Here is a 72,089-nt window from a genome sequence, read left to right as displayed (position 1 = left end):
TTGGTGCCACTAATGTAGTAACTTGCCCCTTTGTCAAACACCTTACTGGATTTTGGTGCAGCCAAAGTAAACTTGGACCTAAGTTTTGGGGTAAGGACTAGAAATAGTTTTGTTCTATATCTGTGGAATGGTAGTAGAGGATATGGGAGAGAGATGGTTAGTTAAGGAAAATATGATCAGAATGATGGGAAGTAAAGGACACAATAAGACAGTGAGAAGCCTGCAGGATCCATCTAGGTGTTAGAAATTTGAAACACTTTTCATGGGAGTGTAGCTACAATGTCTTAGAGCAAGGAGAACAACATTTATTCAATTGTAATGAATTTTTGTTTCTACAATGACTCTGCATCCCATGCCCCTCACCATGACCATGTAAAACTTTTAATAAAGTCTGATGTATATCATACGTAGAAAATTTTAAGCAGAGGAAATGTGGATTCCACACCAAGGTGAACACACAAGTGTAGAAGTATGCTTGCATATGAAGCAGCCTATAAACTGAACCAGATGTAAGTATGAGAATATAAACCTCTAAGAATTTCAAAGATCATGGGGCAGGCTTTGGACTTTCCACATGTTCTGAAATGGTTGAGGATTTTTTGGAAGAATGGTCACTTCAACTAAACACTTGGTTATGCCAACCATGATTGAACCTAACATGTGAGCTATAGGAAGAACACAACTGGATATTTGTATAAATATAAAAAAGTTGTAAATCAAGTGAAAAAATGGTAAATAAAATATGTTCTAAAATCTTACCTAGCCAAATATATCTTTAGAAGATCAAAACTAAAAATTACGTATAAAGATATGGTTTTAATATGACCAAAAGCTGGCAAAACATCAAAGATGCCTGAAATTACTGTTGCATATGTCTGAGCATTCTTTTTATGGACTGGCTATGTTTGGATTAGGATAAAATAGATATATAATTCTTAAAATATATGTTTATTCCAAGAAATTTATTTTTCTTGCATTCATTCCAGAAAAATCCCTAATTATGTTCTTTTAATCAATATTTTCACATAATATTTGTCTTAATGAGAGCAATGCCAAATTAGACTATTTTTCTTGAATGATTGTGGTCTTCCCATAATTTTTGTTAATTTCAATTTGTAGAAAATTTGCTTTTCTGAGGCAGAAGCAATTGAAGCTGAGAAGAAAATGTTCAAAGTAATATTTAGAGTTGGAAATGAGACATAAATTTTATGTATTATGTTCAAACATTGTAATGGAGTTGATATAATAAATTATCTTTATTACAGAATATTATAAAATTTAAAAATCATATCATATAAATTGCTACCACTTATGTCAATTATTTACTATCTCTAGAAGCAATATTTAGATCTACATAATATTGCTGAAGTTCATTCAAAACTTCAATGCTGGAATATTATTTAAAAAAATAAGGTTGGCAATGTTTGGTTATCTTTCTCTCTAAACAGCATATTGTTATCTCTAACAGGCTTACAAATAACTTGAGTAGAAATTCATACCAGAATTTTTATACATGAAAATCTTTTCCTTTGGAGTTATGGAAACTCTCTTGAGTCCTTCTTAAATTCTTTTTTTTTTTTTTTTTTTTTTTTGGTGGTGCTGGGGATTGAACCCAGGGCCTTGTGTATGCTAGGCAAGCACTCTACCAACTGAGCTATATCCCCAGCTCCCTTAAATTCTTTTTATGTTATTGAAGTATCATTTTTGTTACGTTTCACCTATAATTTCTTTTATTTAGGGAAAAAAACAATTTCTCAAAATTTGAGAAGTATTTCTTTACCCTTTTAAAGAACTATTTGTATGGTGTTGGTGATGTTGTTCACAACTTTTTGTTAATGTTAGTAACACAAGCAACATTTCTTATGAGATGACTGTGAATAATACAAATTAAACTTAGTTCTATTTTCAGCTACCAACTATGATTCACTATTTATGTAAGGATATTCTCTTATTTCTCTTACCATGTTTAAACAAAATTTAATTGTTTTTTAAAAGCACTTGGTTGGCATTTCCACTAGATGTCTAACTATGGTTGTAAGGTCAAATTCAATATGCCTTAATCAAAATATTCCAACTTTGGTAGATACAGAAAATATTGTACATAATCTTCAAATTCTTTCAAAGAATGTCATATCTACTGACACACCTGACCATATCTTCTAGTGACACATTCAAAGTAGGCAAATGTATATGGCAACAACAACAAAAAATCTGCTGAATTTTTGACTGGATTTCTGACATAGATATATTCATTTGAACTAAATGCTGTTTTCCTCAAATATTCATATAAATGTCCAAATGACAAAACAGTCATTTTCTCAAATCTTCATCTTAAAACACTCAAGAAGTCTAGTCTTACTTAGATATGAAATTTGCCCATTTGGGGAATGTGACTTTCTTCCTCTTAATACAGGCAGGTCAAAATTGCAGTTGATGTTTCCAAATTATAAGTTTGACTTGAATATTTCTCTTTTTCATTCTCATTTTTTATTAATAAGTAAATTCTTATTTAGTAAAGGATAGGAAGTTGTAGACTTTTCCTTTCATCTGTTTAAATTGCAGGATTTGATAATAATTTTCTTGTTTATATGCATCATTTTCATAAATCCTCATGAAATAATTTTTAATGTTTTAATTATGATTTTTATGTAGGTCTTATGGTCAGAACTATGTTCACTTTCATTGTTCAAAGTCCTAAAAAGTTCATTCCTTTTATCTTTTCTTTTTCCAACTTTTTTAGGAGCTCAAATTTTTAAAAATTTTTCTATTACTTTCTTACTTATATTCATTCTCATTGACCTAAAGAATTTTAAAATTGTCTTCTTTCAAAGTGTATAATATTTGAATATACTTTATTAAAAATTAAGTTTATATAAAAAATATTTTATGAATAAAATAATTTTGTTTTTAAGAAAGTTTTATAATGCTTAACTATTCAAATCAAAAAATAAATATGAGTTATATTAAATGTCAAATTTTTAATTCAAATTTTAAGCTGAAGTTTTATGTAATATTTAAATTTTTACTTGTACTATCTTAAACATCTTTACAAAATTTTTATTCACAATTATAGAGGTCAATTATGTATTCACCAATATAAAGTAGTAGTGCTATGCTTTTTGAAAAGTTTGTATATTATGTTGGCTACAAATATCTAAGCTTAAGAGTAATATGAATGTTTAACTTTGTAAAACATTTCTCATCTGCCATGTGCAACCTGTGCTAGTTGGTGAGTCTCTGTGGGACTACTAATTGGAATGCGAAGAGAAGCAGGAAAATGGACAATTGACACTACTGGGAAATGATAATCCTTTATACAAGAGCTCACTGCATTCATGTTATCTGAGAGGACAAATTTGACAAGTTAATTAATTTGTTTTTTTTTCTGTTAAGAGCTTCTGTCATTCAAACCTTTTCTCCTGCTAGGGAATATCCATCTTACAATGCCACAACCCACCAACTTGATTGTATTTGGACATAAATGCTTTTAATTTTGAGGACAAAGGGCAAGAGACATGGAAAAATATTTCTCTAGGGTAGTGAAGGTTAGCGAAAGTTCTTACTAGAGCAGATGTTAGTGTTTTGTGTCAGCACTGGACACTGGATCCTGAGGGTAGAAGCATCTCTGATTTTTAATAAATTGATTTTTGGCTCCATTTATGATATGTGGCACCTATGGCAAAAATCCTTGGCCCAAATTAAAAAGCATTACTGACACTAACAATTGTCTAAAATATTTTTATGGCAATAAAATCTCATAAATTTAGTTTGTTAGCATATGTATTTGTAATGAGAAGACACAACAAATTTTGGGTTTATCTTACTGGTATCTCTAACATTTATGAACAGATTGATAATATATCTTGAATTTCAACCTCATTTTCAATTGTAGACATCATTGGCTATTTCTTTCCTTTTCCTCCATTTCTCTTTAAGAAAAGAAAAAAGAAAATAAAGGAAAGGAAGAAGAAAAAAATATTTTTTCTTGTAACTGTACCTCCCCAATTCCTAACTGTGTTTAGGGGGAAGGAATTTTCTGATTGTTCATTATCTATTCATGCCAGTCATGGGAGAGATGGGGTCCCTGCTGGTCATGTGATACATGATGTCCTTCAGAGTTACCTTTCTCACCCTAGAAGAGATGATTAGCTCAGAGGTGGGAACATGGTCCCAGCAAGGACAGAGTTGTCTGGGGATTATGAGATCTTTGAGATTTCTCTACTTCAAAATGGTCAACACTAAAAACCATGCAGGCCTAGAGATACCAAAGACTATTTTTGCCACAAACTTAGGAAATGCCTACTTGAGGGAGGAAAACAAATTAAGAGAAAGAGATCTGAGGATGTCATTTAAGTCCCTGGATCCAACCTTATCTTGCTGAGTTATATGAATAATGTTTTCATCAGCTTTTTTGCTGATGTGACCAAAAGACCTGACAAGAACAACACAGGGGAGAAAAACATTTGGTGCTCACAGTTTCAGAAGTCTCAATCTATAGGCGCCCAACTCCATTGCTTTGGGCCCAAGGTAAGGCAGAATATCATGGCAGAAAGGTGTGGAGGAGGAAAGCAGCAACAAGGAAGCAGAGAGCTCTATTCACCAGGGACAGAATACAAAGTCAAGCCCCCAGTGACCTACCACCTCTGGTCATACTCTGTCAATGGACTTTTCCACTGGTTAGGTTACAACTCTCATAATTTAATCATTTCACCTTTTAATAATCTTGCATTGTCTCACACATGAACTTTTGGGGGACACCTCATATCTAAACCGTAACAAGTAATTACATTATTTGATTCTTCTCACTCTCTCTCTCTCATCTAATTTAGTTATATTTTTGTCACTTATAATCAAAATATTCCAAATAACACATAACCTTCCTCCCACCTGCCTTTTGGTCTTGTTATTTCATGTACTTCAGCATTTTCAACATGACTTCCCCATTCAAGTCCCTGTGATATTGAGTTAGAGAGAATGAAGTTGACAATGGCTTGCTGTTTTTTCCCACATATAGAAGCATTCATCACATCCTATCATTTATTTCTTTGATATGTGTATTATTATCTTCACAGTTACAAATGAGGAAATACCTGCTCATAAAGTTCAAGAGCCTTGCCCAATATCAATAGATAGAAGGCAACTGAGGCAGGATTCAGAGCCTGGACTGACTATCTCCAAAACCTGAACTTTCTAACCTCCTGTCACTGAATCACCAGTTTAAAAAAAAAAAAAAAAAAAACGTTGTTTGTTGGTTGAATTGTTGTTTGCTTTATATACCCTAGATTAAGTTTTCTCTCAGTTACTTTTCTCTTCATGGTTCCTGGATTCTTTTTGTCCACCACATCTTCCCATTTACTCCTCTCAAAGAGATCATTGATCTTTCCCTAGTGTCTAAAAATCAACTAGTGGCTCTCAATTTGCTTTTCAGATTTCTTCTTAGCGTTTTTTAGGATTCTTCAATATTCCCAGCACCAAGCACAGACCCCGACATGTGATAGGTGACAGGCCTGTGGTCACAGGTTGGAGAATTCTCTGAGCTGTTGATTATATGCTTCTTCACTACTTAAAGATAACTACTGTGTTTGCCTTGAGTCTTTTCTATAGTAAACTTCTCCAGTCCTTTCAATTCCTCTGGATAAACATGTTCCAGTTGAGGAGGGTTTAAGTTATTATAGTCTTTCGGAGTATGAAGATACTGTCCCTTAGGAAAATCAATTTGATACTCACAGGATATCAAGATGCAAAAAGACCATTACAGGAACAATCAATGAACTTGTCACCACCTTTATTAATGTGTGATAATTATTCATTGGCTTATCTCTACTATTAGATTATAATCTTCATGAGAGTGGAGACTCTATTTATCTTATTTTTTTAAATGTCCAATACAAAACACATGACTTCACACCTGGTGTGAAGCATATAGGCTTCACAGTCAGACTACTTGGGTTCAAATCCAGAATGACTTCAGTAAGCCACATAATTTGTATAAAATCTGATTTCTTTACCTTTAAATAGGGGTAACTGTCATTCCTGTCTCAAATAGTCATTGTGAACATTAGATAGTCCATCAAGTGTTTAGCAGGATGACTGACACACATTAAGCACTCAGAAATGTCTACTGTTGTTGTTACTATTATTAAATTCTCAATAAATATTTATAAGTGAATTAGTTAAAAGTTCTACATCTTTAGTGTTCCTGTCCTTAAACTCCCTACATGTCATTTTGATAATATTCTGTACATTCCAATGACATATTAAATGTGATGTGATGAATGAAATGTCACAAAGGCAAGCCATCTCCCTTTTGTAAGGTTAGCATTCTCATCTAATTGGAAGTTGAGTCATATTGTGTTGGCTAGACCTCTCAAGCTTTCTCATATGTGTGTCCTTTATCAACTTGCCCAGGGAAATCCTGGGGTAGAAATCAAGAACTCATCAGATTGGAATCCAGCAATTACGGTGATAGCTTTGGCTTCACATTGAGGTGTGGACCTGAGGACAAACAAAAAGGACATTGTCTCCTCAATGACCCAGGAAAGCAAAGAGCTCTGGAAACTGGCCTGGATGGGAAGACAACAAAAGCTAAAACTGGGAAGCAGGATGGAGATGATGATAAAGATATGCTTTATGTATCAGCAAATGCCAAGCTGAAGAAATAAAACTGTACTTAAAATTATTCACCCAGATATAGTTTGTATCCGGAGAGCTTTCTTTGCATATTACAATAAGGTGACTTTGTCCTCTGAAACAGCTATGGGGGAGGGGTAGAGCCAAAGAAGTGAAGGGAAAGTAAGTGCGTCCCGGGTGTGATCTATGGAGGAAAGACGGGATCACCTTATGGGATGGTAGTGGAAATGTGCTTCGTGGCAAAAGTTGTCCAAGAGCCTTCTGTCGGGAGATGCTCCAGGCGCCTGCTTCATCACATGTTCATGGAAAGCAGGTGCTTTTACCAGCCCAGATGGACACCGCCTGTTTCTGTGCCAACATCCTAAACTTTTGGGCACTGAACAGTAGCCAAAGGGTTATGTCCTGACTAAATCATTGCTGTGGGCCTGGGCCCCATCACTGAACTAAAAGCATTTCTCCATGTCCTTGACTCTTCCCTCTCCATGTGGATATAGGCCTGCAGCTCAGGTACTCATGGGCAAAAATCATACCTCCCCTCTCTGACATATCCTGGACTGAGCCAGAATAGCTTCTAGTCCAGAAAATGGGCTTGCTCTTCTTTTGACTAAATCCTTCTCTATGACTCGTATCTTGAAAATTCTTAGTGATTTGCTTAAAGAGTTGATTTGTTGATTAATTAAAATGCTTCTTCTGAAGTTAATTGTGGCTTCTGTAAGAAAAATTCAGTCCCATATTTAGTTAAACCCACTCAAAGATTAGTTTTTTTTTTTTTTCTCCCAAAGTCAAGAGGCCTTGAGAAAATATACTACAATAAATCCTGAAGCCCTGTGTGACCAGCTTGCATTTAAAGGCACTTTAAAACTAGAGGAAAATAGTGTGATCATTTTTATTTGGTTCTCTCAAAGAACATTTATGGGAAGTCCCATTCAAAATCCATATTTCTGACTCAGGTCCAACATTCCATAAAAAATAATTTTGCCCATGCTATTATTATTTTCCATTTATTATTGCTTTATTTTAATACCCCTCCCAAATTTTCACCTCCACAGGGACTCTGTCCCAGCACCCTAAATTCTTTTCACAAAAACTCAAGCACACATCTTATCTGAATCACACAGAAAGTCATTATCAGCTGGGGACTCAGCTTAAATTAGCTTATCAGATTGACTTCAGCTACTTAACAGAGACCAAAGCAACAGAACCTTGGAACCTAGTCATAAGTAGAAGTTTTAAAAGTGTCTTACACCCCAAAGTGAAGTACATTCAAAGGGTGTAAGTAAAGGTGTAAGTAAGGGTATAAGGGGTATAAGTGGCTCAAATTTCCTAATCTAAAAACAGTTATATCCTTTGAAGGACTACACAGAAAAACAGCAAGCCATTCAGTGAAGTTTCTTCTTATATATTTGGAGGAAGTTGTGAATGTGAGAAGATATGTTCTTAGACATCCCATGTCACAGGGCAAGTGACATAACACAAACATAAGGCTCTACTTTGTTATATTCTCCAAGAAGCATTACAAATCAAGAGTGTAGGTATCTAAAACTGACTTAGAGAAGCAGTTTCATAATTGAGAAATATACCTTGACAGGAGAAGGTCAATTCCTAAATCAACAGAAACTTTATAGCACTTAGCTTTTCAAAACATCCCTCTCTTTTAATTCTAAGTTCTACAAAAATAAAACAAAAATCACTTAATAGTTTTCAGTTCCCTCCTTGACCAATTGTTGAACTGAGTCAAGTTACTTAAGCTTCTAGGGTATATCTTTAAAAATATGATGAAAAATCTGTGCTAGAGAATCACCAAGTTTCTTTTAAGTGCTAAAAATCTGTGTAATTATATTGTTTTTAATCATAGTTCCTGTGCAGAACAACCCACCAATTAGTGACTATAAGAGAACTTCTTCCAATTTTTAAGGTTTGTGTAATGTACACATTTTACTACTTAACTGTTCCTGCCTCTATTTACCTTTACTCTGGACCAAAGAGTATATTTCATTGGAGCAGTATTATTATTCACAGTAAATACCATGTTACAGTTTATAAAGTGCTGTTGTGCTGAAAGAGAGGCAAGAGGGCAGACAGTACAGGCTCAGGCATCATAAAGCTTGGATTTGGTCCTTTCTCCACTACTTAAAGCCTCATGACTTGGATGATTACGGGTACTCTGGTGTTGCCTTCTACCGTAAGAATTAAATGAATTAATACAGTGAGGAGTTTCAGAAAACTGCACAACCAACTCATGTCTAAGAATTTTCACAGGAATAAAGAGGAATTTCCAATGACCCTTCCAATGAAGTAACAGGAAATGAGTTGTGCTGACTGGCAAAGATCACCCAATTAAGAAGAATCCTGTGCTGAAAGTGGACCCCAGGTATTCTAATTTCTAATCTAGTGATCTTGCCACACACTGTGCTCCCCCTGTGAGCTGGGTTTGACCACTGACTGGTCTGATGAACTTCACTCCAGCAGAACTCTGCCTACCAGATTAGCACACACCCAGCACCTGGCCAGCCATCTTCACGTCTTCTGCTTAAGGATCTGAAAACAGGGCTAAGAACTACACAAGTTTCTTGTGGAGCACAAGCTTGTATCATATCTCCCAAAGACATCTGCCTTTACTACTGTTTTTTCACTAGAAGTAATTAATCTCTCTTCTTGACAGCTATATCACTTTCTCTATATCTCTTAGAGCATTTTATAATTCCCAACAATTTTGAGGCACACTGCAAACTTACCATCTACTCTGCTACACTGTTCACTCCTCAGTTGATGTCTATTGGTTTTGCTCCTGATTACATATGCTATTAACTTTTGTTAGTAGAAGGGAAGAATGAATGAGTGAACGATTAAATGATTGCATACTTGAAGTTTTGGAATCAGAATTAAGCCTCTGAAGAAAGACAGAATATAATATGGCTCAAGTAAATTTTGAGTGGTAAAAACATACCTTGCACTTTACTAGATATTATTGAGAATTTGAAGTATATATCATAGTCTCTTAAAAATTTCTGGACAAGCAAACCTTATATTCAGAAATACCTGAGGGAGAAATAAAGAAATGATGTAAGAGAGTAGTGGCAGTCCCCAATTAGGATGCTTCTCTGAAAATTCATTTTAAGATAGTTGTTTGGAAGTTTGAAGCACATCTACCTATGGAAACATTGTCATAAATTTCATATTCTGTTTTCAGTATTGGTCTATAGTATTTTCCAGAAAAGTCAAAGATAGAAACAGCTTTAGGATTTATCCAGTCAAATCTCATTTTATAGAAGGTGTGACTTTCTCAGGATCACACAGTAAGTGAACTGAGATTAGATGTCTCATTTTTAAAACCTTTAGTGCTAATGATAAAAAAAAATCATCATGACAGTGACCTGTTCTTATGTACTTCTCACATGCCCATATGTGGCAAAAGCTCTGCGTGTGCATTTGTGTGTGTGTGTGTGTGTATGTGTGTGTGTGTGTGTATTGTGTGTGTGATCCTGGGGATTGAACTCAGAGGTGCTCCACCGCTAATCTATATCCTCAGCCCTTTTTATTTAATTTTAATTTTACTTTTATTTTGAGAGAGGGTCTCACCAAGTTGTACAAGCTGGCTTTGAATTTGTGATCCTCCTGCCTCAGCCTCAAGGATAGCTGAAATTACAGATGTTCTGTAAAAATGCTTTTTCACCCAAGCTACAAACTCTTGCTTGCTGCATCTCCCCCTCTGCTGCATCTCCCCCTCTGCTGCTCTCCTGGTTACATCCTGCTGGTTTTACTACCTAGATACTCCTTTGACCCATCCCTTCCCCATCCCTCCCATCACTTCCCTAGTTCAAGCCATTTTACCTCTTGTTTGGCCCATTACAGCAGCTTCCTAATTTGCTCCCTCAAGCCCTTTATCTCTAAAATATCCAAGTTGATTTATCTAATATACCTTTTTTAAAAAATTAAATTAAGTTAAACTTTGGTCATCTCATTTCTCTGCTAAAAACCTAATGATAAGTCCATATAGCCTACTGGATAAAAATACATGCTCCCTAACTTATTCTACACAGTTCTCCCTGGTCTATTTTATTAAAGATTAGTAACACTGATATCCATTTCCCTCTGTCTCCAGGTTGCTTCAGTCCATCCTCTGAAAATTGATTTTTGAACTCTTTACCCTCTGGATGGTGATAGAAGAAAGATCAAAACAATGTTTCCATGATGTTATTAAGTGATCAAGAATTTTCTGAAGTTATCACATGTCAGGGAGTATTACTTGGATGAGTCAAATTAGAGAATCTCCAAAATAACTGGACTCATTGCATTAACTTAAGAATTGCTGATTAGAAGGGTGGGCATGGTCCTGATGATATAGCCCATCCCATAGGGCGCTGACTTTGCAAGCGGAGAGGCCAGGGTTCAAAACCCTGCACCAAGTGTTTGTGTAAAATACAAGAAGGGTGGGCATGTAGGTCAGTGGTATAGCACTTGCTTAGCTTGTGCAAGGTCCTGGGTTCGATCCTCAACACAGAGAGAGAGGGAGAGAGAGAAAGAGAGAGAGAGAGAGAGAGAGAAAGAGAGAGAGAGAGAGAATATTACTGATGAAATCTCTGAGGCAGAAACCAGACTGCATACAATAATTCTGAAATGACTCTGAGTTCCCAGAGAATAGGAGTGGTCAGGGGTTCAGAGTGGACTGCTTAGCTGCCACTCAGAAGCTTATCCCCAGAAGGCTCTGCTGGAATGACCTTTACTGCAGGCACCACTCCCAGGAAGCCTGCTCCCTTGTCCACTGGACTTGGCCTGTCCTAACCCAGTTCTAGCTCTGTAAATAGCTGCCTCAGGGACTCAGTCAGGACCCTGAAGCATTTTCCCTCCTGTGACTTCCTGAATTCCTCTCCTTCTTCCCTCAGACCTTTCCCAATGAAGACTGATTCTACTCCTCTTATAAATAAAGTGTTGCCAGATGTTGGCCCCAAAGCCTATTTACAGGTTATTGTCTGGGCCTTTCAGAGATTTACAGACAATGAAGCAATTTTCTCTATCCATTTAAACACAAATACTGATCATCTTCCCGGTGAGGGGAAGTAAGCCTTCATTTTGCATACCAATATTATTTCTCTAAGAAAAAGGAAATTGAATGGTATTTATGTAGAATAGAGCATTATTGCTTAACTTTAAGGCTAAATTCAGCCTTACCACTGACAGAAGCTACCCTGACAAGCAGTACTTCCCCCATTCTCTTCCGGATGAACTAGGTGCCTTTACTCTGTGTTCTGTGATAGGCACGGCAATATCTGCAACACCAACCAACCTCACCACACTGTGTTGCAATGACCTGTTTTATGCCTATTTTCACCATATCTATGAATTTTCTTGAGAGCAGAGACTATCCTGTTTATCTTTTTATGTTTTAGTCTGACAATACTCTCTGACACATAATAGATGCTCAACAAATTATTGTTTTACTGTATTTCCCCCTTTGATGTTTGGAATAAATCAGAAGGGAGACCTTTGCCCTCAAGGAAGTTACATTCAATTGTATGTATATTATTATGACTGCAAATAGCCATCCTTTTCTAATGTGAAGAAAGATGAAACACCAGAAATCATTCTACAGATGGAAAATACATAAAAACAGATCTAACAAACCAACAACCAACAGCTCAGATGAGGTTGAGTGGCCAGCCAGAGGTGAGATGATATAGCATCACTCAGAGGCTTGTAATAAGAACTCTACCAGGAACCCAGTTATTTTACATTCTTCCCAGGGTTCTGAATAAGGAATATACTTTGTAAGGGTGTGTGGTAGGTACCCCGATCCACCATGCATACAGTCAGAAGCCAAAGAGGTCTTTAATAGATACTTCTTTCAAAGCAGTTTAATGTTTAAAAATAATAATCCTACAGTCTGGATAACAGTTGATTTAAAAGATTATGATATTCTCATGGAGTCTGAGGCATATATGAAGGATATTTAACAGAGGATGTCCTCATAGGAAACTTCATTCTTACAGAGGAGATGAGGCAGGCTCATGTGCAGTTGGTACACAGATATCTCTCTAATCTCTTTTCTCTGAATTGCAAAAATTGGCAGAGAGGCAAGATCTAGTGGTGATGAGGGACTTCAACTAGCAGGACATCTGCTGGAAGTCTCATGCAGAACATCTGATGAATTCTTGCCTGGTCTTGCTGACAACTTTATCTCTCTGTAGGTAGAAAAGCAATGAGGGAGAACTGATTCTCAAGACTTAATTATGACTAATAAAGAAGACCTAGATAAGATGTGTACGTGTTAGGAAACTGGGAGAAAATTGCCTCTATCATTTCAAAAACCTATGATAAATGATAGAGTACCCCCTGATTATAATAAAATATGGCAACCCTCTTAATACCTTTTTGGAAATAGGAAATATATGAATAAATTAAGTAAAATATTCAGATCAGTGTACCCCAGACAATGGGGGAGTATATTTCTAAATGTTCAGAACAGAGGATTACAGTCTTGTGACCTGTGATGCAAAATAATAATGGAGCTCCATTCTAATGGGTCGGGCACTTCTAAGAAATGAAATTCAAATAAAATAATCATGAGTTATTCTGATAAAAAAAGGAGAAGGCAGCTAACAAAACCCATGGGGATTCATAAAGAGCTCTTCAATGAGCTCAAATTGAATAAAGATGTGCACAAAAGATATAAAGAGGAGAGCGTAACTCAGAACAAATTTGGAAGGCCCACATGGCCCTATAAAGACAATGATAATATTAATATTAATGTTTGGTATTTACTGAGGATTTTACCAGGTGCTGTTCTCAGCACTTTTACACATATTAACTCATTGATTCCTTAGAAAAACATGATGAAGTAAGTTTAATATTTATCTTCTTATTACGAACAAAGGATCTAAGAAATAAAGTGGTTAAGTTAGTGGCCCAAGATCAAACAACCAATAAGCAGCAAGAGTTGAAATTTGAATCCAAATAAACTGATCTGAGATTTGATACCCTTAATCCTGACGTTCTGCTTCTTTTTACTTCTTGATATTTCTCAGGACACTGTGTGGCAGGTTAGAGCAGAATGCATAGGTTTTTGACAAACTAATATTCTATGAAAAATGAAAAAGAAATAATTGGGAAAAAGGAAGGAGGTAATATGAAAACAGATGTCAAAGAAAAGGCAACCCTGTTAAACTTGTTTTGTTGTTACATTTTCCAAAGAGAAGGTTTTACAGTTGGTAAAGTAGATTAAACATTGCTGCAGTCTTGAGGTCATCATAAGAAGAACCAAGCTTCTCATTGCTTCAGAACATGAGCTGTCCTGGGATTTGGTGGAGGTAGGGGAGGGTGCTGCTAACTGATCAGAAAGAAAACACAATCCATTTGTGCTGAAATCCATGCATAAGAGTAGATGGTCTGAGTTAGAAGGTATAAAGGTTAATTAGTAGTCATTCAACTCAAGACTGAAAAGACCTTCCAATCCAGTTCTTTGTCCCATTTTATTTATGTAATCAACTAGATCTGAAGATTATGATCAATTCTGGGTGAACTATTATGTGGGGAGTATTGACAAATCATATTCCATCCATGTTCAGAAAAGTAAAAAACGACAATGCAGAATAGATAGCATGCAGTATAAAGATGTCTCAAAGGACATGGCTGTCTCTCAGAGATAGGTATAACATTTGCAGGTGACTTCACCATTCACAAAATGAAGTAAAATGAAGGTGGCAAAATGCATTAGGATCACTTGCATTATGATCCTTGATCCCTACCACATTTTTCAGTGGTACATGTTCCTAGTCAATTTAGCAGAAGTTTAGAGGAGAAAACAAACATGATAGCAGAAATAGAACTGAGTCTAATCCAAAGGCTGTGCCCTCTATACCAAGTTCCCTCATGTTTGTATTCTTCCCAGACCTGAAGGACAATCAAGCACAAGAGGGTTTAGAGTGGTTTGCTTAGCTCTGTCTGAGTTCTCAGACGCACAGAATTTCCAGCATCTGGGTTCAAACCTAGTCAAAGGGATGACAATATAAGGTTACTCTTCTTATGGGAGCATTAATTTGTTAGAGCAGTGGTACTCTCATTTTTAAATTTCATGAACAAAACAACAACTATAATAAATGGAGGACTCATGTAGGATTAATAATTTTACCACCTGCTTTTCATCAGCTCTTTTGAAAAGGGAAACTGAACATCAGAGAAGAATAGTCTACCACTATATCCTTTCTGCTTTCTGTTTTTACATGTTACTACACGTTGGTTAAAAAAAATGTCACAAATTGGCAACAATCCACAGACCATTATTTTGAGAAACATTGGATTCAAGAATTTTTAAGTTTTTGTCCCCAATTTAAAAAATTGTACAACTCTAAATCACATATTTTAGTACTTAATTAAGCCTTTCTTGTATTTTATCTCACATCTTGAAAACTTATTCGGTGCCAAAGTAATGTGTTAAGTTCTTTACATGTTAGTCAATTTAATCCTCCAAATAATTCAATGTAATAGACACTAGCTGGTCCACTTTCAGTGGAAACTGACCCAGAGAGATTCTGCAACTTATCCCAAGTCACTCAGCTGGGAATTGAGCTCTGACTTCAGTGCCTTTGCTCTCAATGACAGCTACAAACTGAATATCTGTATCCCAACCAAATTTGTATATTGAAATTCTATCTCCCAATATGAGGGTTAGGAGGTAGGGGCTTTGGGAGGTAATTAGGTCATGAAGGCTTAGGTTCAGTTCATTTATAAAAGAGACGGCAGAGAACTAGTCCCTTCTGCCACATGAGGATGCAGCAAACAGTTGTTTATGAAACAGGAAACTGGTCCTTACCTCACTGAATCTAGAGCTTCCATGGTTCAGGCTCCCTTCCAGTTACTGCCACACCCTGCACCATTAAAAGGCTATTGGAGTTAGGCACAGTGGTGGACACCTAGGATACCCACGGGAAGGCTAGGGAGGGCTGGGGTTGTAACTCTGTGGTAGAGTGCCCTGGGTTCAATTTCCAACACCAAAGAAAGGAAAAAAGAAAGAAAGAGCTGTTGGGAAGAACTTATTTGGAGCTGAATAATAGGGGGGAAAAACTGATTCTCCAAGGTGAGCAGATTTGGGGTAATATAGTTATGAGGAAAAGACTCCAAAGAGACTAGAAGCCTGAGGTTTGACTTCATAACTTACATTCATATAATGCTCATGGTCCACCCACAGTCCAGTGTGCCAGAAGAGTGTTTTGTGCTGCTCTTCCACCTTTGCAGTGAAAGGCACAGTAACCTTCTGAGGACACCCAATTGGTGTAGTTGTTACAGCTGCCACAAAGGTTTGGACTCAAGCTTGGCTGCAGGCTGTCACCTCTTGGAGGCGCTCACGTTCCTGGCTCCTTCCAGCAGTGCCCTCCCCACGACAGTCACACACATCATGCATCCAGAACCAGGGCTCAGGCACTGTGGGCGGGTGAGAAGGAAAAGTGAGAAGAGTAAAATCTATCCATGACAACCCGAAGGTGGCAATAATCACATTTACTTGAAAATTGCCTGAGAATGAACTACATGTTCCTGTGTGGATATGCAAACATATGCAAATGTATGTAAATGTGAGACCCTCTTAACCATTTTCTCCATCTGGATGTGGCCCCTTGTGGTGAGGCCAGAAGGAAGTGATGGATTCTGTTCAAGTTCTCCCTTCAGGCCCAGGGGTTAGCTAGAGAAATATTTCTTCTGTTCTCCCGGCCATTCTCCTCTCGTAACTGTGGGGGTGCCTAAGGAACCTAGGTAGGCTCTGGTTTGATTCTATTTTCTCTAATGTGGAGAAGTCAAGTTGTCTGATGCCTTTTCCTTTTCATTCTCAATGTCTACAATCGCATCCTGGCCTAACCCGAGATGTCTAGGATTGCCTTCCACTTCCCTGAGCCTCGGCCATCTTCTGTAAGGCAAGAAGGCTGAACTTAAGTGACTTTAAAGTTCCTTTTAGAAGGTCAGATCTGAATGTCTTGAATTTATGATGTGAAATATAGCAACATGTGCTATTATGACTCACCACCAGCTGCAATTAGGAAAAAGAAAGAGCAAGGGCTTTGAAGTGTTTCTGAAACACAGACCTGGGTTCAGATCTCAGCTTTTTATGGTTCCTAGGAAAAGTTGCATAACTTCTAATTGGAGGGCCACATTTTTCTCTTCTATAAGAAGAATATATTAGTCTGCAAAGGCCTATCCTCTATCCTTGATGTATGCATTAACATATATAACAGATATTTAAATGCACACTATGTATCCAGCACTAGACTAATTTCTAGAAATCCAAACATAAGAAAGCCATAGACTCTGTCCTTAAGAAATTTAGCCTCATGAGAGCAATATACAAGGGTAGAAGTTACATAATGATGCTCAAGATGCTTTTGGAGCACAGAGCAGGCACACCTAACTCAACAACCCAGCCTGCAGGGCACAGATGATGGTTGCAGGATGATGGTCAAGGGACATCTAAGCTAACTCTTGAAAAACAAGTAGGCATTGGTCACACAAAGGGGGAATTATTGAGAGCTTTCTAAAGAGAAGCCCCATTCGAAGACACAAAAAACCCAGAATAGTCTTGGAGGGAGTACCTTTTGCTCTTGTGTGGAACTTAGCATGATTGACAAGACTGTGAAGGTAGGTTTAGGAAAAGTAGGGTGGACCTTAGGTACCATGGTAGTGCTGGGCTTTACTCTAGGATGATGAAGAGCCAATGACATTCAGAGGAGGGAGGCAGATAAATTGGCATGTTTTAGGAATCTCTTTGGCTGCAGGTGGAATTGTTTGAGGGTGAGTCAGGCTGGAGCCTGGGAGGCTCTTCAGGAGGCTGGAAAAGCTAGCTCCCCCATCTGCACCAGAGAAGCTACTGTATGCTCCAAGCCAGCCTCCTACACCATGGCCCAGAGCTGCTCTCTGCACAGTTAGGAGGCTGGTAAAGTCTGTCTTTGGTTTCTGCTCTTTCATTTGGCTTCTTATCTCTCCTCAGCTGCCTAATCTTCTCCCATTGCTCTTGACCCTCCTCCCAGTAACATTTCTAATGCATTACCTTGTATGCAATGTCTATTTAATTCATTTTCCATGTTAGAGACAGTTGTAAATGAAAAGATAAACATAGGAGAAGACAATGTTTACCAATGAGAGAGAGAGAGGTATCAAATGGCAGACACTTCAGGCATCCCTGCTGTGTGTGGAGTGGGGATTCAGCTGTGATGGTTCTGTACCACCAAATGCACACCAGACCTGGCCACTGGAAATGGCACAGCGTGGCCTCTACCTTGAAGGATGTGGTGCCCAGAGGCAGGGTTCAGAAGCTGTGGCTGTCCATGTGGCTGTGCACACCCTGTGTAAGCATACTTGGTTGTTCCTGTGTCTGTGGGTACAGGGTGTGGGACTCTGTGTGTGGTGACCCCCCGTGGCCTCCTGAAACTTACGGAAGCACTAGTTTTCCACCCTGTGGCCGGCTCTGCAGTGTTCACCCTGACCCTGCTATTCCTTCACCCCCAATGCACGGACCCTTTTGTGCAGTCACCTTTCCTGGAGGTCCCTCCCACCCAGAGCAGGAGAAAGAAAGAAAAGTAAGAAGGATGTATTCCCCATTGCCACATAGCCCTCAGACACATGTCATTTAGTGCGCGAAGGTTTGAGGAAGGTCTACATTTCTGGAACAGAGGGAGCCTAGGCAAGAATGGAGGATGTGACTTTTTGCCACTGTTTCGAAAACATGGGAACTGTTTGAGCGGGACCTGCCCCCACTGCATGGCAACTCTTGAATTTTGAGGTGGAGTCTAGAAGGCTCAGAGACTAGGGAAAGGACCTATCTACTGAAGCTGGGCAGGGGGTGAGAGATGGAAGACCCTGGATGAAGACAAAGGCCATATTGAATATTCAGCAAAATGTGGAATTCTCCTTAAACTTCAATGTGTGGACTAATCACCTAGGATCTTGGTCAAGTGCAGATTCTGATTCAGAAGAAGGTCTGGGGTGGGGCCCAGAGTTTACATTTCCTACAAACTCCCATGTGATAGCGATATTGTGATCCATAGTCCACACTTTTGAGTGGCATTATAATATATGACCTTTGCATAATTTCCTTGAGTTGGGGGAAGCTGAGCAGACAGATTCTCACAGTGACTCCACCCTCCCATAACAAGGAGCTTCCAAATGATATCATATTCCAAGGAATGGAAACCGTAGGAGAGGATTGTGAGAAGAGCTGGGATGTGGTTTTTTCAGGGTCCTCAAAATAAGGTTAGGTATGATCAAGGATACTGCAGAGGGACCAATACAGTCCATGAGCACTTAATGATCTTCCGTAAATAATACCATAGTGCAGCATAAGCCAGCCCAAATGCCAGCAAAATGCCTCCCACTACCATCTTTCCCTCTCACCTCCACATTGGCCTCTCGTTTAAAGGACTGCTTCCTGAGAGCTTCCTAATAAACACTGCTCATGCAGATTCTGTTAGCCCTTTGGATGCTAGGCTGAATGGAGACCCAGGGACAGAGGTGGAAGGGTAATTCCCACAGTCCAGTTCCCACATGCTCCTGCCTTTGGAAAAACTTATCTTTAGGTGGAATGGCCCCAAAAGGCAAGGGACATTTTCCCAATTGGCTGCAGGGCAAACTGTTCATTAATACTAATAGCAATGTATTTCCTCCCAGCTGTAATTCATTTTACAGCTTCCACATCTGTCAGCTCATTTAATCTGTACTTAAGACCTGTGAGTTAAATAGGACAAGTGTTATTATGTGCTTTTTCACAGATAAGAACACTAAGACTCAGAAAGCTGGTTAAGCAATGTAGCACAGAATGCAAGACCCAGGTCTTCCAACTCAACCCAGCGCTCTAGCCAACCACCCAAAACTGATACATTACATATTTTCTCAAGGAAAAAAAATGACTCTGGGAATCAATAATCAATGACCTGGTATCTTGGGGAAACCCTATCTGCTTAGTAAAAGTTGTGTATACCTCAACCTTCTTCTTTAAATTTAGATCATCCAAGACAAGGAAAAAAAAAAAAAAAAGGACAGGGTGAATTTGGAAAGAAATTTTTGAGGTCTGCCACTTCTATTTTTTAACGTGGATTCTAGGGAAGAATTTTCTAGAACATGTGTTAAACTCCTTTGCTTTCTTTTCATAGTATCTCTTCATTCCTCTTAGAGCCAGCCCCCTTCAGCAAATTCTCTGGCCAAACCTGGGTCTGGAAGCAAAGTGGGGGCTGAAGTGACAACTTCTGACCACTAGAGGGACCCCAGGCACCGGCTACATTTCCCGCAGTAATTGGTGCGGCGCAATGGTACCCACCTCTTGGAAAAATTCAGGTCAGGTGCATATCTGGCTAAGAATTCCTTCATTGTTCTATAAACCAGGTCCTGACGAGACCAAAGTATTCAAGCTTTAAATCAGAGGCATTTAATTCCAGAATCCAAACAAAGAGATTAAAATCATCATAAGGGAGACCCAGACACCAGAATCAATGAATATGCATTTTTATCCAGCTCTTTCATTTAATATATTATCATAGGGCTTCAGAGTGTCTGGGACCCAATATTCTGATTCAGAGTATCTTGGGTTTGGTAAAAGACTATTGAAAAACTCTCTCCAGGTGGTTCTGATGCACTGCCATTTGGGAGAAAGCCACTGGACTGGTCCCAGCTCTGTCCCAATGCAGGGTGTCCTCTACTACATTCTAATGATCTGCTACTATGGTCTCAGGTTGAATCTGTTCTGAAACTGTGAACTCATTGCTCAAATTATTTCCACACTTGAATTTTCTTCTTGTTCATAGTCACACCATTTCTCTTCTAACAACATTTCTAATGTGTGTGTGTGTGTGTATGTTTTGGTGTTTAATCTGCATTTTATGTTGGTCTCTAAATTCCACAAGGGCAAGACTCACACACCTTATGTTCACCACTGTAAAACAAGAACACAGATCAGTGTAGAACACATGCTGTTCTTATATGCATTATCTAGCTACCTATCTGTTCTTCCTTCCTCCCTTTCTGCTTCCCTCCTTCCCTTCTTTCCTCCCTCCCTTTCTTCCATTAACAAGAATGTGATAGTCCGTCCTTGTGGCACAGATTCAATTGTGAAAAGCTTTTTCTAACATTCAGCCAAAACAAATTTCCTTGTTATTTCTTTTCATCTAGTGATCCTAGTTCTGAAATACACATGTCTAATGCTTCTTCCAAATCACAAGCATTCAGCTATTTAAAGAAAGCTAAATACTTCTTACACTCTTCCAAGTGTAAGTCTCCACACCCCACTCACACACTCTGGCTCCTTCATCCCCTCCTTAGAGCAATAGCAGGGCTCTATTTCATTATCATTTTGGCCTCTGCCTATTAAGAGTTCTAATTTGTTAGTGGCCCTTTGAATACATGGGTCCCAGAGCTGAGCTCTCCATTCTAAACATGACCAGTCCAGGGCAGGGTTGGTATTGCCCTCCCTTGTCCTGTATGCTGTGTCTTAATGCAGGTTGAATTTGCATCGACTTTTTGGCTGCTATACACACTACTGAATCATCGTTAGCCTGTAGCCAAGTGAAACCTCTAAGTCTCTCTCTCCTACAAGAACTTCTGTTGAGCCAGGCCTTTTCCATTCCACTTAGTGCAATTGATTTTTTAAAACGTAGGTTTTGCATTAATCTCTATTAAGTTTTATTTAATTTCTTCAGTTTTTGCTATCTCAGTGACCTTCCCCCACTTGCTCCTTTCATATTCCCCAAAACTTTGCATAGCTCACCCCTGCCAATCAACCAAGTCTATGAAAGAGTAGCCTTGTTCTAGAGCTTGAAGAGGACAATGGTGTGGAGAAGAAGCATGGTTGTGTTGTTGGAAGCTTCCAGGTTGATAACAGAGATAGTCTACTTCTTTCTCAGCTCTTTCTCAAATCACAGACAGGAGTAAACCAACCAATTATCTATCTATCTATCTATCTATCTATCTATCTATCTATCTATCTATCTATCTACCTATCTATCCATCCTTTCATCCATTCTTCCTTCCTTCCCTTCTTTCCTTCCTTCCTTCCATTATCAAGAATGTGACAACCCATCCTTGGGGCACAGATTCAATTTTGAAAAGCTTTTCTTAACATTCAACCAAAACCAGTCTCCCTGTTATTTCTTTCCATTGGGTGTCCCTAAATTCTGAACACTGGTTGAAGAGAACTTTCTACTCTAATGTTCCACATCTATTCTCTCTCCACCCAGTAATTTTTTTTTCAGCATATCTGTATCCAGAATATCTAGCACAAACACCTTGGAAATTCCCCTTACACTTGCATCATCTCTGCATCTGCACATAAAGAACATTCCTAGAAAAATAAATTCTCTAACTGGGCACAGTGGAGAAGCCTGTAATCCTAGTTACTCCTGTGACTGAGGCAGGAAGATAGCAAGTTCAAAGCAAGGGTAGGTGAGACGCTGCCACAATATAAATTTGGAACCACTGGGGATATAGCTCAGTGCTAGAGCTCTCCTAGGTTCAATCTCCATTACCGCAGAGGTCAGGAAAGAATATTCCTGAACATGGCAGCAAAATAGGGACTGACTAGGGGCTTGGGATTACCCATGAAGTAAAAGACTCATCTGAGGGCTTTGGGGTTCTCTTTCATGTCCCGGGCTCCACATATGTTCAGGGTTGTTCAGGAGAAAAAAATTGGGAAATCCTGAGAACCGAGGAAAGAAGGGAGGGGTTGGAGGGCACCAGATAGGTTCAGGGAGGTGCTGATGTCTTGAGTTGTGTCTGACTTATCTCTACCTCTTTCAGTACCTCTCACAAAATGTGCAATAAATGTGCAATAAATTTGCACTTAATGTGCACTAAACTTACTGTGCAATAAATTCTGTAAATGAAATGAAGTATATCCCCCCTAAAGTGCCTTAAAGGGTTAATCAAGTACCCAGAATCGCAGAAAGATAAGTTGCCACAGGGGGGTGACAGAGGCCAGAAGGTGAACCTAGGGGACTGGGTTCAGAGGTAAGGAAGGGGTTAGGCTAACAAAAGGAAAGAAATCAACATGAAGACTGAAATGACCTTTAGTTTCAAGGGAGTGTGGTTCTCTTTTTCAGTGTGATGAAATCCGAGGAGGCGGTTGGACTCTGAATTTGATTCTGAGCCAATGAAAGTCTCCTGGAATTTGGGCAAGTGTCCTGTGACTCATTTTTCTTTAAGTACAGATGAAACATGACAGCCCTTCCCAGGATTCCCCTGCTGTCCTGAGCCAGTATCCCAAAGGAGAGAAAGAACTGTTCCTGCAACACATGCTCAGGAACTGTGCTGAAGACCCCCTGGATCTGCCAGCCATAAATTGACACCAAAAGCAGGTTCACAGACCAGAAACCTTGTCCTGACAGTCCTTCAGGCTCTTCTGCCCTAAACGACTGAATGACATGAGAGATGCCCCCGAAGACTTAGGGCAGGAAAGTCATTTTGCAACATTTTTCTGCACCAGTTATTTGCTTGCTTGTTCCTGTTTCCCACTAGAATGTGACCCTTCTAGCATGTGAAGCCATGCTTTATTCATAGGAAATTAGTTAATTAATGTATTTATTCCATGTTTACTGAACTCTGTGTACAAGAGAAGATGGTCTTGTTCTCATGCAGCTTATGTTCTAGTGGTGAAAGAAAGAGGTGGACCAGCTGTAAATCAGTAATCCCATAAGCAAATGAACAAGGCGAATTCTAGCATGAGTACATGCTACAATGGAAACAGCCCAAGCGAAGTGGCAGAGAATAAGTGGGTGCACAAGGTGGCTGGGGCTATGCTCCATGAGATGCCAAGGAAGGTCAGTCTTATGGAGCTGATATTTGCACTGAGACACCAAAGATAAGAAGATGCTAGTCACAAAAGAGCACAGGAAAGAGAGTTCTGGACTGAAGAGTCAAGGGCAAAGGCTCTTAGAATAGAGAACAAATTTGTCCATTTGTAGGACCAAATGTACACCACCAGGTGTACAGCGAGGTGAGCAAAGGCCATGGACTGTTCATGGAAGTCTCACAAGAGAGAGCAAAGCACTTGCGATTACCCCTAAGTATAGGGAGGAACTAAGTGCCAAATTTAGAGTATATTTTCTTAAAGAGAAACTTTTACAAGATTTTCTTTTTCTTTTCTTTCTTTTCCTTCTCTCTCTCTCTCTCTCTCTCTCTCTCTCTCTCTCTCTCTCTCTCTCTCTCTCTCTCTCTCTCTCTCTGTTCTCTGTTATTGGAGTTTGAATCCAGGGATGCTCTATCAGTGGGCTATATCCCCAGCCTATTTTTAATTTGTTTTTTTATTTTATTTTAACACAGGGCCTTACTAAGTTCCTGAGGCTGGCCTTGAACTTGCACTCCTCCTGCCTCAGCCTCCAGAGTCACTGTATTACAGGCATGTACCACCACATCTGACAACTATTACCAGATTTTCTAAGAGGTGTATAATCCTCTCTTCTTCCTGTAACATTAGTAATACTTGAGTAATAGAGAGAAGACAAGATCCATGCTATTAGAAAAACTAGAAAGACCAAAGATGCAGTTTGGAACCACATGGGATGTAATCTTCCAGAACACTGAGGAAAAGTACTATTATCCTTGGGGTGGGAGGAACTTGAGACATTATCATAGAAATCTTAAGGAACAGATGACTTTAAGTGCCCCCAGATATGGGAGGGGAGAAATGGCAGGATGGGAAAGTGCAGATGCTAATGCTAGAAATCACATTTGCAAATGACCAGACAGTGAATTATAGGCATTTGAGAATGATAAGGATTTAGTATTCTCATTTATAAAAGTGTGTCTAAAAGATGTCCTAAATCTAAGTGTGATACAAGGATGCCTGAAATACCCCCTAACGCATTGGCACCAAATTCTTCTAAATCAGTTATCCAGAGGCCACCCCTTGGAGAGTACCTCTTTCCTTCCTCAGATTCTTAGAGGAAAGATGACAGCTAGCAACCACTTTTGCTGAACTGATTTCTAAATACTCCTTACCCCACTGTGTGCCCCTCACCCCTCCTGCCCAAATCACCTAGATGTCTGGAGATGATTTGGAAGGACTTGGACTTGTTAATTAACCTAAACAGTCACATTCATCTGCAAGGTGCATTATTGTTAATTAAAACTGCGATTCTCCTTGTGCCCAGACGGCGGGCTGCGGTTGTCAGAATAATTAGATAGCATACTATGGTTTTCATGCAAATCCCTGGCAATTAGAGTTGGCGATGAATTGGGTTTGAAATCCCAGTGAAGTTCTCAGTCAGAATTCCTCTGGGAGTGGCTACAGGAAGACAGCGAAGATGGGAATGGAGGGTAGGGAAAAGGAGATGGATAAAAAGGTGTGAGGACAAGGCATTTGTTTCCTAGATCCTCTGGGAGTGGCCTCAGCCTGAAATGCATGAATTATGAGCCTCGACATGATTTTCAAACTTCCCTCAAGACATACGTCTCTCTCCTTAATGTAAATTGTCCCTCCCCAGGGTTTTGTGTGCTCCCCAGAGCTGCCTCCACGGCTCTCATCTTTCTGAGAGGATTTTTTGCTTAGCCAGGAGGCCCAATAACTCATACACAGTTAAAGTCCCTGCCAACCCTCAGATTAAATTCTTAAGGGTTCTAAGGAAACAGGATTTGTATTCCTGAAGAGTCTCAGAAAAGATGCCAGGTTCAGAACAATTTTAGAGTGGTTGGTGGCATGCAGTGAGTTAAATGGGCAGGTCCCTGTGGAAAGCTTTAAAGAAATGGCTGAGGTCAGAGTTAGGTATAGGAAAGAACTGTCCAGAAGAATAGATAATGGCAGGGAAAGGGCAGCCCCTGAAGGACCAGGGCAAGGCCAGCAGGGGTGGGAATGAGGGGAAGATAACCGTGGGGATGCTAGTCTCCAGCCCACTCTGACCTCTTATCAGCTGCCAGCTTCTGCCTCTGCCTTTCTTTCGTGATGGATACGATAGCTGACAAGCTATTACCCAAGAGTCTGGGTTGTCTCTACCTGGACCAGTGAGAAGGGACTTCTGTCTGTAGGCACTGGTGCGGGGTAGATAAGACAACCCTAGTGGTCTTAAACTGAGCCTTCCTCACATCAGGTTAATGCCGGAAGCTTCTGGGAATCAAAACAGCCTCTCCTTCCCCTCAACTAGGTCAGCCTCTAAATCCAGTCCCTTGTCAGGGAGGAGGGCAACATCTGGCAGGACTGAGAGAGTGGTCAGGGGTTAGAGGGGGATTTTGAAAGGAGCCTGGAAAGGGAATAGGAGAAAACAAAAACACTAGAACATATTTACCAACTGTGGTGAGAGACCTGAGTATAATTTCGATTTGTAAATTATTTCCTTTTTCTTCATTTTTCCTCTCTTTTTGTTTCAGAATGTCTCCCGCATCTCAATCGGTCCCCAAATCCCGCCTTTCAATTTGTGTTGCACCAATCAGGAACTAAACCTGGTGGTTGCTAAGAGACAGGAGGTGGAAGATTTAGAGGCCTTGTCACAGCACCCACCCAGGAAAATTCTCTGAACCTTTTGGACCCTCCTGCCTAAGATGTCTTCAGTCATCTCTGCCTCCCTCCCATACTTCCTATTTATCCCCAAGCCCAGAGTCAAGCAGAAACATTTTGAGGGAACAAGCTGGGTAAGGCAAGTCCTGGAAAAAAAATGGAAAGACTTTAACGAGACTCAGACAGATGTGAGGTGCCTGCTCAAGTGTTCCCAGCCTTTTGTTGGATCATGGGAGGAGATTTTTGAGGACTTTCTTGGTCGAGGGTGAGTTTGTTGGCAGTAGAGGTTGTGCCCCACATGAAAAGGAACTTGCTACCCTCCAACCATCACCTAACGTGGCTGGATAGGCATGAGATAAAGCTTCCAAGGTCATGATTACACAGCAGGAGAATCAGGGGCATATCTGGGAAAGAGAGGGCTTAGCATATTGGAGTATTGTGCAGAAAGCAGAAGGAGAGGGTGAGACAGAGGGTTTATTTAAGAACTGGAGTTTAAAAGGGAGATTTAGGGGATTCCAAACAGAAGATGAATCATATTAGGGTCTCCCCATTTAAGTTTGTCCATCCTTCATGACTTCTTGATTTTTCTTCTCTATACATAGAAAAAAACTGGGCAACTCATTTGATTAAGGAGGAAATCCTTAAATCTGCTTCTGACCCTGAGAATTGGGATGGGCACGGAAGTAAGTGGAGAGAGGGACCCTGCAAGAAGTCTGTGCACACACACCGGCACAGGCAGTCCAGATACTGACCCAAGCAAGCATGTGCAAAGAACTGTGTTATTACATACATGCATCATCTCACATGCATTTATGTTCTAACAGATGGAGAAACAGAGGCACACACACACACACACACACACAGTGGAATCAAGGTCATGTTAAAGAATAAGCCTCAGAGAGGACTTCTAGAAAGTGACTTTAACCTGATCTTGGTATACACTCTGGACTGAAAAATGTTTGAGGATGCTGCTTCCTCCTTCCCCACCACCACTCTGGTAGTTAAACAAAGCCAGAGAGGAGATAAAATACAGAGGGGGAGTCTAGACACAGTAAACAGGGAAGGGGAAATACACCTGTGACTTCATTGTTGCTTCTCTCTTTTCTCTTTCTCCAGTTTCTTTTCTTTTTCTTTTTTTTTTTGAACCCAGGGACTCTTTACCACTACTGGGCTACAGCCCATTCCTTTTCAGTTTTTAGATTTTTTTTTTTTTTTTTTTTTAGACAAGATCTCACTAAGTTGAAGAGGCTGGCTGGCCTCAAACTGCAGTCCTCTTGCCTCAGCCTCCCTAGTAGATAGGTTTCAGGCATAGGCCACTGTTCCAGGCTTTTCCAGTTTTTCTTCCTATCTCATTTGCTCTATGCAAGAGCTTCTCTTATTTATTTACCTATTAAGCATGTCTTCTAGTTTTCAAGGCTCATCTGCTCCCATCATGCTCCAGTTTCTCCTCTCTTCCCCTTGGAGAAGGCAGTAACCGCATACCTCAAGAAAACATGTGTGTGTCCTGAGGATGTTTATACATCATTCACTTTCTCCCCAGGCCAGCTAGAGAAACAGATGCTGGCAGGAAAATCTGGCAGGAAATGTCTTCCTCTCTCTCCATTCTCCTTCCTCTCCTCTTCATCCCCAGACAAAACAAGAAACTACTCACTTCAAAAAAGCAGTGTAAACTTTAATTCAGGTTGACAAGTGGGAAGAAAGTGAAGATTTGCCTTCAAAAGTGTCCGGATGAGAAGATCGTCTTGCAGGAAGGGGCAGGGAGGGCAAGGAGGCATGGGTGGCCTGGTGGCAGAACAGGGCCACGAGCAGGGGAGACACCACACAGTGCAATATGGCCAGGGCTTCTGCCAGGTGCAGCATCAGGTCCAGAATCTGCTGGGCCAGACATGTTGGCAACAGCAAAACCTTGGCCCTCACTAGAGAGTCAAACCCCAGAACCATCCCATGAGGCCACCAGAAAAGGAACCAGACCCACAGGACATTAATGCAGGGACCTGGTCCCCTGTCCAATGCCTTCTTGAGCCCCTTGGCTCCCAACAAACCCAGGGGCAGCAAGATAAAGATGCAAAAGCAGACTGCAGCATGTGTGGAATGCAAAGCCCCAAGGCCCCTGCTGTATGCCAGGGTGCAGAGACCATAAGAAGTGTCTGTGGCCAGGGTGACTGGCAACCCTAACAGAAGAGCCACTCCCCAAACCCCCACAGTGAGTCCCAGAGTGAGGCCCCGGATCTGGCCTGTACCCAGTTTGGGACCCAGGCAGGCATGGCACCCTATCAGTAGAGCCTGGGCAAAGGCTGAGCTGTACCAGACCTCATATCCCAGGCTGCACAGGGTGGTGCTATGGGTGTTGTTTAGCCCTGGGGCCAGAATGGGCACCACGATGCTGAAGAGGGTGCTTCCCACAGCCAGCTGTGCCAGGATAGGCCAACTGGGGCAGAGCTGCCAGTGGAAGAGAGATCTGAAAAGTGCATAGAGGACAGCACCACTAGCCAGGATACCCAGGACACTGGCCAGGATGAAGAAGGGTAGCGAGGAGTCATCCAGAAGGTTACAGGAGTGGCAGGGGGCAGCGGAGTCCGGAATGTGGTAGTCTTCGAGGAATTTGTAGGAATCTTCATCGTAGGAATAATTCCAAGCATAGTTTTCAGGAGACAAGTGACTTCTGTTCTTGTCCAGTGAGAAGGAGGACTCCACCTGGAGGACATACCCAGAGGAGGAAGTCAGCGTCCAGTCACCCCAACCAAGAGCCTCCCGGAACCTTGGGGACTTGGGAAGGGAGGACAAAGGGAAGCCTGACTTGGGAGGAAGAGGGAGCTGTGGGAATTGGAGGCAGCAGGGATGATGGAAGAAGACAGTGGAGGGACAGAGAGATGGAAAAGCAATAGGGAGATGGAAAAGCCAGGGAAGGGGTAGGACCAGAGGAACAGAGTCAGAGCAGGGCAATAAAGGACCTGCAAGGAACTGGCTAAAAGGTGAAGGGAAAGGAGAAGGATGGGGTGGGAGGCTGGGATAAGGAGGAAGGGAAAACAGATTTTTAAGAGAGAACAAAATGAGGGGAGGGATAAAAGATGAGCAGAAAAGGCGAGACCTGAGGAGCACACCGAAGGGCACTGGGGGCAAAGGGGCCCCCACACTCACCGGGCGCAGGCAGTTCCCCATAGCACTGTGGGCTCAGCGCTGGCAGAGAGAAGGGCTGGGACACTCTACAGCAGCTGTGGTTCCCAGATAAGTGCTGAGGTCTAATGAAGGCCCTCAGGTTCTGGGCAGGGCCATGGGGGCAGCACTCAGGAAACTTTGCCCCACGCCTACTGCCTGCCTGAGCCCGAGGTCCACATGGGGCACTGGCCGGGGCTTCCTGTTTTGAGTTTGGGTTTGACAGGTCAGGACAGTCTCAGGAAAAGAACAAGGCGAGGACCAGGAAGGGGGCATTTTCCCGAAGATGGAAAGGAAGAAACCAGGGGGCTTTCCAGCAAGTGGAGATTCTTCAAGCACAAGGAAGGAAGAGGGGCCAGAGGTGACTTGTGAGGCAGAGATAAGAGAGGAGCTGGGAAGTTGTAGTGCAATGGCAGCGGATGACTCTCACTGCTGCCCATCCCCTTGGGTGGGATCCAAGGACAGTGTTCAACAGCCATGTGTTTGTGGTTGGATCTGTTCAGTCTTGTGGGGGGGATACATTTTGGTGGGGACTCTGTATCAGGGTGAGTAGAATTTGCCTGTTTACCTGTGTGTGTGTGTGTTATGTATCAGTGTGTGCACATCCGAGTGTTGGGTGTTGGCAGCGTCCAGGAGTGTGTGGTGTTTCAGTGTGAGAGGGAGGGTGGACTGAAGGAGCTGTCAAGGCTGCATCATGACCCTACTCAGGAAGTGACTGGGCATTTGCTTCAGCCCTGTAAGTGTATCTCCCACACCCAAGCAGAACACATGGTCTGGCATATTAAAGCAAGGCTCTTGGGGACAATGGGACACCATATTTTTACCCCACGTTGCCCATGGGGTAATCTCTATTCATATTTCTGTTGGGGACATAGAGGTTCTGGAATTACTTCATTGTACTGACATCTCAGCAATAAGTCAAGTTTCTTCTGGGGGATTGGGGGTGGTGGTGGACTGGAACTGCTAGTTCTCTGGCTGGCAGAAACAAAAGGCATCTTCCCTATAGGCAGATTCTCCCAAGTCAACGCCTCTTCTCCTTGGTAGCCTCTCCTTCAGCTGCTTTCCCGGGTTCTCTGCTATTTCGTCACTCGTCTCTGCATTTCATTTCTTCAGTGTGGGAGTTGTAGCCTGGATTTTGGGAGTGGTGGGTCATAGAGTGTCCAAGTCAGAACAGTGAGAGAGAGCAGGATAGGGGACACTTGGATTCACTTTTCAAGAAAGCATGGAACGTTTTAACCCCCGTTCTGTCAAGGACTTTTTCTCAGTCACGTAGAGGGGTACCTGGGGGCAGAGCACCTCAGACCTTGTAGAAATGACTCCTTTGTCTCCCAGGATACCAGTTTCCTGTTGAACATTAGGAGGGCTGGAAAGTAAGTTTGGTAACGATCTGGTCAGTCTCCTTCCTGGACAGTGTTGAGGGTGTCTCCAAGTGGTTCCCAAGTGCAAGACAGAGGGCTGGAGAAGCAGTCGGATGATGCCCCACCCCAAACCCTCTCTGGAAAGCAAGGACCTGGCAAAAGGGGGTGAAGACACTTGTCTCCTTTGTTTCCATACACAGATGCTCTTGAGAGAACATGGCAAGGACACGACACCCCCTTGAGATGGCAGGTGCCAGGTGCAGGCGATACCAAAACAGCCCTTAGCTACACGCAGCCCTGCAGTAGTGAGAGCCGCAGAAAGGAGGCAGCTGGACGACACGGGTAATCCAGATATATTGAGGGTGACCCCTCTGAGATTAGCACAGGAGAGTTAGAAAGATTATAAAGATACACGATCCCCTCCCTGCTCCCTTCCCCCACCCACCCACCCGTGGACAGACACACACAGCACAAAGGCCCTGCTCCCCCCGCCCCCCGTACAAATATGGCTTCTGTGTAATATGGACAGAGTGGTTCAGCTCAAAGAGAAAAAATCATTTTTCCCAAAAGCGGGTGCCGGGAGACAGGAAGCCCAAGAGACCTGGGGTCCAAGGCTCCCTTGTTGCTGTAAGAGGAGGGGGCCCTGGCTTAGGTGAGGGGGTTGCCTGCTGTGCCCAGGACCCGAACCAGGGGCTGGAAGATTCACAAAGGTATTACCTGAACTGAAGGAGTGGGCAAACCTGCTGGATCACAGGTGTCCCCATTTTGCACGCCCATTATCAGAGCAGGGAGGACATGCTGGAGAGGGGAGGGCAATGCCAAGAGCATCTGGGGTCTGAGGTGGGGCAGGCCTGCCAGCACAGGGAGGGTGAGCAGCCTCATCTCCACAGCAACCAGCTGGGCCACAAGGAGGAAAACAAAACCAAAAGCAGGGGTGAGGACCCAGACCTATGGGTTACACACAGTTGGAAATCCAGGGTCAATGCCAGGGAGAGGCCTGTGGGGTGCATAGCAAAGGCTGTGGCACTGACTCCAAGGCTTGGAGATGGGATGCTGAGGGAGGGGCTGGATGCTGTGTGTTTCAGGGAGAGATGAGATGCACAGCTGGGCAATGACACATCCTGGGACTCCTTTCTCTAAAACACGAGGGCATTGGGGGTGGCATGGAAAAGACCAGGATGGAGCAGCATCCCAGGTGAGGTACAAACCCTGACTAGGAATCCCCCACTCCCAAAGCCATCCTTTATGAGCTCTACACCCGTCTACCTGCCCAGGACCCCTGTCCTCCACCCTCCTCCTCAATCCCTCTCTTCTTCTCATGCACACAGACACACAGGCACATACAGCACATACACACCCACACATGTTTACACACAATTACACACACGCATGCGCACAGAGTTCACATTATTCCCTTAGTTTGGGCAGGAAACAGCTCAGTGCAGTGAAGCTCCTTTTAGTATTTTTGTTGTTATGTCTGCCTGGCTGCTGAGGGAGGAAGGAACGAAGGCTGGTATAGGGGACAGGAAGGGGCACAAGGTGGCACAAGATGTTGGAGGAGTTGCTGAGCAATGCCATGAGAGGAGCGGTTGCCGTGCAACAGTCCAGGGTGGTAGGTAAGAGTGAGGGACACCTTGGCGGGGAAGCAGATGCAGTTCAGGCCCCAGAGCAGCGCCTCTCCCACAGCTGCTGGGACTAGGAAGGGCAGCTGAGCTCTGCTGTCCCCCAAGGCCTGCTTTCATTCATCGTGAGGAGGGGTGGACAGGGCTTTCTCCACCATCAGTCCTTTCTCTCCAAATCTACCCTCTTTACAGGGACCCGTGTCCTCCCAGTGTTAAAGCCCTGGGTCCCCACATGGCTCCAGGTCACATCTCCCAGACAACTTTTCCGCTCTGCTTCAGGGTGGCACCTGTCTCCCTATCCATGACTCACAGTGCATGGCTCCCAGAGGAAAAGCCACCACCAGCCCCTGCTCACAACCTTCCTGTTCCTGGGTCTCTGAAGTCTGGGAACCTCCTCTGCTGGGAGAAGAGAGGGAAGAGGTCTGGGGAGAGCCCCTACCTCCAAACCAGCCCTGTTCCTTACCCATTTCCTACCCCTCCACCTTCATTCTCCTCGAGCATTCCAGGTTTTCTTTTCTTTTCTTTCTTTTTTTTTTTTTTTTTTTTTTTTTTTTTTTGTTTTTTCGTTTTTTGTTTTTGTTTTTTTTGTTTTGTTTTTCTTTTTTTCTTTCTTTTTTTTTTCTTTCCTCACCCCAGGAGCCCTGCCTCTCCAGCCTGGAGACGGATTTGATTTGGGATTGTTACAAAAATAATAATAACCCAAACGCAGAGAAGCCACGGAAAGGGCTGAGGGTAACCCTCCCCTCCCCCCCGCCCTCCTCCCTCCCCATTCCAAACCGAGTACAAAACCGCACCCAAAGCAGACATTCTGTACAGGGGGGTGGGTGGGCTGGGGAGCAAGCGGGAGGGGCGGCCCTGGGGTCGCTCTGTACAAGTCCAGGTTGGTGACGGCCCCAGCAGTCCCCACGGGGCCCCTGGGGGGCGCAGGAGGTGAGCAGTTGCCCCTAGATGAAATATTCCTTCTTGTCATCCCCTCCTGACTGCCCGCCTTCTGCGTTGATGATGGCGGTGTCCGCATCTGGGGCATCATCGGAACCCTTGGCCTCGTGCGTCAGGTAGGTTCCTGTGTGGAGAGAGAGGCTCCTCTTTTCAGAAGCAGTTTCTATGCTGCCACCGTCCACCCTGCCCACTTCCACTTTCCTGCCCACCCACTTGCACAATGCTTATGTAACTTTTCTCTCTTGCCGAGAGCTTTCTTCCACACTACCTTACCTCCTTTGCATTTTGCTGGCAGCATCCCTCACCTGACCACATCCATCTGAATACTGAATCCTGCCCTTATTATTAGAATCTTCTCTATAATATAATACAGACAAGAAATAAAAAGAGAAAGAAGTGTGTATGTGTGTGCGTGCACGAGTGCATATATATATGTGTGTGTGTTTATATATATATATATGTACGTATACACATATATATGTGCAGGTACAAACTAGGATGAGGAATTGCTATGTCAACATTATGAGTAGCTTTTGCTTTTATTTATTTATTTATTTATTTTCATACTGAAGATTGAACTCATGGGTGCTTTACCACTAAGCTATATCCCTAGCCCTGTTAGATGTCATTTTGAGACAGGTCTCATGAAGTTGATTAGGGCCTGGCAACATTACAAGGCTGATTGCAAACTTGTAATCTTCCTGCCTCAGCCTCCGGAGTTACAGGGATTCCAGGTGTACCACTACACCTTGGCTGTGAGCAGTTTCATGAGCAATGTAGTTGAGAGCTGGCTCACATATGAGCAGCCCATGCAGCTAGGCTGCTGGCTGGAACAATATCAAGGCAGGAGGTCTGGGAAGGAATGAAAAGGTGTCATGGATGTAGGAGGGAAAATAAAAACTTTAACAACAGCAAATGTGGGGAGCAAAGAGATAGGGTGAGGACGAGGAGTGAGGAGATCAAGAAGGAAGAGGCTAAACCAACAGAAAGGATGACAGTACAGGAAAAAATGGGATAGAGACTCATTTCAGGAGCTCTCAGTCTTACACAGCAGAGACCCTGGAGGCAGAGCAGCCTGGAGCAGCTGACTGAGTGGGAAGGTTTGATTTTACTTGGATGATTACCAAGCAATCAGGTTTTACTGTGGAGCTGGGGGGCTCAGTGATCACAGGGTTGACACTTAAAGGGGTTGGATGCATATTTTTCCCCCTCAAACTCTCCAAGGGGACGACTGAGTATCTGCAGGCCCTTCTTGCAGCCTTCTTCTTCCTGCCTGCCCCGACTGATCTCCCCAGCCCATCCAAATTCTCATAATGCTTCTGACCTTTGTGCCGGATCAAGTAGTGGCCGAGGAAGATGAGCAGGATGAGCAGCAGGAAGACGATGAAAGCCACAATCCCGCCGATGATAGCATGGTAGGTGCTGGTGGACGAGGGCACTGGACTGGGGTCTGGAGAGAAGTGGGAGGCACACAGTCAGATCTGGGGGAACCATTATCTCAGCATTCGAACTTGGCCCTGGGTAGTCTAACTCAGCAGAGAAAAGGCACTAACATAAGGAGAATGGAGCAGTGGTATTCAGCAAAGGGGATCTGACACAGTGTGTTCTCAAGATTGCTTCACCAAGCCTGGAACATAGCATTGTTAAAAAAAAAAAAAAAATTGACATATTCGAGAATAAGTAAAATCTGCTCACATTCCACCATCCAAGTTGATTTCTTGGCACCAAAACTTGACCTTGATCAAAGATCACTGCTTTAATGCCTGTTACCAACCTCTCTCTCTTTTACTTATGGGTGATCAGTTGTTCCTTCCTTATGTCCCATGCCCTCTTAACCTCCTGTCTGACTGGTATTTGAAACTGGTTCCTCTAGGGGGCTTCTCAGTCTATTTTCCTGCTGTCCTGATATCAGATAGGGAAAGAGCAGTGAAAAGCTATTGCAGCCAAGAATAAAGCACTTCACCCAGGTCCGGTGGCCCACACCTGTAATACCATGATTTGGGAGACTGAAGTAGGAAGATCACAAGTTTGAGGTCAGCCTTGGCAACTTAGCAAGACCCTGTCTCAAAATAAAAACTAAAAAGGATTGGGCATATAGCTCAGTGGGATAGCACTTGACTTGCATATGGAAGCCTCAGGTTCAATCCCCCAGCACCACATGCACACAAATTAACAATAGCGACAATGAAATATCTGGATAGCATAAAGAACAGTGTATTTTCTTGGCAGGAAATCTTAACACTCCAGTAAAACTTCAGCTTTCTGGTCTGTCTGAACAAGGAGGCTTGGGATTCCATTTCACTGACCACCATCCCAAGGCTCAAGGGACAAGGACTGACTTGCTTTTTTCATGACAGTGGTGTCTCTGCCATTAGATCCCCATAGCAACAGGGGATAGGTGTGGCAAGAACAGCCCCAGCCATAATCAGGAACTCAAATATCCACAGACAACCGCACAGGCCCAGGGTATGGTTCTGAGATATCCAAAATTACATTAGCCATAGCTGTATTTCTCTCACCCATGGGAGAGCTACTGTCTTGCTTTTAGACTCAGCTTGAGTCTGGGATGCCTCATTGTCCATTTCCATACTCAAAAAAAAAAAAAAAAAAAAAAAACCTTTCCTTTCTTATATCTCCTCAGGCTTGACCAGGCCTGCTTTTGACTTCCTTGCCTGTCTATACCTTATTTGAAAAGGAAACATTTGTGCTTTTTTTTTTTTTCTTCACATCTTTCATTTTTGGTACTGGGGATTGAATCCAGGGCTGTTGAACCACATCCTCAGTCCTTTATTCATTTATTTATTTATTTTGAGATAGGGTCTCTCTAAGTTGCTTAGGGCCTTGCTAAGTTGCTGAGGCTGGCCTTGAACTTGTGATCCTCCTGCCCAAGCCTCCCAAGTCACAGGAATTACAAAGGTGTGTCACCATTCCTGACTTGTGCACTAGTTTTTCATACCCTGCTTGAGAGGAAGGGACAAGACGGGCCCCTGTGCTCCACGACAGGATGGGGTGGATGTGATGGTGTAGAAGGGGTTTAACATACTATCTTCCTCCCAGGAGTATATAAGACAAAGTACGCATTGAAAATTAATCTTGGATAATTATTCCAGAAACTATGGATGTGGAAATGCCTTAGAAAAAGCACAAGCTTCCACTGCCAAATGACCTCTGTAGAGCCCCTGTCTCTACATTTAATTTCATTCCTGGCAGGTTTTCACTTAGGATGTTCCTGGAAGCAGATGCAGTAACTCTCTTGGCCACCAGGCGTCAGCACTGGCAGCACATGAATCACACAGGACTCCCTCAGCCTTTTAAGCACAGGGCAATGGGAGATCAGCAAGATACCAACTACAGGGCACAGGAACTTTCTCTCACTGCCAATCATAATCAGACTTGGTCTGGAGTGATCTGGGGGCAGAGACCAGTCCTCAGTGCTTTGTCTTTGCTCCTGGCATCTTACAATAGCCCTGTTTGTTGTGCTGAGGCAGCTCCCACATGCTGTGGTTGGCTCCTGGAGTTGGAATCACCAATCTAGACATTATGGTCTCAAGAACTCAGACCTCTTATCTCCTGGAGCTTGGCTGTTATCCCCCCAGACCCCGAACACACACACACATACACACACACACACACACACACACACACACACACACTGTATTAATGGGCATTTCAAGTTAGGGAGCCTCTGAAATTTCTGTGACAATGTGTTTTCCCTATTCTGCAGAAAGGGTTGCAAGACTTCCTAGCAAGACCCTGCTGCCATTGGGAACTTTAAAAAAAATTTCTTTGCAAACTGTCCCTGAAAGGGACTCTTTAGTGCATTTGGTGATCACAGTTTTGAGAAGAACTTCAGAGAAGAAGCATCCACTGGTCCCTTTAAAAGACACAGTATCTGAGAAAAGATTCTAACTATCTCTCCACACATATAAGTTTATCTCTTTTTTTTTTTTTTTTTCTGCCTGGGCCTACTAGAGTATGCCTAACATCTTCCTAAAAGGAAAGGACAGTAGCAACCTGCGTCCATAGTTACTCCTAGAAGGAGGAACTCTACTTGTTGGTATGGGAAATGTACATATGCTTGAATCTGATAGGCTCCAGGGACTCTAGATGGAGAATTATTATCCTTATTGCCAGGTGAGTACAGAGGTCGAAAGATGGTACGAGGAGAGCCAGAGTTTCTAGACAAAGGCAGTTGAGATCCCACCCCTTCATTGATTTTCCCTTATTACACATTCCAGAGTAGACCTAGAGCCTAAGTCCTCAGTCTTCCAATGAGGGAGCTATTTTTCCTCAACTCCATTCCTAGTCAAGGTGAGGGGGAAAGCTATCAGGAAGTGGGAAGAAGAAGAGTGTGAGATGTACAGAGAAGGGAGATGCTGGGAAAGGGGTTTAGGAAACTCACCGTTGACATTGAGAGTGAAGTAGGCCGTGTAGCTGCCCATGTTGCTGATGGCAGTGCAGCCGTAGATACCACTGTCGCTCTTGTTGAGGAAGGGGAAGATGAGTGCGCTCTCCTGGGTCGTCTTCAGAGGTGGATCGCTACCCTCCTTCATCCAAAGGTACTTCTGGGGGCTGTTGAGGTAGAAAAATCAGAAATGTTAAGGAAAACATAAGCCAGGAAGCTGAAGGAAGAAAAATAAATGTGGAGTGGAAAAGTAAAAAACCGATCAGGCTCAAAAAGCTATAGGACTCAGATTTCCAGAGACAGGGGGAAGGTGGCCTCTTGGGTTAATTCTAGAGAAGAGGAGATTTCCTAACTTTATCTTACTGTAACTTTGTTCCTTAGGACAGGCTAGGGTGCTAAGCTAGAGAGGTGATCCCACCTACTCCTGATGCTTTTCAGAAGAAACAATCAAAGGATGGATGCTGGACAGTGTCAGAGGGTAGGAGGCTCGGCTCAGACAGTACAGGGGAGAAGGGAAGAAGACATTCAGTGAAGATGACAGTCGGAGAGTGCGAAGGTACAAGAGGCCAACAAGTAGATCTTACACAGGGTTGCCACGACCCTCACAGTGTAGCGACAGCTTCTGGCCTTCACGGGGATGTGGAGGGTCCGGTCTAATCATTGCAGTCGGTGTGTCTGTGAAGAAGGAAATGTTGTCAACACAAAATTGCCCATACCTACTTAGGAGATCTCCCAAATCTTGAAACCACCCCATTATGTACTATGGCTTCTACCCCTAAATGTCTCAAAATCCCAAGAGGCTATGAACAAAGGCCTTCCTCCCCCAGCATTTGTGATTAAAGACTAAGCACCTAGAGATAGGGTTTCAGGAGGTCTGTCCTTACTGGGGTGGACTTCATGGAGGTCTTCACGGAGCTAAGAAGGGGAATAAGTGATTTATCCATGCTTAGCCAACTGCCTGGCACACAGATAGGACTTAATGCATATTTTTAACAGAACAAAGACACCTGAACTTGACACTGATGGAGTTCACAACCTCTTAGTTCTGTGTACTCTGCAAGGGAGCTTAGAACCAGCAGCAATGTTTGAACACAAAACAGCACTTCGAGTGGTCAGTCCAAACACAAAATGAGAACTTTGAAACAGCAAGAGATGGGGGTCATATTTTGGCTGCCAAAAAGGACTGCCACAATATAGATGAGCTCTGGGAAGGAATAATGGCATCTGCCATTGACGCCAAAGGGCTGCTTAAGAGGCTAGGTCCAGATGGTGGCTTAGAACAATGCAACCAGATGCTGGTTTAGAACAGCAGATAAAGAGACTGTGCTTCCCCTAAGGATAGAGCCAACCTTAACAACGAGTTAATGAACGTGTTCCAGTCAAATGAACAGGCCGAAGAGAGTCAGGCCAGGTGAGAGAATGGGTGTCCTGGGGCCCCACAGCCACAAAAACCTCTAGCACAGTGCCTGGAGTACAACATTTGTTGACTGATTGCTGATCACACTTGGGCCAAAAGATCCCTGGACAGTTATTGCCAGATGGTCCAGTATCTAACAGAGGAGATCAGACAGGAAAGGACCTTCTTTACCTGGCCAGAGACTAGGCTCAGAGCAAATGCCCAAGGCCAGGAGACTCACACTCAGAGCTGGTGATTACAGGGCACTTTGAAGTTTATAGAGTTCTTTCCTATGTATGGTTTTATTTATCCTCAGGATAACTCAGTGAAGCAAGCAGGAGACACAGAGAGATTAAGCTTTGGTCAAAGTAACACGGCTAGTAATCTTAATCTCTTTGTGGGAAACTCAGGTAGATCATGCTTCTTAACTTCAATGTCACTGATAGTGATGGTGGCCATCTCAGCTCAGCAGACCAAGAAAATTCATGGATCTAGTGCAAACAGAAGACTGCTCAGTTGGAAAAAGATCTGGGAATAGGGGGTGGTGCCAGGAAGACTGTATTTTCATTGCATTCATACTTTTCTGAAGTCATGGAATGTTGGCCCCAAAAGAAACCTTAGTGATCCCTTGTTCATCTGTCTTGTTTCACAAAGGATCAAGCTCAGCGGGGTAAAGTAATCTTAACATCACAAAGCTAGTAGGTGGAGGACAGACTAGAGACTATATCCTGGGATTTCTGATTTGCTTCACTTACCACTGTAATTTGCAATCTAATTATATACAATGCACTGGCTTAACTCAGGGGTTGGTAAACTGACCCTTGGACCAAATCCTGCCAGTTGCACATTTTTGTAAATAAAGTTTTAATGGAACACAGCCCAGCTCATTTGTTTGCATACTGTCTGTTTCTGTTCCTCTGCAGCAGAGGCAGAGTTAAGTAGTGGAGAGAGAGACTGTGTGACTCGCCAAGGCTACAATATTTATTACTGGGCACTTTACAGAAAGAGCTCACCAGCCTTTAGCCAGGCACTGCTACCTCTTGGCTCATTTTTATGTATTCACTTCTCTGTGGGTTTCACGTACATCAGGCACACTTTCCTTTACCAATCCTTATCTCATACCTGGTCCTTCTTCACCCCCAAGCCCATGACATACATAAAACTTCAATGTGTTGAGAGGTGGATCTGTCAGCTCCCTTTAGAGATTCATGGTTCACTGAGCACACGATGTCTGCTCCATCATCCTCCCGGGTAACCTGTAATGTCACTGAGCTGCTCACTGTGAAGGTTTTTCCATTGGAATCTTCCTGTATTCGGGTTGGTTCTCCTAAAAAGCAGAAACAGGCGCACACACACGAACACACAAATACACACACGTGAGTGCTAACATACAGATGTCACATGGGCCCCACTGTAGACACAGATGGTTAGTCTCAACTTAGACAAACTTAAGATAGGTGTGACTTGTAATCTCAGTTACTCAGGAGAATGTGGCAGAAGGATCGCAAGTTTAAGGCCAGCCTCAGCAACTTGGCCAGGCCCTTCTCAAAATAAAAAATAAAAAGGTCTGGGGATGTAGCTCAGTAACAAAGCACCCTTGGATTCAACTCCCAGTGCCAGTTGACAAATGGATATGTATACACAAGGAAATACATACCTGGGTTTACACAAAATATTAATCATTCCCTTTCTATTCCATACTTTATGTACCAATACGTAGACATATACCCAACTTCATAGCACCTGGGGCTCTTCCAATAGCCCCAAGGCGGAAGGTACTCACCATGGAGTTCTTGGTCACCCTTCCTCCAGGTAAGCTGGGCTGCAGGTTTGCTCCCAGAAGAGTGACAGTTTAGCGTCATTGTATCCTTTTCTCGTAATGATGATTTGTAACCCGTGATGATGGGCTTCTGTGGGATTCCTGCCATGGATAGGGGATGGCCAGGATAGGAAGGAGAGGCACCATGAGGTCACACTGCAGCTCTCCCTGTGGAGATAGCCTCTCTAGGGGTCAGTACATCTGGGTTCTACTTTGATTTAGAAAGATGAGTTGAAGACTAGAGATCATCTTTCTCTTTGATCTCCTTCCTGAGAACCAGAAAGGAAGACATAGGAGAAGAGGTGGGGTAGCAGATAGATTACCATGCCTGAGAAAACACTATCTGACTGGACACCCCAGAGTATAACCAAGTGGCCACAGAAATACTGTGAGGCTCAGGGAAGAGAAGAAGCAAATCAAAACACAGTATGAAGATGATAGTCTATAAACCACTGAGAGATTTGTCTTCGAAATGATAATTAACAATGCATGCACATCTCATGTTTTCCTCACACAATTTTGGGAGATAGGTGGTATAAACATGATTATTCCAGGTTAAAAGTTGGGGAATGCCTGCTTAAAGGAAATAAGAAGTCTGTCCCAGATCAAACAGTTAACCACAACAGTAAGGATTAGAACTTAGGTTTCCATTGCAAGGGAAGCACCCATTAAATTTTCAAACTTCCAGGAGGTCAGCCTGGCTCTGGACTGCTGCAGGGGCCCATTTATGGAGCGTTGTTTGCAAAGAAGCATGCTAGGGGCCCTCACCGAGCACAGTGACGAGGGACTTGGCTGTCCGCACAGGCATAGTGAAGATGGAACAGGTGTATTCGCCCTCATCTGCCAGGGCCACATTGCTGATGCTGATGCTGAGCTCATGGGGTGTAGAGCTAACCAGCTGAATCCGATTATCTCGAAGGGCTGGAAAGATGGGGAAAATTGGAAGCCAGTTTTTTATTGGCATCTTTCATGTTATTTATCTTGCAATCCCAGGTCTGCTATCTTTGGTGGGGTAGGGATAGCAGACAAAAATCTCCTCCTGAGTTTGAGCCATCTTTGGCTCATTCAGTGACTCTTTTGGGCCACTGGGTACAGTAGCCTAAGGGATACTCAGAAAAGTGGGTTGGATCTTGCGTGCTTATTTTTGAAATACCTGGTACAACACTGCCATCAGCTGCCTGGTAGGGCTCCTCTGGGCTGATGCTCCTCTAGGACCCTATAAGACCATGCATGGTCAAGGTCAGAGCTACAGAACTGAAGTTTCTCTGGAAACAGTTGAGGATCCCATAGTTTGCTGCGTTTCCAAATAGCACATCCTGCATTACTTAGTCTCTGGACTACAGGGACAATACCCTTCTGGCTTAGCAGTCCCCTTCCCCAGTCTATGGTTCCCGAGGAGAGAGATAATTCATGGCATCGTACTACCTCTCTTCTCCCCAAAGTAGAGCGTCTGCTGGGCCGGATTAGACCACTGCAAGGAGGAGTCCTCATGATCTTTCACTTGGCACTTGAGCACCACTGTGCCGCCAGCCACCACTGTTTCATCAGATGTCCAGGGCTGACTATCTGCAAGAGTAGAGTTGGATTAGTATCCTGAGGAACCTTTAGAACTTCTACCCATTTCTGGGTCAAAGTCCATTTCATCTAATTCAGACTATCCAAGGCTTTGGTGCACAAGAGCTCTGTGTACTCTTTTAAGACTTCATAAGGGAAGGAAGAGAGGTGACGGTGGTGGTGGAGGGGAGATAAATCCTATTTTCTCTTCATTTGAATACATCAAAAAACAGTCACTCGCTGAGTGTTTTCTGAATGAATTGACAGGGCCATAAACATTGAGAGGAATAAGGGTACCCCGAATCTGCACATTCTACATGGCACACGTGTCTCTCTGACAGGTTCTACCATTCATCTTTGAGACCATACATACATGTCTGTCATCCTACGTTTTGCCTCCCTGCCACCACCTACATGTAAGAGCAAAAACAGGAGAAGCAGCTGTGACTCATAATCCCAAAACTAAAACAGGGAAGAGGCCAAACTAGTCCTCGGGTTGTACATTCATTTATGTAACAGCTAATAAAACTGCAAAACAAACAAACAAAATATAAAAAATAAAGACTGACACATTTTGACATATTTTTCAATATTTCTAACAAAAATTTTCTTCCAACAAGTCCCTTAACACATTTCCTTTAATAGAAGTACTTCCCACCTCCCAACATACAAACCCAAACTACCATCCTGGTATCATTTTATAGAGTTGAAGGACTAAGTAATTACAGGGCATGGTGGTACATGCCTGTGATCCCAGAGACCCAGGAGGCTGAGGCATGAGGATCACAAGTTCCAGGTCAGCCTGGGCAACTTAGTGAGACCCTGTCTCAAAATAAAAAATAAAAATAAAGGCTCAGTGGTAAAGTGCTGCTGAGTTTGACCCCCTGTAAAAAAACGAAAACAAAAAACAAACAAAAACAAACTTGAAGTTTTCTTTTCAATATGATGAAAGCACATTTTCTAATCTCTCTGTCCTGAGCTAAGTTTAAAAAATGAAACAAAAAAGAACTAATGAGTAATCTTATGGATGAGCCATTTAACCCCAAATGTGCCTTGGAGTCGGGCTTAGCTGGGAGCCCCTGAGATTACAACACATGCTTCCTCTACCCAATATTTTTCCATGTCCCCCACAGTATGGATTCTGATTCCTAGTATTGATTCCCTCATCTCCAGAATGACTTTCTATGACCCAACCACACTGACCTTCATAGAACTAATCTAAAATAAACACCTTCCAGCTCTGATTCTGAAATGCTACAAAATATGCTCTATGGCATTAAATTACTCAATCAGCATTGTTCCTGTCTGGATTGGAAACCAAGAAACTTACTTCCTATATTCCTCTGTTAAGCACTTTAAAAACAATTGCACTCTCCCTTTGCCACTGACCTTCCCCATCCCCAGTCCTTCCTCTCTTAGTCACCAGAACCTCCTCTTCCAAGAAACATAAACTAAGTGCCCCTGTCAGAGAGGAGGTCCTGAGCAGTGAAGGTGTGTGTGCTGGAGTTGATACCAAGCATCCACCATTCAGGGTGGCTGTTTCCAAATCATAATACAAAGCCTGGTGGTTAGTTTTACTGTTTAGAATGGTTAAAACAAAAGAACAACAATGAGGAAGACTTTAAGAATCATGGAATCTATGAAATCTAATTACTTCACTTTTTAGGCAGTGAGGCAATGGAGGTGAAATGACTTTCTAAGGTCATTTTAATTCTAGATAGGACTAGAACTCCGTCTCTCAGTGTGGTGCTCTTTTAGTTGGAATGCTTCTCAAAGTAATTATCTAACTTGAGAATTAAAACTATGATTTTGAGATTAGCTTGCCAGTGACTGAGCTGGCTGAGTAAATTTGAAAGTGATATATTCTTAAAATCTCTCAGTGAAAGGTTTGGGAAACCTTTGATTTACCATAGCCATAGAACAATTTTTAGCTAGTAATCCCTTTGTCTCTGGCTCCTTTTGATCATCCTTGATTGGATCTTTCCAGCACCTCTATTCTGAGTAACCTATTTCTCTGGAATCATTTTATTTTTGGAAAGAGGTGTAGGGGTACAGAGGTCTTTGTACTGGAGTGAGGAAGAAGGAGTAGATATAAGTGAAATTGGTGGTGCAGAACTAACAACTAAATGTCAAATGGGAAGGAGAAAAAGTTGTGTGGTAATGAGGGGGGTGAGGACATGGTGTGCAGGCAAGATGAGTGGCAGATGATGTGAGGATGAGTGAGGGATCCGAGGGACATTGAGATGAGAGGCCTGGATTCTCACCTTGACTGGCCAGCATGTCAGGGCTGCTCCAGACTGTGGAGCTGATGGGCTCGTCGAGTGGAGCCAGAGTTCCCAGCTCCAAATCCTGCTCCTGCCAGTAGCCTGGGGAGAGAATCTCCATCAAGGATGAGCCCTGCATATACTGCTACAGTTTGGGTCTACACTTTCATTGTGGGGGTGCGGGAGAAGCTAGGCCCCTATGGAAAGTAGGTTCATCAGGATACCTAAGAGAAAGGAGAGACATTAACTAGAGTCCTGAAAAAAGGAAGTGATTTCTCCTTTGATGGGGTAAATTAAAGGAGGATGCTATGTTTAGTACATGTTAGAGACAAAGAGAACTTAGGGATCATTGGGTCCATCCATTTCTCCCATTTCACAGATAAGGACAGTGAAGCCCATAGGACTCTAAGTGGATTGGTGGAGGGCACTACAGAAACATGATAACCAGAGATTTTTCATTCCTTATCCAGAATTCCTTCTGCTACACCATATTATCTACCAAAATAACTACAGGTTTAATAATTAGAAAATATTTTCACAATTAATCCTTTTACTAAATCTGTAAAACAAGTGCGCTGGCATTATTCCTATCTTGGAAGCAGAACAAATGATTTGCCTAAGGTCATACAAATAGAACAAAGAGTAGAGATTAAACATCTGATTCCAAATACAAAGCTCTATTTGTTTCAAAGTGAGACTCATTATCGAAGAGTGCAAGGTCAGGGTTCAAAACCCCCGACAACCTTCCCAGATTGTTACCTTCCGTGGAGTGCTCAGATTAAGGTTTCCGTTTGGACCTTCAGTCCCTCTCTCTCACTGACTATGCTCCTTGCTCAGGTACGATAAAACTCCTTTCTTCTTCATCCCGGGCCTGAGTCACCCTCTTCTTCCTAATTGTTAGTTCCTAAACCTTTCTGTCAAGTACAGTAGTGTCAAGGGCCTGATTCTCCAACTCAAGCTAAAAAGGCAGAGGGACAAAGAAACTGGCCCCGCGAAATCTTTTCAGGATCTCCCGCCCAAGAGCCACGAAGTAGCCAATCACGTGCCTAAAACTCAGTGAGGTCATTGGCTGCTGAGCACTGCCTGGGGCTGCTACTCGTCCCGGGCCCAGCAGTCCCCCGGAGAACTTCACCAGTGGTCCCTGCGCGCTGCTGAGCCTGCGGGGGACAGGCGGCTGGGGGCGAGGAAGTGGGGGTCGGGCAGAAAGGACGAGAAAGGGGCGCTGGGACCTAAGCAGGGCAGGTGGATGGGTCGAGACTAATGTAAGAAGTGGGGCTTTGGGTTCACGGGAAAGAAAGAGGACCGGGACCAGGGAGAGAATTGTTGAATCAGAAGAAAAGGGAAAGAGGAGAGAGGGAGGACAAGGGGTAGTGGAGAACGCGAGGGGAAGGAGAGGAAAGGAGAGAGGAAGAAAAAGAGGGAGAAGGGATAAGGGAAGCGGGTAGGAGTCGGGAAGGAAGGGTGAGTACCAGAGATTCTTGCATCAGAAAGGGCTCTGAGAGAGCTTTAGAGGTTCACTGGCCTCCGTGGAGGCAGCTCCCCTTTCCTCTGTTTCTCCCGGACATCTCCCAGGAAATTTGAGAAATTGCTCTGTTCTTCCCAAATGGGGAGAGAGAGTAAAGCAGAGAAGCCTGCTTACAGGCTTAACTCTGTTAGCAGGTAACAAGTAGCCAGAAGTAGACAGGGGAGGGGGATGAGAGCTGCCGTCCAGAGAGGCCAGATCGGTGAGGATGAAAGAAGGAAAAGGGGACAGAGAAAGGTCCAGGGCTGTCAAATCCCACAGAGAGGCAGTCCCTGGGTGCCCAGCCCTTGCATGCTTTTTTCTCTGGACATCAAGAATGGAGGAAACTTCTAATTGGTGAGTGTTTCCTATTATTTTCCAGGTTGTGTGTCTGGGTGTGCTGTACCAACGCACAGTAGAAAAATCAAATGGGTTGTACAAAGGTATGGAATGGTGGAGGGACATGGGGTGCCTGGGGAGGTGGTTGTCTATGCTCAGTCCCACAGTATTGGTACCTAGTGCAGAAAGTCAGCACCAAATAGTGTGCTTGCTCAAATGAAGAGAGGAAATAGCCATCTTACAGAACTTTCAGTTTGCAGAGTGGACATTCAACCATGGATTCAGTTAATCTTAAAACAATTCTAGAGATAGGTGGCCATTTTTAAGATGAAGTCCAGAGAGGATTAATGACTTACCTAAAGCCACCCAAGTAGCATACCTCTTATGAATCCTTTCTCTGGTGGCCCTCCCCCCAAATGCTTTTTGAACAACTCCTGTTTCAGCACATTGCATTGCGATTTACTTATTTAGTTACCAGTCTCCTCGCCTAAAGTTTGAGCTGGTTAAGAGCAGGAGCCTCACCTTTTTCACCTTTGTATCTTTAGTACTTAGCCCATAGTGGGCTGCCAGTACATTTAATTGGCTTTGGTAATTCATTCAGCTACACTTGGTCTTGTGCTAGGTATACTGTTAATCAGGCAGAGCATGTACTCTGTCCTACATCAAGTCTGCAGTCTTCACTCTTCTGCTGCTTCTTTCATTTGTGCTTTTTTCAGCATTCTCCTTAGTTGCATTTCTCCTTGCTTATATTTCTTTCATCCCTCCCCTCCTCCTGCATTTTGCTGTCATTGGTTTCTTCTGCATAGGAAGAATAAGTGAAATGGTGATATATGTCAAACCAAACTGAATTGTCCAGATGAGGGAACTGGTAGCAAATACCTCCAATAAATGGTGTATTTGAGATATTCATGATATGTTGCCTCTGTAGGTTTGTAGAAAACTCACCTGTTTTAAGGAATTGTTCAAGAGATGGCTGGGATTTTTTTTTTTTTTGACCCCCTAGGGGTGACATTTCTCTCTCTAGTACTGAAAGGTACTTATGATCTCATGCCTCCTCTTGAGAGTTGTCTGTTTTTGTGTCTGAAAGCTTCCTTGCTGTTTTTATAATATAGTAGACCTGTAGTGATAAATTCTGAATGGCCACTCCCCTGGGAGTGTTGAGTGATTATAATACCATCAACAGAAGCATGGATAAGTAGCAGAAATTAAAAGCTGGTTTATGAAAGGCTTGCATCTTCTTTGGTTTCAGATTTTACAAATAATTTATGACATCATCATAATTTCCCTCAAAGAATGGTCTGGAAAGGGAAGGGAAACCAGGAGAGTTCTGAAAGGGAGCAATGGACTTTAAAGTGGAATTAGTAAGAATTTTACTCAAGGACCTTGGAAGGAGCTTCTGCCACATAGGTCAGACATTCAAGACCACCAGTCATTACTCAAGGAAGGCTCTTGCTGTTTGAGTAGAGTAATGGATGAATGAAAAGACTGGTTAAAAGCAGGAGCCTTACCTTCAGTCATATTGGTCACATTATATATCCTTAGAAACCTCCACTGACTCTCCCTCATCTACAGATAATATCAGATTTGTTAAGCTGGCCTTCAAGATTCTTTACAGTCTGAGGCCAGCTGCCTTTCAATTTTGTCTTTTTCTCCACTAAACTCATCCCATATTCCAGATATATGAGCTATTTAGAATTTCATTTGCTCACCTGTATTCATTCCCCTTTCAGTAATAACTTGGTTGATAATGCTCTGCACTCATCTTCACATGTCTAAACTCTGTCTCTCCTTAAAGCCTACTATTTGTAAGCACCTCTTTCAAGAAGTTGTCCCTGTTGGTTGCATATGAGAATAATGTCACATTTCTCTGGGTTACACCATTTTATCTGCTTGTCTTAAATGATGAATCATTTTTCACTTTTTGCTGCGCATTTAGCTTCCCTCCTAAATTAAAGAGATCCATAAGCAGGGTTGATATCTGATTCATCTTTGTATCCGATACTGGCCCCATACATACAGCATATTGCACATAGCAGGTGCTCAATAAATATTTAATTATTAAATGAATCAGATGCTGAACATCTTCTATTATGAGACCTAGGCTCAAAATCTGCCCAAACCCAACAGAATTGGAAGTAACAGGCCAAGGATAGGGTAGACCTCCTAGAAATAGAAGCTCTAGAAATCCACAAGACTGAGGGACTTGATATTTATCAGTACTTTCTGTATGTCAAGATTCCAATAAGGTACTTTATATGCATTATTCCAGACATTATTTTTTTGATGTGTGTGTGGTACTAGGAATTGAATCCAGGGGTGAGTTACAACTGTGCTACATACATCCCCAGTCTTCTTTAGTTTTTATTTTGAGACATGGTCTCACTAAGTTGCCCAGACTGGCCTCGAACTTGCAATCCTTCTGCCTCTGCTTCCCAAGTAGCTGGGATCAGAGGCATGTACTAGCATACATGCTTTTAAGAAGTATTATTATGTGCACATGTTTGAGCTCAGTTAAGGAACTTGTCCATATAATCCATCTAATAAGTGTTAGGATGGGACAGACTTGGAACTTAGTCCTCTTTAACCACAAAGCCCAGGCTTTCTGCATCTTTTCACTAAAATCCCTTCTTGTACTGCCTTCCAAGAATGACTCCCCTAAACAGTATTCATGATGCTCACCTCAGTATGATAAGAACAGTGTAGCAAGTTAGAAAGGACTACTTCTGCTGGTGGTGATACTATGATTGATGCCCACTGAATTACATTTTCAACTGGATTTCTGATTGTTCATCTATACGTTTGGTCCTATTTCTTATACTTCTGAGCTCCTGAGTGCCTCACAATGTGGGGCTTTAGTTAATCAACCACCAGACATGTTTAATTAAAACTAAAAAAATCTTCTCATGTTGTCGTAGCAATCTAGCATTTAGGCTAAAAACTAAAAGATTATCTTCTTGTTTGCCTTCGATGGCTTTGGGGCTTCCTTGATTCTTTTCCTGTTTACCCATGGGTTCTGATATGTTTAGGATTCTCAACATTTTAAAGGACAAAGTAGCTCTTTTGCCCACTGATTTTTTTCTGATTGATTGTTCATATTAAGAGTAGCAGAGGTGGGAACTGGAGACTCACTAATGTGCCTCTCTAAAGCATACAGTGACACCTATGATTCAGCTTTTCACTGTAAGCATAGGACCTCACACATAGTAAGTGCTCAATAAATATTTATTGAATAAATAAATGAGTGACTCAAATGAATAAAAATGTATTATGTCTGCAATTTAAGTGACTCTAGGAGGGAAGTCTATGATAGTCTGCCAGTATAATATCCTTGATTGCTTGGTTTATATATCTTTCCTGCCCTGTTTTGGGAGCTACAGTGCATTGGCCATAGGGCTGTAAACAGGGTGCACAATTTGGGATGGCAGGACAAGGGGGCAAGAGCCATCCTGCATAATTGCTGATGGTCTTACCAGTGCTTGGGTCCAGAACCCCACTTCCCTGAGGGCAGAGAAAACCTGAGTGGGAGTGGATGGTGATGAGGATGATGATGGTGATGACTCAGCATTTCTCTAGCTCCAGAGTTAAAAATACTACTCCTCCCAGCCTACTTGTTATTCCTCACGACTACCATGACAGGTGGGTGGAGGAGTGTTATCTCCAAGGCAAAAACATATTGGGGGCTGTGGCCCAGAATACTGAAGGAACCCACTTTTAGAAGGGTGTATCCACCATTAGGAAGTTCACTGCTAGGCTCCTTGACCAGAAGATCCCACTCCTAATTTCTCCCCCACTCTAGCATCTTAGTGAATTCTTATGTATATTTGGGTTGCACACAGAAGGGAATGGCCACGGCAAAATCAGACTTCCAACTTGACCGCTGGGGCTTTTCTTTATGCCACAGCTTTCTTTCTTGGACAGAGAATGGCTGATTGTACATTTGGAGGAAATCGGACCAGTTTCCATCTGAAAGCCTGATTTGATGATAACTCCAAGATTTGGGGGAGTCATTTGGACTTTTAAGCAACCCCCGCAAAACAAAAAAACAAACCAGCCAACCAACAAACACACACACAAAAACAACCTTTATCACAAAGGACTGTCTTTACACTTCATTTCTTATAGTTACTCTGTGTAGCCATGATTACATCACATTTACTGAAGTCTGCTAAAGTCACTATCTAATCACCAGTCTTGGACTTGGCTGACCTGTGTTCCAAAATATTCTCTTTCTTCCTTCCCTCCATTCCTTTCTAACTTTGCCTGCCCTCCCCTAAATTCGCTTTTCACTAATATCTGTGATATTCCAGCATCATCAGGTGGAAGGTAGGCCATAAGAGGTGGCCCAGGATGTCTTCAGGGACCTCTCCTTTCAGGTATATGTTCCTTCTTTCTCTGTTGCTCCTCAGGGATGAGCCTTTGTCGCCCCACAGGCAGCAGGATGTCCTCAAGGATCTCCTTCCCTTAGCTTTGATGCACTCCAGCTAACATACACTTCAGAACTTCAGAGCTCAGTCACGCTTCAGGTGCCTATCTCCCTGATCTAGGCCTCCGTGGTCCTTGCTCCCTGCCACTCTTTCTGACTAGGCTACCACACTGCTCCTTGTTCCTTCCTCTGTCACTTCTGTTGCTGTCTGGTTTCTCCACCTGGAGCCTTGTTTATCAAGGAGCCTCTTGGGCCCCATGTCACTGCTGCCTCCCAGCTTTGCTGTGCTCTCCTAGGAGTTATGCCAGATAGAAGTGGAAATAGGTGGCAAATGGGGGAGGGGACAGAATCTTCACTCTAGGAAGTTTCTAACATGCCGATTAACTCCCCAGCTTGGTAAAGCTCAGACCAGACGTCTAGGATTTATAGACCCAGAGGTCTCATACCATTAGGTTATCCAGGAGATTTAGGGTTTGGAAGGACTCAATCTGGGCTCAAACAGGTTTTACAGCACATCTTACAGAAATCTTTTGGTTCCAGCCCCTGCAGGTTGAAAATGAAAGGTTTTTATTTCCTGGATTTGGAATGGTGTGTGATTGAGTGGGGATTGGGGTAGTTTGGTTAGGTTGTCTGTGGTGGGTGTGAGGGGTGGGGTTAAAATGAAAAACATCTTTCTGTTAACTCTTCATTCTTACACACACACACACGCATAATATATATATATATATGTAACACACAGACACATACATACACACACATACATACATGGCTGGGGATACAGCTCTGGTTTCCCTAGTACTGGAAAAAAAAAAAACGAAAACAAATATAAAAACAAAAAAAAAAAAAACAAAAACAAAAACAAAAAGACAAAAGAACCCCCCAAACCCACCAGTTATTCAAAAATTTTCCATAGCCAAATGTTAAGAAAAAAGTATCAAACTTTAAGATGTCATTAAAAAATATATAGTGCCCTACAGTCATTTCGTATATCTGGTCATTTTCTACTGACTCCTAATGGCCAGAGATGGTTATTCTTATGATCTTTGATTGTATCAAAGAGGATGAAACTAATGCCCTTTCTGACTCTTTATTGCCCAAATTCAATAATTCTTTCCTCTTTCTGTTACACCCCATTCTGCCTAAAATAGTTTTCCCTCTATGATTTTTTAGAAGTATAGGCTTTTAGAGTTGATAAGATCCTAAGTGGTATTCACTCCTAACCTCTCCAGTGTGTGTGCCCATGTGTGCATGTGCGTGTGTTTGGGTTTTTGCAGTGCTGGGGATTGAAACCAGGGCTTTGCACATACTACCACTGAACCACATCCCCAGTCCAACCTTCTCATTTTAAAAGTGAGGAACTAAGAGGCTCAGAGAAGTTTAGGAGCTCAAGCATGGTCACACCAGCAGTTGGTGGGAACTATGGTTATACCCCAGTCTCCTGTACTTGTTGTCATTTTATAGCCGTCCTTGTGGACTAGCTTATTTAAAGCTTATGTTACTGATGAGTGTGATTTCACACTTAGGGACATCCACCCTCCCTACTTCCCCGTCTCCCCTTATATGGTAGTGAAGAACCCTAGGACCCCAGACCTCAAGGAAACTAAGTCTACTAAAGTATGAGGTAGGCTGGAGGAGCTTGGAGAAGATGAGAACGAAGTTCCTGAAGATGCAACAGATGGAATCTTCACAAACTACAGGCCTTACTGACATGTTCTAGTTCCAGAAAAAGAGGAGGCTGAAGGGCAGAAGCTACTGACATGTCCTTAAGAACTAAAAAGAGTAAGTCTGAGGATAGGTTGTGTGTGTGTTTGTGTGTGTGTGGTGTATGTGGTGTATTTACCTGTGCACATATCTACTGGCATGTACACTGTAGAGCACGGTGGACATGCAAATTAAAGTGGGAGACAGGGGCTAAAAGAGATGAGAGAAAAAAGCAGAGGAACATGTCCTATTCTTGAGCTAAAGAGAAAAAAAAAATCTGGAGGCAGAAGTGGGCTTGTGGTAGGCTGAGGGGGGCCCTCAGAGACTTAGTTAAGATTCCGAGGAGCAGAGGCTGGCAAGTGGGTGGCAGGGAAGGAGGTGGGGACAGCTGTTGCTTTGATTTGCTATTGAGTCAGTGTTCTCGGTGCATTAGCACCCAGAGGGAGCCCTGGGCTGGCCCCCAACCAATACAAGCCCCTCTGCAGCCAAATGGGGGTCCTAACAAGGAGAACTGCAGTCAGGAGGCAGAGGAGGGGGATCCGATCCCCCGAAAACCCCTTCCTTGGCTCAGCTCCTTCCCTCTAGGACTGGGCTGTGTTGTAGAGAAGCATCTAGCATTCTGCACTGAGAGGCTGCGAAGGCGGGAGGGGGCAAAACACAAGGGAGGGCTGAGCGAACACTTCTGGAGAGCTGGTTCTGTGCAGGTACTGACTCTTGTTGGGAAGATGACAGCTTTGAACCATTTTAGGAGTGTCTGTTTACCCCATCTCCTCATTTCCTTCCCACCGTGATCACATACTTCAGAAATCAGGATGGGTCTGACTTGGGCTCTGCATTCAAATACAACAGCGTCAAGAGGCTGGACTTGGTCTGAGTTCTTAGATATCCTGTTAAACTGAATGGAGGGGGGATTTTATACCCTTTCTCTGAATTTACCATGCTGCTTTCACACATATGTAATAGAACTGGGGGGGGGGGATTCCCCCATTTTAAGAAAGTACTTGGGAAAAGAAACATAACAGAGTTAAATGTAGGATTCACTTAACTCAGTTGAAGGGTCTGGGAAGATAGATAGGGAGTGAGAATGGGCAGGAAATCTCAGATAATCAGGGGGAAGTGAAAAACAGAATCTCCAAGGATGGGAGATCTCAGCCCAGCTTCCCATCCTTGCTCTTACTCTCCATCTCCCAGTGCCTCAGTACCTGTTTGAATACATGAATGGATTCCTGTTCTGAACAGGCTCCATCTCACTCTCCTTTGCTCTTTATACTCTGCTGTAGATATTTCAGGATGATGGCTTGGTGTGGTGGGATAACAATGCTTTGAAAAAGTTTAATTTGTTAGAAGGCAGGCAAGAAAGCATTTATCTCTGCTGGTTCTGATTTTCCTGACTTGTTTTTACTGTTTGCCTTCATTGGATGATCAGAGTCAGGGTGCGGATGACAGGTTCAGGGCAATGGTTAGGAGCATTACATGAAGAAAAATGTGTTCCGCTTTGCACACCCACACGACTCAGGTTCCCCTGATTCCCCCAAGCCTAACTGAGATTTAGTCTCTCCCCTTCATTCTTTCCACTTAAAAAAAAATCTTTATTTTTAAAAGAGTGGCACATCATTCACATGAGACTTACTTTGAGCCTTCCTGGGAATTTAACTCTTCCCTGAAACAGACACATTCCTCCAAGTCTACAGATCTCACAATCCCCAAAATGGCAAATAATACTGTTTTGACAGAAATATATCTTCTGCTCTTCTTAAACCTTCATTGAGTGTCTCATCTTTGATGTGGATATACACTCATTTTTGTTCTCTAAGATGCCTGTGTTCTCCAACCTGGTTACTCTTTTCCTTTCCTTGTGTGTCCTCCAACACACACACTGTGATTCTCATTATTCATATCCCCGTTTTTAATTCTTTTTCTGACATAAACACACAGCTTTTATTATGACCCAGATACACAGCCCTTTTCACATGCCCATATTAATCAGAACCCCTTACTTCCAGAAAACCATATGGCTTAAACTCAGAGATTCTCCCCAAAGCAGAATTTAGGCTCTTTCTTCTGTTCAAACTCCCCAGGAGAGGGCCAAATCCTCTCCTCCCCAGGGCTGAGGCTCAGTCCATCTGTCACTGACATTGGACTCCAGGGCTTGGAAACCAAAAAAGAGTTGGCATTAAACAGCAGTTGAGGATAAATGAAAATATGAGAGGCCTAGGGGCTTAGTGATGGTGTTTTTCTTATATTTGTGTGAGATTATAGGATAGAGATTGAAGAGGAAACGTATAATGTATGTTTGGAAAGATTTCATTCTTAAGAAATAAAAGAACTAGTGAGTGCCACTGTCCCACTGTAAATTTTTGCATTTGCTGGGTGACAAATGGTTAGGAGCAGATGGTAAAACTGGCCCCTCATTTTATAATAACGGAAGAACTTGGCCTCAGGCTCTTTCAGGACTGAGCACGATGATAGATCCCAAGCTACCTGTCATTGATGTACTTATTAGAGTCTTGCTGGGTTTCCAAGAAGTATCAGGTACTTAAGTCAGAGACTCAATAAACTAGTTCACCTTCAGGAGCTTTTCACCCTGTCTGAGGCTTTGGCTGGAATTCTAGAATCAGAATTGGAAGCAAAGATCCAGGGCATAGAAGATGAAAAATAAACATGTGAAACAAGAAACTGCATATTCCCAGTGAAATCCAATATTGGAAGCACTGTTCTCCTTGCCAATATTTGGGAGTATATGAAGAAAAGGGGAGAGACAAGTAATGACCTAGAGATGAATGGCATCAGCCTTCATTTCTTTTTCTTTTTTCTTTTCCCTAGGGCAAGGTGATGCACCTGATCTTCTTGACCCTGAACTGGAAGTAAATGAGCTAAAGGTGCTTATAATTAGCAATCAATACACAATTAGTATAAGTCTAGCTGGGGCAAGGGAAAATAAATCCTTAGAGCATATGACATTTTAATTCTTTTAAATATTATTTAGCTTCTTCTTATTCTCTTGTAGACCCCCAGGAGACAGAAAGAGAGAAAGAGAGATGAGAGGGTTAAAGAATCCCAGAGATAAGAGTTCACACAGTGGGATGATGTACACATTGAAAAATATGTTGAACTCCCTACATTCAAGTCTTTCCTGAAACATGTCTGTTCTTTGTGAGAACTGGGTCTTAGGGAGATGAGTAGATGCCAGATACTCCAGCTGTTACTGTAACCCCAATTCTGTCTTCCTGAAGGCTTACTCATAGAGATAAATCACTCCCATTACCTGTCCTTGAGGACTGGAACTTCTCCTTGTTTCAAATGAGGAAAGAAAGCAGGGGCCTAGAAATTTATTCTGGAAGCCTGCTCCCTTACCTAGACTTTGCTGTAGGTCATTCTTCAGTATAACTACTATATTAACTACCATGCAGAAATTGATATGGGTCAGTTAGCATTTAGGGAAGGAGTAGCTTGTAGAATTCTGATGTGATGTGGGGAAAAGACTGGCTGGTCTAAGACTCACAGGGGCTGAGCATTCTCGGCTCCTTGCCATACGTTACGTCATTGGCTTACTGGCAGATGCTCTCAGAGAGTAACAAAGTCCAGTTTAAAGATGTGTCTACTGAAAGCTGGGTGTGGTGGTGCATGCCTGTAATCTCGTGGCTAGGGAGACTGAGGCAGGAGGATCACATGTTCAAAGCCAGACTCAGTAACTTAGAGAGGCCCTAAGCAACTTAGCAAGACCCTGTCTCAAAGACAAACAAACATACAAACAAAACCAGGTTGGGGATGTGGCTCAGTGGTTAAGTGCCCCTGGGTCCAATCCCCAGTACCAAAAAGAAAAAAAGAAAGAAAATGTGTCAACTGAGATACCACCAAAGACCTAGACTTTGGGATGGAATACTTAAGGCTATTTAGTTCTATGCCGGATGGTTGTAAAAGTGGGGGAAGTGAGTCAGGGTTTTGATATTTGTTTTCTGTGCCTCTCATATATTGGATTCCTCTATTATCTATTCTGAAAACCTATTATTACATATTGTCTTTGCATTTGCTAAGGTTGAGGGAAAAGGGAAAATAAGCACCATGTCAGAACACAGTGTGATTGTCAGGCTCAGAGTGCTGGTGAGAGGTGCATGCTTATGAACCCAGTAGGACTCATTTTACATTCCACATCTGTGGTGCATATATGCTTATCATGTATGAGAAATACTGTTTCAATATAAAACATGGCTGTAGTTCTGTTTTTAATCTATGAGTCCAGATATAGTAAAATATCTAGTTGTTTGGAGGCCATCTGAGGTCATTATTGACCTGTTTCCTGAACATCTCAAATCAAAATACACTTTTTTAAACATGAGAACTACATGCTCTTTTATAGCCTCCTACAGTTGATTAAATGGTCATAAGGACTCACTAGATCTTTATCTCAGGGTCTGGTTCCCCTTCGAGCAGCTCAGCAACCTCAACTAAGATCAGGTGTGATCAAATGGTCACAAGAACTCACCAGATCTGTATCTCAGGGTTTTTTCCCCTTGGAGCAGCTCAGGGACCACAGTCAAGATCATGAGTGTGTCTGTGGTCCGGGTGAGAGGGAGATTCTAGCCCTGTTCTAAGGGCTGCACTGTGGAGAGTAAAGAGATTATGAAGCTTGGAGGTAGAGCAGGACCATGGAGAGCAACAAGAAGAGCCTGAAGTGTCACTGTCAGTGGCTAGCACCGTGGAGAGCTCAAAGCACAGGTAGTTTGTTCCACAGAGAACAGAGGAACTGGGATCATAGGTTAGGGCAGCTAGCTGTCATGCACGCAGACCTTGAACAGACATCAGGGATTCTGTGGGGATCATGCTACACCACTGCTTGTTCTCAAAGGCCTCCCGAAATACTCTATTTGAACCTGCCAGATATATATCCAAGAGATTGTATATTAACTATATTAACTACAAGAGAGTTATACTCTTGTACTATATTTAGTACAAGAGATTGTACTAAAATGTGAGAAATACCACCAGACTTAGTTTATGAACACATATCAACTCTACAATTATGTCAAATACCTAGGTATTAGTAATGATAGTGGGGGTTTTAATTTACAAGAACTTATAATGAATAAAGTTTGGCTTATCTTCTAATGAAGGAGCACAGTCCAGAGAGCCTGTGCCCTCATCAGAGAACTAGGATATGAGGAAGCCAAAAATGTGTATTTTCATTGGGAGGTTATGAGATGTTATAAGAATGCCCTGGCACCCCAAACTGCTATAAATAGCCCAGACTTGATATGCATGGAGAAGAGGTATGGGATCATGCCTCTTAAGAAGGGTATTGTCCTCAGGACTTACAGACCTCCATGTTATTTGGGAAATTTGGTCACTTTCAGCATTAAGGGAAATTTTGTTAAAGGAATAGTGTTTCTTTCTTCAATAGTTGCTGCTTCAGTGAGGAATATGCAGCTTTACTGAGCTTCTATTTTGTGAAACTCAGTAGCTTCATATGGTCACGACTCTTGAGAGTTTGGCTTCTCATTACTAGAAGGGATGGGCTTCTTTGTTATGTATAATAAAATTGGATTGGATTTTTACTTGCATAGTTATGAGCCCTGAGTATCAGCTGGTCTGACCTTGTAAGGAATCACCACTACTGATGATCTTAGAGGCAGAGACAAGTCTATGGGCCTGGAGAGTTATTCTTCTTTGCTTTACAATGACATGGATATTTATTATTAATCTGACTGAACTTTTAAAGACCTGAATCTTTTCCTAATGGCTTGCTTCTCTAGGCTTTCTTTTTGATGGGTTTGCTTTTTTGGTTTTGGTTTGCTTTTTTGGATGGGTTTGGTTTTTTTGATGGGAGAGCTCTTATGAGCATTCCCTTGGGGATTGCTATTCTCAGAGCTTATGGGTGGACCTCTAGGATATGACCCCATACAGGAAACAAAATGTTCCAGTATCCTGGCCTATAACCAATGGTCAAACAGGAAATATTAAATTCCAACATGAAAAATAAAAGAAGATATAATTACCCAATGTTTCTAATGCCCTGGATTTTTCATTCAGTTGTCAGTAAGGAGCTGGTTCAGTCCACAGCTTGCTTTCAAAGAGAATCTGGAACCTAGATTACCATCCTTAGATAAGGTTCCACTTACTGAGAATTAAGTAACAAAAAGGGGATTGTTGAGCTAGTAGATAGTGCCACTGGAATAAGACATAATGAAGAATGTGACAAGGCACAGCACCAGGGTTTTATTTCTCTGGTGATAATTGTGAAGATAGTTTTCCTAGCAGGTGATTTAAGGAAAAGCAGCTTTTGATCCCATTCTACAGAAAGTATAGTGACAGCAAGGAGTACCAAAATAAAAATCTATAAAGATTTATGGAGCAATGGCACGACTACAGTCTTCTGTTTCAAAGTGACCAGAACACCAAAAAGATGCCATCTGTGGAATTTTATGGCTGCAGAACTATGAGTCACCCTCTCTAAGTGAATACTGAATATCCCAAACAAGACACTCTTGAAATTAGATCTGGACCTCCTTTCTTCCACAGTTGGGAGAGGAAAGGGAGAAAGCCGAAGGGTCTGAACTGGCTCCTACTCTCAGCCTCAGGCAGAGGATTTTGAATTGAATAGTAGAACCCAGGTTGTGTCTTGAGAATTTTAGGAGGGCAGGAAGCCAAGAAGAAGAGAGCAAGGGCTACAGGTCTTACTTCTCTATTTCAACAAGAATAGTTCTCCTTTGATCTGTTTTGCTTGTTCGAAAAGGGGTTTCACTGAAATAACCACTGCCCTAGAGGAAACTACTAAAACCAACCATGCAGTCAGACCCAAGGAGAGTCGAGGACACAACATTTGGCATAACTGATGGGGAGGTAGTTGACATTCCATAGATTGGGCACCACATCAGACAGACTGGTTCTTCAAGCAAGTAACTAAACTGTACTCTACTAATTTCTCTGTGATGGTCTCAACTTTCCTGTGCCAGAAGATGTGTGTCTTAAGGGAGTGCATATCCTTTCTAATAGCTGCCACTGGGAAGAGAACAGGAGCAGAAACAGAAGAATTACCACTGCAACTAGACCAGAAACTGGAAGGAGTAGGTCTGCCAAGCAGATCCGTGGGCAGCAGTGGAGTGAATGCCTGCTGGACTTCTCTAGCACGTTGGGCATGATCTTCACACTGGGCAGCTGGCCAGGGGGCTAGAGAATAGATGGCAGTGGACAGAAGGTCATTGGGAAGGAAAAGATATTCATATATGGGACAGTGAAACACAAGGTTAAATTGCTGTATCCTGATCTGAAACAAAACAAGGCCTTCCATCCATCTGTCTCTACACTAGGTCAAATCAGAGTGCTGAAAATACTGGGGAAGGAAGAATTCAAAGGAGTTAAATGTCAAGCTGAGCACCAGGGATGACCACAGGGTACAATTAGTTTATAGGCCTTACATCCCTCAAACTTGGAGTTACCAACTTCTGCCAATACTAGTGGAGAAATATAAGAAGAAAGGACAGGTAGCAAAATCCTAAGTGTTTAGCCAGAGCACTAAATGGCCAGGTTCAGATATCAGTTCCTTGCCTTTTTCCAGACCTTTAATCCCTCTTTCACCTTATGAAGCTTAAGGAATTTATATCCCAGCAGTACATGAATTTTGTTTTCCTTATTCTAAATGGAAATAGCCACCCTCCCACAACACCCTTGACCATTCAAGCATTATCATATTAGGACATTTTATCCTTAAACCTTCATAACCATATCTCTCCTAGTTTGGGTCAAACATTGTCTATCAAGATATGTACTACCTTATTCCATGCCCAGGGGCTCCAGGACAACTTAGAGGTATGAGATACACCTCCTACATGATACTGGTCAGAGTGACCTTCAGGACTGCTATCTGTGAGCAATAAATCCATGCACCTACCTCCCACCATCAGAGCTGGCCTTCTTAGATCCAGTACCTCAGGGGCAGAATTACTTTAAGATAGAAGATCTTGTGGTTATGTCTCATACATCAGTATATCCTGAAATACTGCACCCTAGACAGATGCCTACTTTCTGCAGACATGATGCTCTACAAGCAAAACCTTGCACAACGTGACTTTTCTTTGGAAAGGGACCTTATCTCTCATCTCCCTACCTCCCACCTCTTCTCTTGAAATTCCCCATTCAGAAGTTTCTGCCTTCCTCTCTTTTTCTCAAGCCACTGCTCTGAGACTTATTTCTAAATATGAGAATCGAGCATTTCTTTCTCTCAACTTTAAGCCTGAGTAGGGGCTGGGCTCCCAATTTGAGTACCAGGAAAGAATTGTGCAGTTGGTGAAGGAAGACTTGTCTAGTACACAGAGTTACTCTAGTCTCTAACTCCATATACCCTGGAGTAGAAGAGTTTGAGGCTTTTGGGAGGACATCTTTTCAGGACCCAGCCTGGCACCATCAGTTCCCACTGCCAAACAGTTTGGGTGAACTTGCCCCCTTTAGTTCAGAAAGCAGGAAGGGAAAGCCAGGGGCTGCAGCTGAAAGTCAAGGCCCAGTAGGACGGTCATTATTGAGGCACACACAGTCAAGCAGCCTCTCTTTGCCTTGCACTTATCCTGCTCTTCTCCATGACCCTGCTCACCTCCTCTGTGAATAGGGTCATCTGAACAGTTCTCTGGAGAAGGGGATTCCATGTAGGGGAGAGGTGGGGCTTCTGTCTCTGTGGTGACTGGGCAGGAACTCCACTTGCGGAGTCTGATGAGTAGAGGGTGGAAGAAGTCAGCCAGTCTACTGTAGGCAGGGGATCCCCAGGGTCCCTACACCAGGGGAATCACTTTCACCACGATGGAGACAGGACTGGGGGAGGAGGTCAGGCAAGGTGGAGCTATAATTCTTCCAGCACCCTGGCTCTTCGCCTGTTTTCCTCCGATGAAATTCTCTACATCATCCTTCCCAGTTTCAATCCCTCCCCTCTCCACCCCGCCCCGCCCTGTGCCCATCCCTGCTGGCCACTGGGTCCATCGCCCAGGAGCCGCCTCCCCTTTTCTCCTCCCCTGCGGTTCTTCTGTTTTTCGTTGGCATCTGGCCGGGCATAGCTGCCACCCTCCCCCTAGCTCGTCTCACTTCCCTTTGCTCCGCAGAGGTCCTGTTCCCTCTTCCCCCTCCCCCACCAGCCCACCTCTGACTGAGGCTGAGGGAGAGTGGAGGAGGATACATTCCTGTAGTCCCTTCACAGCCCGCCCTCCCTCCTCTGGGGACTTGAAGCTCTGAGCTGAGGCTCCCTTCCTGCTCTCCCTATAAAGTGCCCCCATGCCACCCCATTAACCATCAGCAGCCTTTAAGAAGGCTGAGGTGCCCCCACAGCGCTGACCTACATAGCCTGGCCCTGGGCGGGAGGGGCTCTTCCCCAAGTCCCCTCACCCCTGGCCCCGCCTCTTTTCTCCCCCGACTCCCTTCCTTAATCCCTCTACCATTACAAACCAAAGAAGGTTTGAGTTGTAGACTTGGGTAAAGGGGCGAGGTACGCTACCCCACCCCAAATTTGGGAAAATCAATGTTCAGTCCAGGAAAGCTTTAGATTTTCCATGTGTCTTCCTCCCCAAACATCTTGATCCTTCCTTCTCCCCAACCACCCCTCCACCTTCTTCCTCCTCTCCTGTCTGGGTTTCTTTTCCCAGATTCTGCCACCGCTAGGGATACAGCCAAGCTGGGACCCCCTCCTCCCTGTGTTGTTGTTTTGCTCCAAGGAGAAGCCCCCCTTATTTGCCCACGCCCCCCTCACCAGCCTCACCCAGGCCCCCTTCCCTGCCCACTCGGAGCTCGCCCGCGGGTTGGGGGACAGGCGGGGGAGAAGAAATGTTTGCATACAGCAGTTTGGGGGATGGCTCTGGTCACCCAACCCCTACAGACATACATACACAAACACCCGACACACGCCCTGACTGAAACAGCGACAAATCTCACTCCGCCCCCAACACACACTGACACAGACATACACACAGATACTGACACAGAAACGCAAAACCAGACACCAACACAGACGCGCACATCCAGACACACACACGGACATCAACACATCCAGACCCCGGGCTGCTCATAATAGACATCAACCCCGAGGTTCAAACCCCGGGCGCACACGCAGACACCCACTCGACGGTGTACACAGGAGGGTGCACACGCCGGCACACCCCACGGTCCTCAGAGACAGGGATGCTCAGAGACAGACACAAGGGTATTAGAGCGGCTGGCGACTTTAACCCCCCGGTTCCAAACAAAGCCAACAGGCTCCCCCGGCCTGACTCCCAATCCGAACCCTCTCCTCGGGTCAGTCCCCACCTCCCCTGGCGCCGCCCCCTCCCTCACTCACCGTCCTGGGAGAGGTTGGCCCCGCCGGGCGCCCAGCAGCAGGCGAAAAGCAGGAGCAGGGGCAGGGCGGAAGGGGCCCCCATCGCGCTTCCCGGCCGGCTCCCTGGCTGGGCGCTGGCGATCCTGGGTCTCCAGGGACTGGGGCTGGGGAGGGGGCAGACAACGTCGCTGGCCGAAAGGGCGCCCCCGAGCAGCTTCCAAGCCCGGGGCCGAGGCGGGGACCGGGAGGGAGCCGGCGCTGCTGCAGTCGCGGGGATTAAATAGGGCGCTCGGAGCAAACCATTCTGTTGGAGGTGGAGGGGGGGTGACGGGGGGCTGGGCTGGTCGCGGGGGGGGCCAGGCTGCCGCATTCCCCATTCCCCCCGCCTCCCACACCCCCTCAGCGCATTGATGGTGCCTTCCATCTTCTCCCCCGGGAGCTCCGCCAGCCCTGCTCGGGTGTGGAGCAGAGGGAGGGGAGCTGGCTCAGCAGTGGGACCCCACGCACGCACCCCTCTTAGTCTTGGGGTGGAGGGAGGGGAGCCAGGGCAGGGCGGTGGGCCAGCTGGCGGGAGCGGCCACTGCAGGCCTGGGCAAGGGCGTGCCCACTAGCCTGAGGTCCTCCAGCCCCGCCTTCTCCTTTCGCAAATGGGGATCCCCCCAAATCCCGGGCTCCCCCTATCCATAATTTGCCCAGAGTTAACTCTCCTCAGTGGGTAACTAGTTACCATCACCATTCTCCTAATCACAAACATCTCTAGTTCTTCTTACCCAAAAGCTCCTACTTATGTGTCCAGCAACAATTTGTGGCCCCAGCTCAGAAAAGAATCTTCCAGGCCATGGGAACCAATGTCTCCCCCAATCCCTAGTCAATGAAATTGCCTTCCAAAGAACACGATTTCACCTCAGATTGTCATCTAACCAAGCAGCATACAAAACCAACTCAGTATTTTCTCCCTTAATTCTGTTATACCCCTTCACTCCCAGTCCTTGTCCTCAATTTTTTTTTTTTTTTTTCTTGTTTCTTAATCTTTCAGAAGATCTTATCGTTCCTTCTCAAGTTTTAGTTAGTGAGATGCCTGGGTGAATGGCTGATCCACAGACCCTCTTAAGGACCAGTGCATTTGTGACTAATGCAACTCTTGTTCCCTAGGCCAGAGACAAGATGAATGAGAGAGACAGGGTGTTTGCTCTTGCTCATGCTCAAGAGTCCCAAGTCCCTGGTGTTTGCTGTTCTTTGTGATTGAGGATCTCTAGAAGAGTTTTGGTACATCTCAGAAAAAGAATCTGTCTGAGTTAGTTTTGTTGAAACTTACCTTTTGGGAGTAAATTTCTTAAGTTTTAGAATCCTGGAATCAAATAATTTCAGGTATATTAATAGTTCTTAGAAAATATCTAATCTAACTCCTTAATTATACTGGTACAACAGAGACCCAAAGGAGGTAACTGACCTATGCAAAGTTACACTGAGAGTTAATAAAAGATGCAGGTGCTGGCTAGGATATGGAACAATATGATATCACAGTGTCTTCCAATCCTGTGAGGCCAGTATTTTGGCCCTAGGTGAGGGATTTGAGTGCCTGTTTTCTAACTCCTGATTCAGTTCTTTCAGGGCTGATCACTATGCCTCCTTGTGCTAATCTTTAATGTTTGAATCATATTTTCTTTTTAAAGATAAGGTATTTTGACTTTCTCTGATGTAGTTAATACCTCTGTCATCCCAGAATTCAAGGACAAGGATGTGGAAAGCACTTCGTAACCAGTAAAGTCCAATCTATATAAATGACTGTCAATGATGGAGAAGCACAGAGAGAATATTCTCTGGATGGTCAGGATGCAGCTCCACTGTCTTTCTCTTTCTGTTTCTATAGTTTATGGTTTCTGGGGAAGATTTCTGCCTGCCTCTTCAATATTTCTTGAGTGATTAGGTAGTTATTATTATTTCTTGCAGGATAAACTTGCCTGACTGGACTTACTCAGTTTCTTCAAGCTATTCTGCCTCCCTGGGTTTCTGGGTCACATTGGAGTCTCTGAGAAATGAAGATGGAGGTGGTATAGTAGAGGGATGTAGAGACCTGGGTTCAAGAGAAAGAGGCTAGGAGTGGGGCTTGGGGAGAGATAAGGGGAAGATCAGATTTTCTGACAGAGGTGGGAACAGGTTGGCATGAGGTTAGTCATTCAGACAGAGGAAGGAGTGTGTGTGGGGTGGTGGGAGAGGCGGTGGGTATCAAAGGGATCAGCTTCAGTAGGAAAGGATCAGGCTTTTCTAGTTAAAGGGTCTCTATGGATAGAGAATATTGTCTTTGGAGCTAGAAGAAAACTTAGAGATCATCTAAGTGGGCTTAAGAGAGGACAGGGTAATGGGGAGGGGGATGAGAGTGGAGATGGGTGAGATGGAGAGTGGAGGATGTGGAATTAAGCCCTGGATTCCTCTGATTAGTTGTCTTTTCCATCTGCTGCTCCTCTGTGATCTACTTCTGCCTGTCCCTCCTTAATTCACTGGTTATTGCTGGTCGGGTCCCGCCCTTTACTGTAAAGGCATGGGATGAGTACCAAGGGTGGGAGAAAAAGAAGGAAGCCGTTTTTGGAGAGACAGTATTAAGGTTAGCAAATGAGACTCTGGAATGCTCTTTTCCTACTGGCTCCTCTTCCCTTTTCTGCATCATCAGCATCAGTTTGGCAGCAGTTAAGGTCTTGGGAATAGGAAGAAGTCATTGGCTTTTAGAATTATAGAGTAAAAGAATCCTAGAGTTGTAAAGGACCTTAAAGATTATCAAATTAATAACAGTTCTTGTTGAATGGATGAGGAAAATGAAACTCAGAAGCTAAATGACTTTCTGTGTTCATACAGCTAAATAGTTAAGGAGTTACCAGTATTGGCTAGGGGGCAGGTAGTAGTACCCTTGAGGGACAAGGAGGATAAGGAGAATCATTCCCAGTATTTCAGAGCAAGGTCCAATTTGAGGAATTCCTCACTCCTGCACATCTCAGAATGGAAAGTAGTTTCTCCATGAGTTACTCCTCATTTGGAGTAACTCCTTGCCTGTAATCATTTTAATGCCCTTGTACAGGTGCCCCCAATATACTGCAGGCACTTCCTTCACTTAAAAATAGGTTCTTACTCCCTCCTTGTGAATAAAGATTGACCTACAAGGATTATTCCCATCATGAAAATAGGTAAAATAAAAGTATCCATGTTGAATTGTGATCTCTATGGTTACTCTCTGCTCTAAAATGCTATGACATGCAATATGCGTTTCCCAGAGACTTGCACAAAGTCTGGAGTAGGTTGTCTGTGGGATTTTAGAACTGGCAGCTACAGTGAAAATTATGGGGAGCAGAAAAGGGGAGTGGAAAGAAGGCGGGTTTGGCCTCCTGGGTGCCCCTGTCCACTCAGCAACAGCCTGGGTAGCTGGGGGAGTGGAATGTGGTGTTGGCACCAGTGCTGGGCTGGACACAGCTGTGTGGGCCCTGGGCATTCCTTTCCCCATGCTGCTTCTGCTCAGGAGAGAAGAAGGAAGGAACTCAGCCTGCGTGGGGGGGGAAATTTACATATTCGCCTGGGAGAGGGGATGATAGCACCTGTAGGGGGAAATCTCAGAGGACTTGGCTCAATATCCATTCAGATTCTGCATTACACCGGCTCTGATTTTCCATTATCAGTAAATTCTACATAGGTTTCCACATTGCTTTCTTCTTCAGCTTTCCACCCAACTAATCCAGTACTCCTCATGCTGCTTCTCACTTCTATTATCCAGTTTTAATTAACACCATCCTTAATAATAACCTCCGTATGCATTTTAATTCTAACCTTAATTGAATTCTAATTTCAATCCTAACCTTAATCTATTACAGACTTTAACTACTCATCTGAATATCAACCCCAATTTAATTGCCAGTTTTAACCAGCATCTTAATTCTAACCAGCCTTAAGCCAGCAACCAGGACAGCAAGTTGTACCTAATAAAAATTATCACAGATTCCATTTCTTGAGAACCTATTATGTGCAGGTCTTTGTGCTGGGTACTTTACATGCACAGTATCTCATTTAAGTACCACAAAGTACGCTGATGCAGTTGTGATTCTTACTTCCCTTCCCAATACAAGGAAACAAAGGAATAACAAGATTATATAATTTGTAAATAGTGAATCTAGATCCAGTCCTGCTTGACTGGAGCATTCGTACTCACTCTCTTTCTGCTATAAAATACTTTTCTTATTGATTTGGCTATTTTTTCATTTTTATTGGTACATTATGATTATAAATAATCATGGGAATCACTGTGTCATATATGTACATGAGCACCACATAATTTGTTTAATTTTATTCCCCTGTACCTCTTGCCCTTCCCTGTTGAATACTTTTTGACCGACCTTCCCCTAAAATCCTTGGTAATACTGACCGGAATGACTTCTAAAATTCTGAGTTTCTTAAAAGCTTATGATTAGCTTAGTTCTTTTTTATTTATTTATTTATTTTTTTAAAGATAAATAGTAGCACAAAATAGAAACCCGAAAAACAAACTGGTCCCAAATCTCCCTGCCCAGAGACCCTATTGACACTTTAAAACATTAAGGTAATTTATTGATAAAGTTAAAATATTCAAACTATAGAAAGAAGCAAACTGCAGAGAAAAGCCTCCTCTCCTTCCCAGAGTAGCCATATTGCACAACCCCAGGGGGCGTCGTTCTAATTGGAGTTGTGGCACAGCAGCAGTGCCTCCCACAGCTTTCCAGAAAAGCAGATAAAGTCAAGGTAAATATCTACCAAATTAAATCACCCCGTGTGTGTATATGATTTAGGCATGGAAATCACTAGACTCTTTGAATTTATAATTAGCAAAAACTATTAAGGGCCAGACTCGCTACAAAGCCCTTTACATTGATTACAATATGCACAAGCCCTCTCTGTGGTATTCATTATCCCTGTTAGGAGGACAGTGAGGCTCAGAGAAGTGAAATGACTGGCACAGGAGCACAAAGATGAGGAATGAGAGACCTGGGTTTCAAATGCAGATTTCTTTGAAACATCCTTAACCTCTAAATCCTTAACCTTTACACCTACTGAGGAAGGCTATTATTGGGAGGAGGCCATTTGGGCTTGGTTCTGAAATCAAGAAGGGGAGTTCCTTGATATTAGACAAGAGAATGACCTATAAGACTGTAGCTGGACTCAGATCATATAGGAGTCAACACAAGGAGAGAGGGATCTGGATAACTACATTTTGTAGGGAAATGAGGAAAAGGTGAGACAGTAAGAGTAGAACAGAATAAATATGAGCGGAGACCAGGGAAATATTTTGCGATAACTTCAAGCAAAAATAAAATCATGTAATAAATGTGTGTGTCACTATTGCTCCAGCTACAGGCTGATTGATGTATTATGGAAAGACAGTAGACACATATAATCATCTGCAAACAAAAATGCGCATTTTCAGTTACATGGGAATCCGTAACCTCTTCAATAAAATGTCTCCATGTTTCTCAACTTGCATTCTGTGCTCCAGCAATAGCAAATGGCTTGTAATTTCCCAAACACACTGTGTTGTTTCATGCCTCAGTGTCTTTGCACATACTATTTCCTATACCTGGATTGCCCATCTCATTAGACTGGATGAAAATTGTGCTTGTGTTTATCCATCCAAATTTTGATTAGCTGTTGCTGTCTCTGTGAAGCCTTCTACCTAGAGGCAATCACTTCTTGCTAAGTGCTACCATTGTATTGAATATGCATCTCCACTCTTACACTTTTTTGTGTGTTGCAATGGCCTGTCCACGTTTTTCTTCTCTAACTGGGCGCTCTTTGAGGTCAGGAATGATATTTCATGAATCTCATTATTCCCAGTGCTTAGTGTAGACAGTAAAAAAAAAAAAAAAAGAAAAGAAAAGAAAGAAATAGCAGATTCTCAGTTAATTCTGAATTAAGATGAAATGTTTATAAAGGTTTAATCAACTTTTTTTTTCATAAACACATACATGCATGTGTGTAACCATACTTCATTGGTATACTCCCTGCAGGTATGTATGCATTTGATCACTGGGATACTCAACATCTAAGATAAAGTGATTGATTCTAATACACATATGCAGTATTTTCATCCACTTAACTACAGATACATTTTCTAATTCTTGGAATTGACCTGAGTGTGTCACAGCCTTTTATATCACTTCACTTTGTGGACAACTTTTATCCTTTGAAAATAGCTTTTAATTTTGAAAATAGCCAAATATCTTTCAAATCCGAGCTTGATGGATAAAGTTAGTAGTTCATACTGGGTAATACAAAAATAAGATTTTTCTGTAAAGTGATAGTAAGTGGCTTATACTTGGACTTAGATATTGGTTCTTACGGCAGTTCCTGAGGAGGTGTTCTAGAAAACATTCTGGTAGAAACATTCTGGTCTATTTGTAAATATAAATGAAGTTAAACAAGAATTTCCTCATTTTATGATCACACCTGGTGAACAAACTTGGTGTGTATAAGAACAGAGCTCCCTAATCATTCATTCGTTTATGGTTTACTGAGTTTCTATGCATCATGCACAATGCTAGTTGAAATTGATTGGTGGTTTGACCTGATTGTTTTGTTGCAGCATATAAAAGATATTTTATTAACTTTCAGATTTTCATTTTTTAAAATTGCAAAATAAAACACTCAATGGACTCTCTTATCCCATCACTAATTCCCATACCATTTTGGGGCCTCGTTTTATCTCTGAGGGTTATTGATAGGATAATATTCAAGGATGCAAATACTTGATAATTAAAACCAATCTGATAGCAATGCTTTGCCTTTCAGAAAAATAAAGTGGGAGTGGATGTTAAAAATGCTATGAGAAATTTTCCATGTCTGGTGCTAGTCACTTGAGAGTACAAAGATGAGTAAGTAATGAAACTTACCTGCAAGGAACTCATAGTCCAGTGGGGAAGATAGGCTTGCGAGCACAGAATTACTATACCATGTGAAAAATGCTACCGTAAAATTATACATAGGGCACAGTGGGAGCAGAGAAAAGATAGCAATTAAATTTATGGAAAACCTTAAGATTAGGAGTTGTCCAGGTATAAAAGGAATGAAAGACTTTGTGAAAGAGGGACCAGCATATGCAGAAACAGCAGAAAAGGAAACAACATAGTTGTGGCTGGACTGAAGGGAATTCATGCTGGAGATTGCTCTTTATTCTGCAGACAAGGAGGCATTGAAGGGTTTAAGCAGAGAAATGTCAGTGCCAGATTTGCATTTTAGAGCGATAACTCTGGCAGTGGTGGATGGATGGATAGGAGGATACACACCATTTGATGCAGAAGCCTGACCCTTCTGGGGACCACAAATTCAGCACCATGATATTGAATAGGACCCACTGAGTGTGGTCCTGTCTTGGATTCTATGGGTAAGGTAGAGATAACACACAGGATAATGATTTAGGACCCAGACATCAATACATAATGTAGACAGTGCTGTAGGGTACACAGACACTGGCACACAGCAACCTAAGTTTTGTAAGTAAGGGGTTTGGTATGGTGGCCATCTGTCCCAGTTTTCCAAGGACTGAGGTGTTTTCCAGGATTTCTAGTGCTGTAATTGACAAAGCCCCTGACTAACTGGGATGTTTAGTCATCTAAGGAAGCTCCTGACAAAAAGTCTTCCCTCAGTAGTACCTGTTACCCAGGCCATCTCCCAGGTAGGGTTATCTCCAGGGTGAGCTGGAGTGGGAGGAGAGCTGGCAAGTTATTTTCTGTTTTAAGGAAGAACAGAGGTGACAAGGGGCAGAGGGTAGTGAATCAGAATGGTTAGTCAGTAGAATGGGAGTAGAGAGAAAAAAGTCTAAATAAGAGACAGACGATGGATGGAGGTTCACTTTCTGGTCCAGGACTCCACCTCCACTCTTTTGAGTTCTTGGACTCTCTGGTGATAAGGAGCATTGCAGGCTCAAACAACAAGTAATGCAAACAGCGAAATATGTGTGTGTATAAAATGTTTCATTCACGTATAAGTTTCATATATTTGTGCATGTATTTATTCATCCAGCATTTATAGGGTGCCTACTATGTGTCTGGCACTTTGTATATGCTGTATTACTTAGCATTTATGAAGGGACCTGCAGCTTGCAGGTAGTATCATAGATGAGAAAAATGAAACTGGGGAAGTTTGGTAGCTTCCTTTAAGTCAGTATGAACTGGTGAAGCTGAGATCTTAATTTAAGTGTGTCTCTAAACTCTCTGGTCCTTCCCATCTGTGCTTGATAAAAAGAGTAACCTAGGGGTACCTGTTAAAAAGAACACAGATACCTAGAATATTTCTGTTTCATATGCTAATAATGATGATTCCTGATCTGAATGCCAGCAAGTGCTCCCAAGTGATTCCTACACACTGAGGATCTCAAAAAACAACTCAACCTCACCCTGCATTTTCTGACCAAGAGCTCATGGAGGGAACCATATATGTAAATACTCATTGCAACACAGTTGTGTTAAGTTTCCAAATTAAAAAAATACCACTGATTCATTCAAAATTTTTTCTTGACTATTCCTCTCCGATGATTGTTAACCTTGTAAAATCCTGCTCAGTTTGGCCCTTGTCTCTCTCTGATTTCATGTAACCTCATGGCCATGCTTTCCTTTTTTTAAATTTTTTTTAAATTTTAAATATCTCTAGCATGCCATGTTCTTGTCCACCCCAACTTGTGCACTGTCTGATCTGAGTTGGAATCCTCCTCCTTTGCCCTGTGCTGAGCTAGTTGTTCTTGCTTTTGCATATCAGCTTAAACATCCCTTCCTCAGAGAGCCCTGCCCATTCCCTTGCAAGTATTTTCTTAATATATTCCTTTTTCTAGTAAATGTAAGCTCCACAGGAAAAGAAACTGTCAATTTTGATCAAAGGTGTATTGCCAGAAACTTAAAGGATAGTGCACATTAAAAAATGCCTGCCACATAACAGGTGCTTATTAAATACTGGTTGAATGGATGCATGAAAGAATCCGTTCACTCATCAACATCTTTGGAGAAGAGTCTTCAAATTCTTTGATTTTTACAGTTTGATTTTACAATTGAGAAGTCTTGTCTAAGGCCCAAAGTAAACCTCCGACTGCCATTTAAGGCTTTTCCCTCTGGTTCATGAAAGAAGACATCCCATTCTCTTTACTAGCCACTATATAATGTCCCTCTAGAGGCTTTCAGACTGTTATTAAATTGTCCCTCAACCTCTTGTACATTAGGTGAAATGTCCCAATTCTTAACCTTCTGCCAGTTCCTTT

At 42.9% G+C, this 72,089-nt stretch overlaps 2 protein-coding genes across 3 annotated transcripts; both read right to left on the bottom strand.

Annotated features, from left to right (window-relative positions):
* Nucleotides 1-27,728: 27,728 nt before the first annotated feature.
* On the bottom strand, nt 27,729-32,711 carry ACKR1 (atypical chemokine receptor 1 (Duffy blood group); the record flags this gene model as incomplete). Its single annotated transcript, XM_079127816.1, has 3 exons — nt 27,729-28,771; nt 31,306-31,485; nt 32,685-32,711. The coding sequence occupies 3 exons, from the start codon at nt 32,709-32,711 to the stop codon at nt 27,755-27,757; spliced, it is 1,224 nt and encodes a 407-aa protein (XP_078983942.1). The 3' UTR covers nt 27,729-27,754.
* Nucleotides 32,029-63,115, bottom strand: CADM3 (cell adhesion molecule 3). Of its 2 annotated transcripts, XM_079111972.1 has the most exons (10): nt 62,858-63,115; nt 44,588-44,689; nt 42,195-42,335; nt 41,538-41,690; nt 40,734-40,871; nt 40,107-40,277; nt 38,139-38,229; nt 37,552-37,721; nt 34,474-34,599; nt 32,029-33,273 (listed from the first exon to the last, which is right to left on the bottom strand). In XM_079111972.1, exons 1-10 carry the CDS (start codon nt 62,937-62,939, stop codon nt 33,155-33,157), a joined length of 1,293 nt encoding a protein of 430 aa, XP_078968098.1. In that variant the 5' UTR covers nt 62,940-63,115; the 3' UTR covers nt 32,029-33,154. The 2 variants fall into 2 exon arrangements, with proteins under 2 accessions (XP_078968098.1, XP_078968099.1); XM_079111973.1 differs by lacking the exon at nt 44,588-44,689 and having other exon boundaries at nt 62,858-63,109.
* Between the last annotated feature and the right edge of the window lie 8,974 nt (nt 63,116-72,089).

Source organism: Sciurus vulgaris (genome assembly GCF_902686455.1).
Source record: "Sciurus vulgaris genome assembly, chromosome: 1".
Lineage (NCBI taxonomy): Eukaryota > Metazoa > Chordata > Mammalia > Rodentia > Sciuridae > Sciurus > Sciurus vulgaris.
This window is presented reverse-complemented; position numbering and strand designations above follow the sequence as displayed.

Coding starts and splice junctions, on each gene's coding strand:
- CADM3 (XM_079111972.1), bottom strand. CDS start 62,939: ATGGGGGCCCCTTCCGCCCTGCCCCTGCTCCTGCTTTTCGCCTGCTGC. Junction 40,872..41,537: donor GTCCCTCGTCACTGTGCTCG/GTGAGGGCCCCT, acceptor TATCCATGGCAG/GAATCCCACAGAAGCCCATC. Junction 40,278..40,733: donor GGGTGACCAAGAACTCCATG/GTGAGTACCTTC, acceptor TCTGCTTTTTAG/GAGAACCAACCCGAATACAG.